Raw genomic sequence first — 72,089 nt, 5'->3', positions numbered from 1 at the left:
AAGCACACTGTTCAGCGGACACTGTTGGATATCGGGCTACGCAGCAAACGTCCCACTCGTGTGCCTTTGCTGACCAAACGTCACCGCCAACTGCGCCTGCGCTGGGCCCGGGAACATCGCGACTGGTCCATGGATCAGTGTGACAGAGTTGCCTGGTCAGATGTATCACGTTTTGTCATGCATCACGGCGATGGCCGTGTCAGGATACGCCGTCTTCCGGGCGAACAGTTGCTCCCTCAATGTACAGTAGGTCATACACAGGCCAGTGGTGGCGGTATTATGCTTTGGCGGACGTTCTCTTGGGTGTCTCTGGGACAAATGGTTGTGGTACCGCAGACCCTAAATGCCACAGGGTACCTGAACATCATTGCGAACCAGTTGCACCCTTGCATGGCCTCTGTTTTTCCAGCTGGAAATGGAATGTTCCAACAGGACAACGCCCTGTGTCACAAGACTAAAATTGTGTTGGAGTGGTTCGAAGAACATGATGCTAAATTCCAGTTAATGTCCTAGCCGCCTGACTCACCGGATCTCAATCCGATAGAACACATTTGGGATGTCATGGAACGGCAGCTCAGAGTTCAAAGACCACCAATTCGCAATATCTCGGATTTGCGTCACAATTGCTTAAACATCTGGTACAATAAGTCTCCGACCATCTACCAAGGACTTGTGGCATCCATGCCAAGGCGGGTTGAAGTCGTGTTGCGCGCCAACGGTGGGCCAACTCGTTATTGACAGGTGGTCATAATGTTTTGGCTCTTGAGTATATATATATATATATATATATATATATATATATATATATATATATATATATATATATATATATATATATATATATAATTAAAAGCATTTTTTTGGAATCGCTTTGAAAATTTTCAGGGGGGGGGGGGATTGAACTCTAAAACCCACCCCTTACATGCGGTCTTGTTACCAAATTGTTTTGGTTTGTTTTTTAAAGGTTTCGATTTCATTCTTAATTGTAAAAAGTGTGATTTGAATCCATTGGAAACAAGTTTAAGTTAATAAACATTTCCCCTCCCAATATCGATAAGGTTACGCCTAAGTTTAGCATTATACTCGTTGCTGTAGAACTTGCTTTTTTAAATTCGTAAATTAGAAAACAGCGACAATGAGCTTGCATGAACCTTCTTTAAATTTTACCACGTGCAAAGCCGTGGCGGGTATCACTAGTCGCTGGTAAATTTGTGCAATAACTAATATTAAAAGATTTCAAATTGTTGTGCCGTGGTTCGAGTGTAACAACTCTAAACGTTTTGACAGCTTCTGCGGCGGTCATCTTCAATGGGGGCATGGACGAAGCTTCAAGGGAAGCGACTTTTCATCAACTGACAATGATGTCCAATTGTTGTTTGTATTTATATGAGAAGTGGTAACGCCCTCTTCATTTTGGTCCTGGATTGGCCAGAAACAAAGACGTCCATCTTTGCTTCTGGTTGGCTGAAGGTTTCTCTCAGAATATTTCCTCTGAGTACAGGGTGCCAGAGATTGTTGATTTTTGTCCCTTCTTCCTTCCTGTTAAAATTGTTGGAATTTCTGAAAATCTCAATGGCTTCTCAGTTTAATCTGGCGTTATAGTCCTTGAAGGTATTTTGGTTTCTTTGAATTCAATGTCATGGATCCCATCGCTAAAGGTGCACTGTTATAACCAGGGGTTCCAGACGAGTGAAAATATTCCCTCTAAGGTGAAAGTATAGTGCCTGAAGGTGCAATGCAAGCTAGAAAATAGAGCAGAGGAGCCGAAACAGCATGCAATCACAAAAAAGACTCATTGCGCATGCGCTTTTGCCTTAGACATACATTCAACCACCTCAATATGGCGGACAAATGATGATTGCGTTTGTGTGTCTTTCACATTGAATGAAGTACACTATTGGATTTAAACACAATTTTTCTTGGATTAATTATCCGAAATTACAAGTAAGTACAGCTTTTGATCACTTTGTAGCTTTTAGGGCTTTCAAACATAGTTAAGTGGTTAAAAGTGCATTTATTGCTTTTCAGTTACCGTTACTGTCTTTTAGTTTCCGTTAACCGTTACTATCGTGAAATTTCCATCATTCAAAACGCTACTAAAAATATCTGTCATTGTTTTCTTGAGTACTCGATAAGCAGCTTTTATTAATCACAAAAAAAAAAAAAAGCTATAAGATATCAATAATCAACAAGTGAGAGAATCTTAATAAAAATGATTCTTCTGCTACGTAGATTATAACATAAAGCTAGCGAAAAAAAAAATCTCTCTCAGTCTAGCTTTTTTTTTGGCTTTTTCATTTAAGTGTTAGAATCATTTCCTGTTAGCGGTAATGTCTGGATAGCGTTATAAATTTCTTTTGGTTTTTTAACTATCGAAAAACTTCATTTGCATTTTATTTTGTTACTCTTGATTAACGTTTATGAAACGATTTTGTTTTTCCGTAACTGTAATATCCCTGAATATTTTTGGCTCTTCATGTAAATAATCCATAAGTACAGCTATGCTTCATTTTCGGAATGCGTCGAGGTTTTAGTAAATGTATAATTTCCACATTATTTAAAAAATTACTCGTCTTTAAATTATAACTTATTTGTGACAGATCTTTGATACCAAGTGAAGGGGTAGATATTTATTGTTTTATTAATTCTTAACATTACTTTTTGTAAAAAAAAAAAAAAAAAAAAAACTCGTCAGAACTCTGAATTTTTTACATGTTTTTAACGGCCCCAGAGTTATTATTAATATTATTTATTTTATGAATTTTTAAGAAAACGATAAAGATTTCCCTGGTTCGCAAAGTTTTTCATTTGCTTTTACCGCGCCCGTGAGTCAAAAGAGGTTGAGAAACACTGAGTTACAGCAATGAGCACTTCTTAACTATGTTGAAAACTCTGAAATATGATCAAATGCTGTAATTACATGTTTTAATCATTTCCAGTATCGAGTTCAATGTGAAAAATGTCCAAAACAAAGAATATCAAAAATCAAAACAAAACATTAAAAAAAAAACACACAACTGTATTCAAAAACGCACACAATACGGGGGAGGGGGGGGGAGGATCTATAGTAAGGGTGCCATTTCTCTCTCCAAAGGTTTCTTTTTTTTTTCACTCCGGCTGTCTATTTTTTAAAAGGTGCCTGTTTTTCACCCTATTTAGAAGTGCGATTTCGGCTCCGTATTGGGTGTCGCTGGTGAACAAGCGTTTCTCCCCTGAAAGGTGCCGAATGCATCCTGTAGTTTTAACAGTGTGTGTTCTGCGACTGCTGACTTCTCAGTGGAAGCTTCATCCACGCCGCCACTGAAGATGACCCCTGCAAATACTGTCGAATCGTTTGGAGTTGTTACACTCGGACCAAGGCACAACAGCCCGAGGCGTTTCAATATTATTGACCCCGACCATAACAGCCTTATAAAAAAAAAAAAAAAAAACTGAATAATATGTGGATAATACAGGTGTTTCTGGTTGAAAGATTGCCTCCAGTTACTTTAAGGTCATTGTTTGCTTAACAAAAGAAGTAAGAAATAAAAAGAAACCGCTAGTCGATCGAAGATACTTCGTGCTCGTTAATGGAGACTGGGATAAGTTAAATAGATAGTGGTCACAAAGTCCTCCAATGAATCAATACATCTAGAGGCGCTGGAACAGAGATTGTTCTTCTGGTTAGGATAGATAAAAAAAAAGCAGAGTTGTCTTCAAGGTCCAATTCAACTGGTTAAACCACACATAGTGGTAGGTATGCTGAACCCTAGAGTGTGATGATGGTGATGTGTGCAGTGATGTGGAGCCAGACTGAAAATGACCGACTCTGGCTCTGATTCGACTCCTTTAATTTTCAAGTCTCCGACTCCGATTCTTTATTCCGAAAATCAGTCTGACTTTGACTTCCCGATTTCGGTTTTGACTCCGCAGCATGGAGTTGAGGACTTAGAAGGAATGTTATTGAGTCTGACTCCTCTAAATCATTCATTTCTCAACTCCGAATGTGACTCTAGTACTACAGAATCCGTCCGACTCCGATTTCTTTAACACAAAATCAGGGTTGGGTTTTGAACTGTCCGAAATTGGTTTTGGACAGAACAGGTGATTTTTATCGTCCAAAACTGTCCGAAAGTGTCTTAAACTGTCCAAAATTATGCTAAAGATAAAAGGGGGTAATCTAATCAATACGTATTTATTGCTATATTTTTAACGCATAAATACAAATATTAATGAGGTTTAATTTATGAGTATTTGATAACACAATTTTTCTCCAAAATGTTCATTTAAAAATTGCCAATAACTCTTTTTCAGAACAATTTCCTTATGTAACAGTTAGTAGAGTTATGAAAGGAAATACACAACACTACCAAGACAACTTATTTCAGTTTCGTTTATGACTCAACGGAATGCTATTAAATGTGCAATATTTCGGTGCAAAAAAAAGCTTAATTTTTTAAATATTTTTTGAAAATAGGTTTTACATGATGTTTAAACGAAAACTATTTTTCAATTCATAGATTAAAGAACAATAAATTAATGATTAAATATATGCACTAATATTTTAAAACTTGTGCTATTTCTTTTTTTAGTTCATACTTTTAATATAATACATTCTGTAACTAAAAGAAATTGTAATTTATTGCATTTAAGTCAAAAACTACACTATATTTTGAGCATTTTCTTTTGTACACATACATAAATGTCGAAACATTTGGTTACTATTATGGGGGGAACTCATGCATACAAAAATTGAAATTTTTAATGAAGAATTCAACTTTTACGTTAACTAGATTAAAATCAACTGTATAAATACGTTACATATATATTTAACTTGAATATTCTCATTGAATAAATATTCAAAACAACATAACTTTGACACATTTTGTTCTGTATTTGATATTTTCTCACCAAATATTGTTTCTCAAAAAATAGTTTTGTACACTTTCGGACGGTAAAAATCTTGTCAGCCCTATGTTTATTTGCACACATGCATAAATATAAGGAAATATGCTTACAATTATTAAAAAAAAAAAAAAACTCCTGCATTCTGCATTCAAATTGAAAATTTTAATCAAGAATTTAAATTCTATGTAACTTGATTAAAATCAGCTGCATAAACAAGTTCAATGATCACACTGACTAAATGTTCAATATAAAAAAATACTTTCATATATTTTATTTTGCTTTTTATGTTTTCTTAATAAATACAATTTCTCTAAAAATATAGTTTTGGACACTTTCGGACAGTTTTGGACACAAGGTTTTTGGACAGGACGGTAAAAACCCAGGTTTTTACCGTGGCTTTTACCGAAGTGTCCAAAACCTTGCCAACCCTGCACAAAGTCCCCCCGACTGCAACACCGGTGCACTGACAGGGTTACGAACTCAGAGGGAAAATGACCAGCTCCGACTCCAACTCTTTTTACTTCTGAATCAGTTCGACTCAGACTCCGCAGCCCTGATTGTGTGCCGAAAGGAAAACATGTTTCTTAATGACCAACTAATGTATAAAAATATCAAAAAGTAGGGTGCTAGCTATTTACCTGAAACAACATTATTGGACCCACGGTATTAGTAGTAAAATGGTAATTTAAGTTTTCTTCCGTAATTTGAGGGAATGGCAAAGGCTTGCTCACTCCAGCGTTGTTGATGAGGAGTGTGAGACCAATATCGCCTACTTTTTCTGCTATAATGCATCTTGCTTCTCTCAAGTTAGTAGGATTTGTAATATCTGTAAAAGAAAAAGTGAGATTTAGACAGAGATATGTAATTAAATGTTTAGGCAATTGCTGTTATTCAAAACTTTTATCCATCTCTTGTAGATAAAAGAATTCGTTCTAGATACAGTTCTAACATTATGCTTTTCGTAAAGTGATTTTGATGTCTCAATTTTAATCATCGAAAACTTTTCAGTAGGCCGAAACAGTCTCACTATATACATCAAAACATCGGTGAAAAAATGCGTATGTGAATTAATAAACAAAATTTAAAAAACATAGCAAAGATAAAATGTGAAGCAGTTGCCCTCTTATGAAATACAGCGGAACCGCAAATCTGGTCCCGGTTTTTCAGTATACTAATAATGTTAATTTATCCCAGATAGCAAGTTTGTTACTTATGAGTTTTGCGCACTTTACGTTCCCCAGGGCGGAAAGAAAGGAAGAAAAGGTTCTCAAATAAGAAATATGTAGATGCTATATGTTCCCTTTTGATCTTTTTAAAAGCAAACCCATGCTATTGAAAATCAATCTATGAAAACAGTAATGCTACTGCTCCATCTGTAGCCGACTTTATGGATTTTTCGTCCGCCAATGAAATTGAAGAAGAAGAGCTGGGAGCACAGCAAGCCCTTTCTTTGCATTATAAAGACCTTACAATTAATAAAAGTCTATTTTATTCCTCATAAAGACCAAGAAAAAAATTGCAAAGTATTTCAATTCTGGAAGATGCTGCATTTACTTTGAATTCAATGACTAGAAAACTATTATAGACTATTTTCAACTTAATTCCCCGATTCGCTGCTAAATATGTTAAAATGATCAAAAACGAAGTTTCAAATACTACTACTCTTCGTAAAATATAGATATTACAACTTTTAAAAGAGTCATTTTTTCTACCTTTAGGGATTTTTTTATTTGGTTTTTGCCTTCTACGTATATCCCGTATTTCACGTTTTTTCAACCTAGTCTCTAGAGAAACGTAAAACCAGGGTTTCATTGTAATACTTGTCTTTTTTTCATTACTTCTTTTCCTTTTCTCTTTTCTTCTCCAAGCTTCAATGCACACGTGTCGATTTCGTTTACCTGGTCCTGATCATCTTTACTTTTCCATGTTTCGTATGTCCTCTCGAAAAATTTGAATGCATTTAAATTTTATATGTGTACTAACACTTGTGAAGTAATATGAGGTGGACGATCGGGGTCGCTTTATTCTTGTTTTTAATTTTAAAGTTAATTTTAAAGAATTAGTCATTTCTAATAATTTTGAGGCATCTGGAAGTGACTTAAACTCAGATAAATAAGTATTGACGATGAATTTAAAGTTTTGACGCTGTAAATGACGCTGTCATTTTAAAAGCATCGTTTAAAAAAACACTCCTTATGAAAAAAAGTAACTTATCCTCAAACCCTGATAGCAGAGTGACTGGAACTGAACCTTTATGAGAGAATCTTTATGAGAGAGTCACATGGCATTCACATAAGGGCCCTTTTCTCGTGCAAGCACAAAACGTCACTGTTAAGTCATCAACAGGCTGCAATAACGTACAAATATCAGTCTGTTGCGTCGTCACAAAATTACGATGCAGTGATGTTCTTCATAAGGTCACACCAAGTGATCGGTCTCAAATTTATTGCTGCAGCAATGTCACAGTGAAGTCACACGAAGCATGTCACAAAATGTGAGCCTGACTCTTATGATTGATCACAATTCTGTTATTTTGTGATTCAGACCGTTGTGACTCGCGCTGTAGCTCTTCTGCGACATGTTGGGCTATCAGAGAAATATCCGTTTGAATGACACATGGAATTAAAACTACACACTGAATTAGAAAGCGGACGGGGGGAGGAAGGGGGTGTCGTAGAAATGTATAGGAGTACTATCGATTTCATCCATTGCATATTGAGAAAACGAAAAATTCAGCTGCTTTTTAAAAACATTTTTACTATTCTCTATCAATAATAAGTGAATTCCAATGAAACAAATTTTGCATCAAATTTTTTTAAATAAAAATTTAAATTGTAAATGTACTTACCTAACTTTATAAGGACAACTTGGGAAATTTTTGATTGTTTTTGAAGATCTTTTAAAGTCTGAAATTGAATAATGTTTTTTAATATTAACGAAACGTAAAATGCATTTAAAATTCACCTAACCAGAAACGTAGGAAATACTTACAGAAATTATTTTCAATATTTTTAAATTATAAAATTAATTATTGTTTTCTTCGTTTATGACTTTCTTTTCTGGCATAATAAGATTTTTTGTCAATTTCATTGTATTAAATGAAGTAGGTAAATAAATAGTTTTTGTTTAATTTTGTTAACTAATGGAATTTTTATAGCACAATAGATCTGGTACAGCGGTTCCCAACCTTTTCCCCTTGCGAACTCCTTGTGAAATAATTATCCGAATTATGTTATAATTATCTGAATTATTAAAGAATCTGGCGAACCCCTTGTGCATTAAGCAGGGGCGTGCACAAGGGGGGGGGGGTACACCTGTTTTCCCAGGCCCCGAGCTGAAAGGAGCTCAATATTTTCAAAACTACGTGTGAAATATAGGGGTAAACAATATGGAGGGGGGCCAAAATTTCTGTGCATGCCCCTGGCAGTAAGTAATAAGCAGCAATCAAAAAATAAAAAAAAAAAAGAAAGAGGGAGAGAGAGAGAGAGAGAAGAAAAATAAAGAAGGTCACGCACGCATTCAGTAAAATGAATGAGAGGTATTTCAGTTCTTGCTGAATAGTTCATCACAAAAACGAAAACATGGCAGGAAAGTATAGAAACAGACATTTCTACAAAATAAAATAATAGCTAGAAAATGAACAACAAACCCAGTGATTATTTTTTGTTGAGCTTCAGTCAACTTACAAAACGAGCTGATGTGTGCATCACATGACTTCCTTTTACTCCAATTTTAATGTCATTTTTCCCATTATTGGCAATTTTAATGTAATTCAATATTTTACTCTCTAAATATCACCACAAGTGGCCAAATTGAAACCAGACTAAAAAAAAATTAAAAAAATCGCCACATTTGTCGCCAACTTGGCGACAAAAATTGGCGTACATACGGACGTCACGAGAAAAGTCGTTGTAATTAACTCGGGGAATGTCAAAATGGATACTTTGGGTTTTTATACGTTCTTAGGCACTTATTCTCGTGTGGTCGGGTCGAAAAAAAAAACTCAACATTCATTCGGAGGTGAGCAAAATGGAAATTAAGGCCGAATTTTGAGTGAAAATTTTTTCGCGAATACAATACTTCCTTTTTTGTAAAAGGAAGTAAAAAGTCTAATGGGATAGTTGATGAAATAAAGAAAAAGCTCAAAGTTGGATTCAGATATCTGACAGCTTCAGTCTCACTTAGGTTCAACGTTTAATTTGTTTATATATTTATCGCTGTGTGTGTTAAAATCTTTTTTAGCATTGAAACATTGTTCAAAAGGGGATATAAAATTTAAAAAAAAACGTTTCTTTTCTGACACAACAGTATATTTATTTGTAACACTGGACTGAATCAGATGTCAATTAACGAAATATTTTTAAAAAATACCTTTTAGAAAACATTCAGTTTAACAATATAATGATTTTTCCCCTGAAATACAATTAGAACATTCTTTAAATTTATATCTTCCTGTAAAAGACTACGAGTCCAGCTGTTTTGTAGGAATGTACTGCACGCATTGATCATGCTACTGCGATTTCAGATATTTATACTGCGGTTTCAAGTTTGAGTGCCTAAGAATTTCTTGGCCTTATGCTAAAAGTGCGGAATAAAATGCGTAGTCATTTTTAAAATTTTATTTACAAAAACAGATAGAAACCCATATAATTAACTCTATTTATTGCATAAAATGTAATTTTTACCAACAAAAATATTTTTATGCCTACTTTTTATAAGAAACTTTCTCTGAATAAATTTCATGAATTCCTTTTTTACATACAGCGCAATTCAATTTGCATAGTTTAATTCCTTTGAATTGTTTTACTGCGTGATTCACAGAAGCAAGCTTCACACAAGAAATTTTCCTTAGGAAAAAATATTTTTTCAAACTTCCTATAGTATTCTTGGGGTACCAACCATTCCTTATCCTTTTATTATCATTAACACGCTTTTATTATCTTCACCTGTATGTATGTATGTATGTATGTATGTATCTATCTTGTAAAGGAATCTTGCAACTCATATTTCGCCCACTTCCTTCGATCGGATTCTTTTGAAACTTGCCAAGCGACCTCAGAACCGATGACAATGCAATATTCTATACTCAAATTAATTAATAAACTATTAATTGTTAGTTTATTCCAATTTTAATCAATATTTTGACCTAAATTCCAACGATGTGAAGAAGAAAAATTTTGAAGAAATACATTAAAAATGCTCGCAAAAAATATTTAAAACTATCTATAAAAACTTTTGATTTTTCTGCATCAGACAAAATTTATTCCAGTGTTCCAAGGTAATTAGAACATGAGTTATTATTGTTTTTAACTAATTTCATGCCAAAATTTAGGTGAGCTTTCAATTTTGGCAATTCATTGCTGATCAGACCATTGTTGAACACTACTTTTATTAAAATGTATCTCAAATTTTCAAAGTAATGTAAATGCATAGAGTACTCTATGTGTAAATATGATTTCGCACACATACATCGATGACTGAGATGGATTAGATAATTACTCGACAGGGAATTTATTAGCGCAGTTGAATGTTTTTAGAGCTCGGCTATTTTGCTTTAAGGGGTATAGTTATTCTTTTTTGAGTATTATGTTGAAATGAATATTTATTTCGTAAAACAAGCTCAACTATAAACAAGAAAATAAAATAATAGTTTAAAAAACTAAAAAAAAAAGACGCTAAAGTAGCAAAATGAACTAAAATGTAAAAAATAATCTTTTGATGATAGTAATTGACCAAACACTTATTTTTAATTTAATACAAAAAAGCGGGGTCGGCTTCTTATTAGTTGTCTTGAATTTCTTCCATTTGTTGTCTATGCGAAAATGTAAATAGACAGCACCCCACGTTTTTTTTTATTGCATTTTTATATTTCATTTTGCTACACTAGCAAAACGTAATTACATTAAGGAAATGGCGCATTTCACTCGAATATTTTCTACGTTGAACGGCAACTTTAGGCTATGTGTTTGCTTTGACAGAGGTAAGGGGAAGAAGAGAGGTTTCCCTCCTGAATTTTGTTTTCAAACTAGACTCACTATTTTTGGAAAAGGCGTTTGGGAACCCTCCCCTGAATTGTTTTGAGGATTGAAAACGCAATTTCTGGTAATATTTGAAGACTTAAAGTGGCAGGGGAGGGGGGGGGGTTAGGGATCTTTTCCGAAATTTTTAAACATTTAAAATTTTAAAGGCGCAATTTCAAAGTATCTGTAGCAGAAACTTTAAATAAAGAGTGGTGGTTTGTGTCCCTCTCCCTGAAACGTTTGAAAATTGATGCCTGAAAAATTCATTTTAAGCATTTTTAATGACGTTAGAAGAAAGGTCAGGAATCGGGAGTTGCCTCCAGATATTTTAAGACACAGAAGTTTTTAAAACGCAATTTTAAGCTTTAGGTTTAAATAAGGAGTAAGGTTGGGGTGTGTTCTCTCTCAGAAATGTTTCTAAATTGACGGTTAAAAAACGATGCACTTCATCTATGTTTAGTAACGTTAGAGGATGAAAAAAAATTAGAGAGCTCTCCCGGAAATACTGGTGCAAAGAGGCTCTAAAATGAAATTGAAAACTTTTCTTCGGTGATGTTAGGGGAATAGATCAGCAATTCGAGAGCTCTCTCCTATCTAACAAACATACTTTGAAGTTATCTTCGAAGACTTTAGACAGGTGACGGGAGAAGGGAGGTTCTCTATTGAAAATTGTTTGAATTTTAAAGTTACAAAACGTCATTTTGGGCTATGTTTGACAAAGCTATTTGAACTCCACGGGAAATTTTTGGAAATTGAAGCCCTAATAGTGCAGGTTTTTGTTATCTTTGGCAACAGTGAGGAGAGTAGTAAAAATCAAGTTATCTCAGCCGGAAATTTTTTAGAAATATTGGTCAAAGAGCGGAATATCGAAAGTTAATCTTATTCTTTTGACTCGTTAAGAGGGACTTAAGGCCCTTTTGAAATCGCGCTTTGCTTCTCTTTTGAATTCGTTTCTGCCTGGAGCTTGGGCTTCTACTTCCCGCCCTAAATCCAGTTCTAGGAACCCCATACCTTTTTCTCCATTACCTGGTGAAGAGACTGGAAGTTACAGGCCCCCTCTACTTTGGCGATTGTACTTTAGCCCAGTTGTTCTCTCCTCTGGTGTGTTATGTTTTGGAGCTAAGAGCTCGGGAATTATTTGTGAATAAAATCCAGCAGAATAATTAAGTTTCAATTTAAATAAAATCCTGATTTTTGGGGGGATCAGACCTCTCCCCCCCCCCCTTCTATATCTCTCACAATAAATACGCTCGTGACATCTTACCAGTTAAGGGTTAGCAAGCGGTAGCTGCTGCTCACAATTTTCTTTCATAGATTTCTTTGGTAGACATTTCAAATCTCTGAAATATGGAAACACATGTTTTTTGTAATTAAAAACAATAAAGAAAGTAATACCTGCGCTTTATCTTCCGACCGATACGTGGCAAATACAAAGCGAGGTGGATTCGGAATCTGAATAAATTGACGAACAAATTCAAGTCCAATTCCTCGATTGGCACCTGTAATTAGAACGCTCCCTACTTCCATGTTTTTCTTCTCCAACGGTTTGAAGAGTAATGTTGTAAAACGCCCTCTTCAATGAATAGCGCTTATCTCGAAGAAAAAGATAATGTTCCCCCCCCCCCCTCTATAAGATAAGAGGTTCACAAAATCTCTGAAAGAAAAGTGATCGAACTGAGTACAGCAGAACTCCAATTATCTTATAAATTGGGACCGGGCCCCGTATGGATTATCAACAATTCGAATAATCTGATTTTTCTGAAAAGAGGTTCATTTGAATCAATTAATGCATGTACTATGTTGAAAATGAAACGAAAAATGAACTATTTGAACTAAAGCTTAAAGAAAAATAATTTTTAATTAAAGAAGAGTAACATTTTTCATGCTAAGCGTACTATCTGACCATCGATTACATGGAAAGGCTAATATCCGGTTTATAGGCGGAAATGGACGCATCTCTTAGTTTATAGGGATGTTAGTTGGTTTGTTACAGATGTGCACTTTTGCCTCCCTAGTATTTGGTCCCAGTTTTGTAAAAATAAAAATTTGCTCACGGCAATATATTTTAATCTAAAGTATATTGGATCTGAATTCTCTCACTTCAAAAAGGAATTGATTTATTTATTCACAACGTTGTTTTGAGCTTACCATTTTGCTTTAACATTGCCAAACGAAATGAAAACATTTTATTTTCTTTCTGTTGTTTCCATAGTAACTATTTTTGTTTCCACTCATTTTAGTTTAAAGAATCTAATAAATGAATAAGGCACTAGTGACATTATAAAATGCGTGTGTCAATATCCCATCGAGATACGGCACTGGTCGATGTTGTAGTACGGTCTAATAAAACAACTGTAAACTAATTACGCGAGTTACTACTATTCTTTCAACAGTGCAGGCTCAGAAAGAATCGGAGATACGGCACTGGTTCGATGTTGTAGTACGGTCTAACAAAACAACTGTTAACTAATTGCGCGAGTTCTGAGCGTGATAGCCCGCTGAGCGTCACTACTCTATCTTCCCCAAATTTTAGTATGTTAAAAGATTCGACATCAATTCCGGTGTGTGCACAGTTTCATCGTGCTTCTAGGCAATGTATTTCAACATTTTTTTCACGCATTTTGATATACGTAATAGAGGAACTAAAGAACTACCCAAATCCCCTGCTTAGCTCCATTTAAAATTTTTGACTTAAGCCACTATCATTATCACCACTATAAAGCACGTACAAAGTTTAGTCTGTAAGTTTTAACTGGAATAATTATTTCATTCAATGAGAATAAAAATAGAGTTAGCAATATTGATATTGAGCACTGTAAGGGGCCATTCATTAATTGCATAAGGATGATTTTGGCAATTTTTTACTCCCTAACACCATGTTAGGGTAAGTAAGATTTTTCAAGCCCCCTCCCCCTATCTACGTAAGATTGCTTTTCGCTTTTTAAAATAATAAACTAACGAATCTTACATCACTAGAATCGTTAAAAATTGACTTTTTTTTATTTTTTTTAAAACCGTTTTGTGTAAAGAAATATTTATTAACAAGAATCTAGACTGACTGAATGTGTTTTCGACAACTATTTTTTGTATATCATGCGATACTTGTTAAAAACAAGACATGCCATACACAGCGCGATTCGTTTATTATATTTTACACTACTTATTCTTTAAAAATAAAAATAAAAAACAGCTCTTCCTAATACGATTTTTACCTTCCAGAAGCAAATGAATTGCGATCTCTACCAAGCCACTTAATCACGCGTTGTCTAACATGAAATTAAAACTTGGAAAATATTACGTAAGAGATGATCTGACGCCCCCTCCCCCCAAGTAAGTGTATGTAGAGATTTTTTCAAACCCCCTCCCCCTCGGGATCCTTACGTAATTTATGAATGGCCCCTAAAGACTTTCATTAATAAAATTAAAGCTCCAAATTGTCCAGCACCCCCCACAAACATTTCGAGAAAGGAAGAGTTTTCGGAAACGAAAGACGGACATTCTGCGTCTCATTGATTTGGGTTACCATCATCAATAAATGTATTTATATCATTCTTTACTGTCTAAGCGCCATACTGAATCTAGTCGTTGACATGTTTCAAAACACTTATTAAATGTGTGCGTTTATTTGCCAGAAAGGAAATCAGTTGCCTTAAGATAACACAATATGTCTTGCGTGATAGTGACTGGTAACATTATTTAATATTCATCCAAACTAAAACCTAAGGAAAAGCTTGTAATGCAGTATTTGGAAATAAAAAAGAAAGAAAGAAAAGAAGAACCTCATTTAAATCTTCCGTGTTACGAAACGTGTCATAAAAATATAAGAATGACTTTTTTCAAATATTAATTAAGGAAAAATTAAAAAACTGAAATAAATAGTTTTGGTGTTATCATAACTTTAATCTTTTAATCCTCGTTCATTAAAGTAAAATGATTAGAGTTCTTGAAATGTTTTATGGTAAAACTTGGAATTGATTATCACTGCTAAACTGCAACTCAGAGAAATAAAACTTTATCTTTAGAAAGTTCAATTAATTTTTTCCGTGCAATAGATAGAAACCCAATTAATTATTTCTTTTCCCAAAACAATCCATTGAGGATTGTGAGCTTTTTAAAATTTCGTTGCTAATAACTCACGCCAACGTGTTTGTTGCTAAATGAACACTTTTAGTTCATTTCATTGACGCACAAACGAAGATTATTTGGAAAATATTTTACTTCAATTAATTAATTTCTTCACATGTGAAATATTTTTAATTTCTTCAAAATACAGATCAAAAGATAAATAACTTTTTTAATGAAAAAGTAATAATAACTCATAATTTTGTATTTTTTATCAAAATTTAAATGAATAGTTTTAATAAATGCCTTTTTAAAATAAAAGTTTGAAAATATATGTCGCATTTGATCATTATGCTTTTTTATCTCCATTTTTTTTCTTTTTCTTTCTTTTTTTTTCAATCTCACTTCTTAGTTTAAAATTAATTTTAAATGCGTATTTATGTATTGGATTTCATTTTCGGAATCATATTTATACTTAATAAAATTAACCTAAGTACAGATAACAAACTTTTGAGCAGTAATCATCAATTGTAAAGAACTGGACTCTTAGAAATGCGTCCTCAATTCTCTCGAAATTTCGTCACTGCTGGTAAAAAGACTTGAAACATGTTATGATGAAGAATTTCTTCAAACTACGTAAAATTTCCCTCTAGCTGACGAATATTTCTTGAAATCTTAGCATGATTATGAGGCAATGAAAAATAAAGAACTATAAGTAGACGAGTTAAAGGTAACATCCAAATTTTCAAAAAAAAAAAAATTGATTTTGAGATTTTGAGAAATTTAGAGGACTCCATTTTTTTTTCCTTTCTAAATCCGCAATTGTTTTTAAATCGGTGAATTACTGAGAAAACTAGAAGAAATTTACCAAACTCAAATGCACTGCTTATGACTGAAATTTACTTTTTTTTTTCTTGATTTTCTCATAAACACGTTTTTAACTTTTTATTTACGCCAATAGCTCTATTAAAAAAAGGTATTCAATCTAACGATTTGAAACTTTGAAAACATGGTTATTCAACATATTACTGTGATATAACCTCGAAAAGTTTATGTGCATGCAATACGTGGTTTTGAAATAATTATGAATTAAACTTAGGGAACAAAGGGCACGTTATTCGGGGGAAAATTTCAATTATTTACCAATAAAACCTGTTTTTAGTTAAATATTTTGCAATTGGAAGGTCATACCACTCTTTTGTTATTTTAAGGAAGAAATAAACATAAAAAGTTTTAAAAACTATGAAAAACTGTGTGCATTGAAAGTGTTAAGGAAATGGTAGTTTTTGCTAAAAATATGGCTTTTTTTATTTAAAAAGAACATCAATTTTTTTTTTCAACAAATAAGTAGTTAAAATGTGTTATTAATGTCAAATTTAATATTCGTACAAAGTTTTAGAAAGGTGCATTGGATATTGAAGAAAAAAATATTTAGGGTGCTCGCCTACAGTAAAACGAGTTTTAAGTTCAAATCCTCGGTAGACTGGGATAAAAGAGTCAGATTCGAGAGCCGAAGGTATATTTAATTCAAAGACTCGGAGTTGGAATCGGTCATTTTCTTTAGCGTACGCAACTGTGTCAATGTTTGCGGAGTCGGATTCGGACTGATTTTGGGATACAGAAGTCAGAGTCGGAGTCGAATATCCAAGAATCGGAGTCAGTCATTTTTTCTCCGTGTATAAATTTTTGCCAAAACTACGAAGTCGGGGAGTCAGAGTCCGACTAATTGTCGGGCACAGGAGTTGGAGTCAGGTGCCCCAAAATTCTCGGAGTCAGAGACGGAAGTTTGTCGTCAAGAGCTATTTCCAACAAAATTTGTTTGAAGTAAATCCGCTTTCAAGTGCAGAATCTACATTGACTTTCAGTTTCCCCATAGGCGCTAATATTAAGGGATTTGAACTGTTTAAAATTAAACGGAAAACTGTTCAATTTAAAAAGGCTATTTTCTATATATGTTCTTCCTCAAAAGCTTTTTCCCACAAAGTTTGTTTGAAGCAAATTTTCTTCTATTTTCTGGATTGATATTTGCCTTGAATTCCCCCGTAGGGCGCTAATGTTAAGTTTTTTTTTTTTGAACTGGTAAAAATTGAACGAAAATTCGTTCAAGTCAAAAAGTGAACTGTAGGAATGATGTGTCCTCGCCGAGCTATTTCAAAAAAAAAAAAAGTTCGAATCGGACTATTCACTCAAAAGTTATTAGGCGAGAGGGGGGGGGGGGGACAGAAAGACATACCGACAGACATTTTTCTTCATCTCAATGCCCTACTTTCCAATTTTTAATTTTTTGATATTTATTTAATTTTTTTAACGTTTTTTTTTTTTTTTTTTTTTTTTTTTTTTTTTTTTTTTTTTCCCGCGATATTTTTAAGATGCATTAAGCCTTCGTTCATGCTTTTTTCTTCTTTCTCTGACTTTTACGGGGAAAGTTGGCTAAAAATGAGGGTTGGCCCAAATCGTCTTAATGGCCTTATTTGGCTCACTCACCATGTATATTAAGGAAATTTGCAGAGGCTGCCTGATCGCTTTGTAAGGTCGCTATCTTACTTGTCTATTTAAACAACCATCTTGAACAATGACTCCTCAACATGGATGCCGCGTCTTCTATGACGATAGGCACGAAACATATTTAGTATATGTAAAGGGTATCCCAAAATTAACGCCATTTTTGCAGTAAATTGTTGGCAATCCAGAAAAACGAACAATTTGACAGCTGAGAGTTTAGGGTTAATAAAAATAGAGCGTTATATCATACAACAATGTGTTTTCAGTGCTGAATAATTAGAAGTCGGTCAAGCAGTAGCTGTTATTGGTGCTCTACATCGCGACATGATAATTCTTTCTGCCAATTTTGGATGCCAATGATGTGGCCAATATATGGTTTCAACATGACAGTGCCGTATTCCATACAGCCAATGAAACAATTCATTTACTGCATGAGAATTTCCTCGTCGCGTACGTTCTCGTTTCGGTTATCGGAATTGGCCGCCTAGATCGTGTGATTTAACACCATTATAGTCGTATAATGCTACATTTTTACTAACCCTAAACTCTCAGCTGTCAAATTGTTCTCTTTTTTTTCAGTGTTGCTAACAAATTATTGCCAAAGATGGTGGCAAAGTCAAATATTGCGTTAATTTTGGAATACCCTTTATAAATACAGTAAGACATGCTATTTTTTTTTAATTTCTACAAATTAGAAAAAAATCTTTGTCCTTCAATTAGGAAACTAAACAATATTTTAGAATAACATTTTAAAAGATATTTAAAGCGAAAATGCTTGATGAAACAGAATAAATAGATCTAAATACTTTACGATAATTATTTTCTAATCCAACAGAACTGTAAATTCAAGGCAAACTGAAATGAATTGAAGGTTGTGAGAACTTTTTAGAAACATCCCCCTTCCCCCAAAATATAACTTTGTCTTTCTACCCACATTATTATGAATGTCAATATTTCGAATTTCAAATAAGACACTAATGAGAACAATTTTGTATCTATTTTACTACACGAAAAGCTAATTATCCGTCCTTAATAAGGCATTTTGTTGGGAGAATATAATTATTTTTAATAATGATTTTCTATCAATGTAATTATTTCCATTATAAAAATTTTGAGACTTTGTTTTTTTGCATAAAATCCATTGATTAGAGTTTAAATGTGTAATAAATTTTCAAAATGTAGCTAAAGTTTCACAATAAGTACTTAAAATTACCTTTGCGTATTTTTATTTTCCTTTTTAACTGTTAGATTACTTGTTAACGCAAATCATATGATGTTTGTAAAATACTTAAATTATTAATTCTTTAGAGCTACACACTGTGTATTTATTATTGAATACTAGCTGCGTCACCTAGCTTTGCACGGTCTACCTCGAAAATAAAAGTTATGTCGGGTGACGCCTTTTCAACAATTAGGCTTCAGTTAGAGAAGGAAAAACAAAAATACTGTAAAATTTCCTGTCGAATTAATGATTCTTAAATTTCGTTAACGGCAAGTCTAAAAAGTCCCAAATAAATTAAACGCAACTCTCTGTTAATACAACCACAATCCTTGATAATTTTCTGCTGGCAAAAAAAAAGTGTGGGGGGGGGGGAGTAACATTTTTCCACAAAGCAAAACCAATATTTTTAAAAAAACTGGCAACAGGTCTTTCTTCACGCTGATTTAAACTCACCTCGTTGGCAAGCGATAAATTTATTATTTGGGATTGGATGTTCCATTATAGTCCAGTTAGTAGGTAGAAAAAAACGGGCTTGCCTTACAAAAAATGGGGTCACTGGACTATTATCCCTAAAAATGTTTATAACTTTTTTCGCTTCTTTTTTGGCGTTCAAACCCCCCCCCCCCCTTACGTTCCTTCTCGAATGCCCAAGCCCCCTTGCCAAATTTGGATCCAAATCAACATTCGACGCAAACTGTGAATTTGTATAGGTCTGTTTTATTTATATAGATATAGATCGAGATATAGATCGGAATAAGCAGAAAGTAATTGCCTCTATGTCAAAGACATGCAAAATACAAAATACCGACAACCCTTGTAAGATATCCAGAAAAATTTCAAGAGGACATGCAATGGTTACTAACCTATCATTTTATTTGCAGCGTAAAATAAATAAAAATAAAAATAAAATAATAAAATATACATAAAAAATAGGAATACAAAAAATAAATAAATAAATCTTTACTAATAATATAGCTGAATGTCTCTCTGTCTGTCAGGATCTCTGTGACGCGCATAGCTCCTAGACCGTTCGCCCGATTTTCATGAAATTTGACACAAAGTTAGTTTGTAGCATGGGAGTGTGCACCTCGAAGCGATTTTTCGAAAATTCGATATGGTTCTTTTTCTATTCCAATTTTAAGAACAAAACTATCATAAGATGGACGAGTAAATTACGAAATTATAATAACGTGAAACCGTAACATGGGCACAAGCCAATTGGCGAGATACCGAATTATCATAACGTGGAACCGTAACATGGGTACAAGCCAATTGGCGAGAAAATTCACCATACATTATTTGTAAATATACAGGCGAACCAAAAGACATTTTAATTTTTCTATTACGGGCAAAGCCGTGCGGGTACCACTAGAAAATAAATAAATTAATAAAAACAAAAATAAAAAATAAATAAATAAATAAAAACAAAAATAATAAATAAATAAATAAATAAATAAAAACAAAAATAATAAATTATAAAATTTAAAAAATTGGAAAAACATAAATATATCGGTGTCAGAAAATAGGAAAAAAAGAATATCAAAACTATGGCATTTGAGTTTTAGCGTTCACAATATGAACATTGATTAAATTTTCAGTTGATTTTCTTAGTGTTATTGATTTTCAATAACACTAATATTTGAGAAAACTCGTTTGAAAAACCCAGCCCACTCATAGAACCAACATTGCATTAATATTTTAACATTGTGATATTTTTAAGATCTATTTTTCTGCAATTTTGAATGAGTTGTTATAGGTAGTAAAATTATCGAAACTCAAACTACAATTTGATAATAAATAAATTTGCTTTAGAACATACAAATTCTTTTTTATGCATATAGTATAGTTTTCTAACCAACCCATTGAATACACCGTAACTTTTGGATAGCGTTTGTGACATTGAACTATTTTAAGAAAATTGAAGGGGATCAAAACAATTTCTTTATGGAAAAGCGGGGTGCAGGTATAAAAAGTTTGGTAACCACTGGCTTAATGCAATCCTTTCCTCTACTTCTTTTAACAGAAGATTTTTTTTTTTTTTTGAGCAATCTCGATTGCTTGTTGCTTTTATTTGACCGTCCTTGATGTTGTGGTTCCTTTTTCAGCTTGGACCAGGGACACCAGCACCACCGCCCACTGACCGCTGCAGGCGCGGCTCCGAGCACTGCCTCCTGGAATCCGTTTCTCCTGGTCGGGGGGCGTCCACGTCCTACACATATGCGCGCTCATACACACACACATACACATACACACACACGCTCATACACACAAGCCGTTACACACATACACGCCTACGTGCATACACAGAGGTCTACGCACACACACACAAGCCTACACATGGACACACGCCTGCACAAACACATACACAACTATACACACGTAACCGCCCAGGAGGAGGGGTAGGCTTGGGGGGACAGGAGCTGTTTCTAGAAACAATGGCCCACAATGAGTAGGGCCCTGTCGCAACTCGTGATTGCAAAAAACATAATTTGAGTTCAAAATTTCAGAATTCAAGTTAATTTTTTTTCTATTATTTTTTCTTCAGTTAATATTTGATGCTAGAAAATCACAATTTTCACCCGTCATACCATGACGGGTGAAAATTGTTTCTACATTTGAACGAAGCAATTGCCTGTTTGATGATATTTTGATAGTTGAAATTGTAACCCTAACACCAGTAGATTAACCCTGAACTCCAGCAGATAGCGTTAATTGTTTTCGCTTCTTCATTCCCTTGAAATGACAGTCTTACCAGTAAAGCAGTTAAGTTACCGGATCGAGTTGAGCCTTGTCACATAAAAGCCTTCCCCTGCATGTTAAACATTACCAAAACATATTATCAAATTATCATGCCGTGGTGCGAGTTTTATTGTTGAAACACGCGGGTACTCGATCATCGGCAATTATTTATATGAGGATTGCATCTATTTTTTGAGTAAAGTCGGATTTAATCAATATTTACGACTCATGTTCAAATGTCACGATAGTAGCGTTATTTATCGCGTAGAAATTGATGAGATGATCTCTTTATATTTAAAAAAAAGTAAGGTCAAAGAAGGAAGTCTGTGGCGGGCTTGCGTTCAGGAGATCCCATAGCACCTACAGCCTTAAAATTTTGTACAAAATTATTTTGAGCCTCTGTGGTTTGCATCTAGGGTTTCGTTTTTTAAATTTCGAATTAGATTTTTTTTTTTGGTAATTTATTTTTAAGCTCAAATTTCGCGTATATTGCCTATTAAAGGGATGAAAATTACTTGCACATAGTAATATCGTTGGAAAGGGTGGAATTTTCCGCTTTCTACGAAATTTATTTCAATGCTCTAACTTAATTACGGCGGGAGTTATTTGTGTTTTTAGCTCGAATATGTTTAGGCTTAACTGAAATTTAAGCACTACTTTCTTCATTAAATCTATCAGTAAAAAGTAAAGGAATTGTCTTACAGTTTTTTTTATACCACTTGAAAGAGCTGCATTTTTTAACTCCAGATCTAACTCGACCTATGGTAGATAAACCAAGCTTCTATCTCCAAAGGAAAAAAAAGTTACAAGCCATTTTAATAAAGTTCGAAAAATCTCATCTCCATTCAAATTATTAATGTTTTGTTTGGCGTTGCTTATGTCTTTTAGATTCGTTTGTTTCGTCTTTCTTATTCACAAATTTTAAGGGTTTCGATTTTAACGGAAAATATTAGGCTCAAATCAATTCAAGCCCCGAGCTAAAGAGCAACATATATTACTAGAGACCACGAATATGAAAGCGACTTTCAAAACATACAAAACTGCAGTTTTGCAATGCTCAGAAGAAGCCCCTTAGCCCTTACGGCTCTGCAAGTTGGTACAAGTTATTTTGAAAACCGGGGATGGGGTGCTTTTTGTTCTAAAGGGAACTCATAATGCATTTTTAATCTGTTTCTTTCTAATTGACGATTTAAATCTTTGCGAATTAAATAAGATTGCGAAACAATCTTTGGGGGTTGGTGAGCGTTAACAAGCAGGGGGCGAAGCCCCCTAGTCTAATGCAAAATGTAATGTTCGAAATTCGGAGTGAAGCGAGGATTCGGATTTTCATTGTTTGTTACGAAAAAAAACTAGTTATATCTTAAGAAAGACGAATCCAATGCAAAATTAGGAAGCGTTTAAAATTCAACTATTATTGGCACACATTAATGCATTCCATTAAACAAAAAGCAATAGGAACTTCCAAGGTGTTTATTATTGAATTTTCTAAGTGTTTGAGAAAAACATTTAATTGAAGTGTTTGAAAAACACCTTTTGCGATTTTTTTAGTCCTTCAGAGCTTTTAACTAATTAGGAAACCGTTAAAAATGTTGTGTAACTTTAATTGAAAAGTTTTGTTTTATTTTTTGTAAATAATAAAATTCTACCACTGTGAAATTTTGAGAGAAGTATCTGTGTTTCTCCACTATCCTTATTGGTAAAAATTTATTAATTTTTTTTCAGAATATTATTTAAGTTGTGTAAAACCAGGTGTGGATTCAAGTGGTGGGCCTTGGATCCACACCTGGGTTTGGGGGGGGGGCATAATCCTCCTTAAGCGACCAAATATAGCTTTAAGTTGCCGTTTTGGGACTATCTTAATGTGAGTCTTTGACCCTCTTCCGATAATGACCATCTCCAAAACCAGAACCACACAGAAGCTAAATCTCCTCCCCCTTCCCCGTGTGTTAAACAAAACACAAAAATGAAATTCGAGTCTCGACTTACGCGAGGGATGCGTTGCAAGATCCCGCGCCCAAGTAGAAACTTCGCGTTGGGGAAAAGAGTATGTATACGAATTCTTTATAAGCATACCTAATTATTTTGGGAATTTGTGAACAACTCTTCAACTGCTTTGAACGTTTTTTTTTTTCGTTGATATATTACCATTTTTTACAAAAAGAACTGATCTTTTACTGCAATTTAAAAAAGCTGTATTATTCAACATAAAATTTTTACGATGCCCCAAAGAAAGAGAAAGAGAGAGAGAGAGAGAGAGAGAGAGAGAAGGGGAAGAGAGAAGGAGGAGACATAAAATATAACAGCACGGTACGCACTGTATGTAGTAGTTACTAAATGCAGCACTATAATAGCAATGTATACTAGATACACTAATTATATTTATAGTTTAAAAAATAAAGACGAAGATGATTTATGCTGCGCGGATTAGATTGTTATCAGTCTTCTCCTGACAGCGCATGCACAATTGCACATCAGTCAACTTGTCAGAAGACAGAAAAGGAAGAAGAAAGAATAATGAATTAAATTGCTTTCTACCGAAGTTATTCTAGATAAATTTTTGTGTTGTGGGCACGCGTTAGTTCTAAAATTCGATACTCGTGAAGAATTCGCGTTAAAGCCATTTCGCGTAAGTCGAATCGCGTTGTAGCGAGAGTCGACTGATCTTTAAAAGCGTGCTTAAAAGCTATTTTTGCGTGCGTGAACGTGAATTTTTTCTCATCCGCGAAATATTTTTTCGTTGCGTATTAATTTTCGGCGTTTCGGCTCTGGGCATATAAAATTCGCGAAATTTTCCGCTCCTAAAATTACTATTTTCGCGAAAATTACGGCCCGCGAAATAAGCGCTTTTGCGGTAAATAAGTGAGCTTCCACAAGTTATCTGACGTGTGCTGTCATCTATCGGATTTTACTTTTACTTTTTCGTTTATTAGGATCTAGAAATTACAGCTTTAGTCACAAATATACATAAAATCTTTGAATTGTATTCCCATTGTTATTCAGTTGTTTCCATAATAGTAATTCAACTTTAGAGAAATGCTTCGAGGAACGTTTCAAACATTCAGTAGCTGAAACAAATTTATTTACTAATTTTGAAATTTACTCTAATCATTAAAAATATTAGGAGAAGTAATAACACTAGAAACAAACCCTTTTGCTAAAAACTTAAGACAAGGAATGAAGATACATGTGTGAAGCTTTTAATGAATTTATAATCAATTGTTACGATTAATTTTAAACGGAAAAAAAAACGAGACTTTTTAAAGTTTAACGCTAATAATGGTGCGTTGAAGATGAATTTTCAACCTAAAACGGTGTCATGGGTGCAGGAGTGCCACGATGGGAGGTCACTGCGACCTCCCCCAAAAAGTTAAATTTAGTAAATTTTAGAGTTTCTTTTGGCAAAATTGTCATTGTCCAGCGAAATTCGAGATTTCATTCGGCCAAATTTGGAATTCCGTTCGGCAAATTGAGTCCGCCATTTCACAAATTGCGAGGAGCCCCTGAATGGTCGTTACGTCACAAAGTGGCGAGGTACCACGAACTTTAGCATGAACAATTGCATGGCGAATCCAGTGTCAGCTTCCTGACATTACTAAACTTGGCTAGATTGTCTTGGCTTGGTAGTACAACTCTGTTGTTGAGCAGTTGTCGATATTTTTATTGGGAACATGTAAAGAAGTGTTCCTTGCATCATTTCGTTACAAACTTAGATTATTCTTTTTCTGATCACTCAAAAGCACTTGCTTTGCGATTGTTCTTACTTACCTTTCACACAATTCGTTAAGTTATTGTTATCGTAATGGCATATTTCATATGCTAACAAATGCACTCAATTTCTGAAAGTATAGAAAAATTAAAAAGTCTTTTGGTTCGCCTGTATATTTACAAATAATGTATGGTGAATTTTCTCGCCAATTGGCTTGTACCCATGTTACGGTTCCACGTTATGATAATTTCGTATCTCGCCAATTGGCTTGTGCACATGTTACGGTTCCACGTTATGAGAATTTCGTAATTTACTCGTCCATCTTATGATAATTTTTTCTTAAAATTGGAATAGAAAAAGAACCACATCGAATTTTCAAAAAATCGCTTCGAGGTGTACACCCCCCTGCTACAAACTAACTTTCTGCCAAATTTCTTGAAAATCGGCCGTACGATTTAGGCGCTATGCGCGTCACAGAGATCCTGACAGACAGAGAGACTTTCAGCTTTATTATTAGTAAAGATAAAGATAAAGGTAATTTAATTTTGCTCCTCTTGTAGAAGCAAGGGGTAAAATACGATGTGCGTTCAGTGGCTATTTGTATCTAAAAAAAGCATTTCAGTTTTTTTTTTTTTTTTTCGTTTTCAAATTTGCAGATTGGTTCATGAGTTAAAATGTTCTGCTTTTTAACCATAACACAAATGGTTGCAAAATATTCTATTGTATCGACAATAGAATTGTAGCGACAATGTTCAACGCAGTCCAATGTCATGTGTCATTTTGACTGATGCCCGAAACACATACAAATAATGTTTTTCAGAAAACTTTTTAGTTTCAAGACAACTTTTTCGAAAGTTGATACTTAATATTACAAAAAAATAAGTGTTCTTTATGTTTGAATAGTGGTACCCGCACGGCTTTGCCATAGTAGCAGAAAATTAAAAGGTCATTTGGTTCGCCTGTATATTTACAAACAATGGATGATGAATTTCTCGCTAATTTGCTATATTCATTTGCATGCCCATAATACGGTTCCACGTTATGATAATTTCGTAATTTAATCGTCCACATTGTGATACTTTGCTCGGTAAAATTTTCTTAAAATTGGAATAAAAAAAAGAACAAAATCGAATTTAAGAAAATTCGCTTCGAAGTGAACACCCCCATGCTACAAACTTATTTTGTACCGAATTCAATGATAATCGGTCGAACGATCTAAGCGCTATGCACGTCACAAAGATCCATACATCCTAAGAGAGAGAGATCCAGACATCCAGACAGAGAGAGATCCAGACATCCAGACAGAGAGACTTTCAGCTTTATTTATTAGTAAAGATAAAGATTATATCACAATTTAAGCCCAAAGTTGAAAATTCCGGGAATTAAGTGCAAATACATGCGTACAAATGTCGCATTTGTCCAAGTGGACTGGGCATTTAAATCTTTACTAATAATAAAGCTGAAAGGCTGTACTATGTCTGGATCTCTGTTTGTCTGTTACACGCACAACGCCTAGACCGTTCGACCGATTTTCATGGAATTTGGCACAAAATTAGTTCGTAGCATAGGGGTGAGCACCTCGAAGCGATTTTTCAAAAATTCCATTTTATTCTTTTTCTATTTCAATTTTAAGAACATTTTGCTGAGCAAATTATCATAACGTGGACGAGTAAATTACCAAATTATCATAACGTGGAACCGTAACATGGGCGAGCACATGAACATAGCAAATTGGCGAGAAATTTATCATCCATTATTTGTAAATATACAGGCGAACCAAACGATTTTTTAATTTTTCTACTACAGGCAAAGCCGTGCGGTACCGCTAGTTAAATAAGTAAAAACTCCTTATTCAATGTTGAAACGCAAAAATGTGGATATCGAAACGATACCATTCGATTTCTGAACCTTAAAAAAAATTTTGGAATAAAAAATAGAACCGACTTCAAAATAGCTCTAAAAAGGGAAAAATAATTTTATTCTTTAAACACCATCGATAATAATTTAAACATAATTTTTGAAGTTGGCGCAAAAACAAAACGTAAAATCCAGTGTAGCCATGCTTCGTTCATATTTTTTTCAGAAATTCCTCTTAAGTTAGGAACGAAACATTTATATTGTTACTCAAATACGCTGTTATCAATGCATAATGTATGTGGTAGTGAAGAAAGTGGACCTGGTTAAATTTATAGTTGTAGTGTAGTTGAGTTATGGCCTGTGAATGATTTTATCTATCGTTTTTGCGCCAATTTCAAAAATTATGTTTAAAAGTATTATCGATGGTGTTTAAAGAATAAAATTATTTTTCCCTTTTTAGAGCAATTTTGAAGTCGGTTCTATTTTTTATTCCAAAATTTTTTTATTTCATTCTTTTTAGTGTAAATGTATTTTAGAAAAGTTACTATCACGAAACTTCACCTTATTTTTTTCCATAAAAATGCTCTATATTAAAATAAACTATAAATACGCCTTAAACTTTTAAAGATTGGCACTAAAAATTTATCTTTGTTAATCTCTGGAATTCATTTGTGTGTTAATTTAATTTTAACCATTTAAATATTACGTTTTCCCTAACTAAGTTACATTTCACAGCATACAAAGTACTTGTGATGCAATTCTGTATATCCTTACTTAGCCCAGATCATTTGTTATTGGCATATAATAACGATAAAAATACTACTATAGTTGAGACAAACCTAATCTGGTAAAATTGCGTGAAGGCTAAGCAGATTTTGATCACTGCATTATCTCGCTTCCATGTTAGGTTTACCTCCACTATAAAGCAATGACACTGAAGAAACTCGATGCTTGCTTCAGAGAAACCTTCATTCAAAATTATCACCACAATTTCTAATTAATGATACTGTTATATGGTACCAATTTTTTATAACATTGGGTTTCATATTGTTACAAATCCTGTAAATAATAATTATTGTAGTAACGTAACCTGTAAATAGTTTCCCGTAATGAATATACAAGACGTATACAGATGGCTAAAGTATACAACCCCCCTATTTATTTTTTGTTCATTGATAAAGTTTGATAACGGTCTACTATTTTCCAGAAGCGTTTGGAATATTTGAGAGATTTCTTTTCGGTGTGTATATAAACCGTTACGCTGGATAAAAAGTGGAGTTTCGATTGAGATTTCGAACTGAGAGCGTATTTGCTCTGTTTATAGCGAGGCATTTCGCTGTGTTGTTTTCGTATTTGGAAGTAAATACGTGTGTAACCGTTAAGTTTACGGTGTTGAGTGATATTTGCTTAATTGCTGATGATTAATTTAGCAGTTGCTAACGATTTCTCCTGTACATAGTGTAAATAAAGCTCCTGTGTTTTTTATCAAGAACTGTGTCTTCATTTCAAGAAAGCGGAAGTCGCACCGAATCCGTTACAATATTTAATCATTTAGTAGAAAAATTGCATGAAATTTACTGTTTTTTGCCCATAACTTCTTTTCTAAAGGACAAATATGGTCAAACAAAGTAATGGGACCTAAGTTGAGCCATCCCCTATGCATTAAAAAAATAATCATCAAAATCGGTTCACTAGGTGAGATGCTGTGAGTGGACAAACAAAGAAAAAAAAACATATATACGGTATGAACTGATAACCGCCTCCTTTTTGAAGTCGGTTAAAAAATAATTAGAACTTGATAAGTAATTTTTTAAAAACGAAACCTTTCTAAAGTCAGCTCAGTTATAACACGTATTTAACTCTCAAGGTAGCAGACATAAAAGAAAAATGAACTTGAAGCTTTAGCATGACTCTCAAAAATGTAAGTTCTGCCTTTATCATAAGCAAGATAAAAGCAGTTGTTATCTCTCTTTTTTACTTAACGCTTTATTGAGATAGCACACTTTTATGATTTAGCACTTTTTTGAACAGAAAGTAGAGTCAAACCGGAAAGCGGTTCAGTGGAAAACGCATAGGGTTCTGTTTTCCGCATCAGAACAAATTTTCGCTAAAATGGAAGCGCATAGTGTTTTTGTTACTGGAGCAAACAGGGGTATAGGGCTGGAATTCGTCCGACAAATTGTTCGTCTACAGAAGCCACCCAGATATGTCATAGCGACATACAGATCTCGAGATAGCACGGAGGTAAGAGAGATGCAAACATTACATTGATATATATATTTTTTATTATTTTAGTATTTTAGATAATTTTGATTTACAGTAAATTCCCGTTCATTCGAACTAACCGGGACCGAAGGGGCGATTCTCGAAAAAATGTCCCGTGCGTAAGCGAAGTTTTTTTTTATTTTATTCAAGTAACTATTAAACTAGAAAGTCGCCAGTCAATGTATGACGGGTGAAAATTGCTTCTGCATTTGAACGAAGCCATTGCCTGTTTGGTGATATTTTGACAGTTGAAATTGTAACCCTAACTCCAGTGGATGAACCCTAAACTCCAGTAGGTAGCGTTTATTGTTGACCCTTTTTTCGTTTCTTCATTCCCCTGAAATGACACAGTCTCACCAGTAAAACAGTTAAGTGACCGGATCGAGTTCAGCCTTGTCACGATAAAGCCTTTCCCTGCATATAAATTAAACATTATCAAAACATATTATCAAATTATCATGACGTGGCGCGAGTTCCATTGTTGAAACAAGCGGGTTACTCGATCATCGGCTATTATTTATATGAGGATATGAGATTAATTGTCGTTATGCTTTGATAGTATATTAAAGCATGTATTACTCCCCAACAGCATTATTTTTTGAAGGCGTTGGTTAGCTGGAAAAAAAAAAAACCTTGGCGTTACGCAAGGGACATTTTTTTTTTTTTTTTGAGAATCGCCCAAAGGCATTCCAAAAAATCGAAAATCTGGATTAATATGAGTAGAACGGTGTAATACTAATATGGGTATAATATTAATATAAATGGGTATAATATTAATATGGGTAAAAGAGCAATGTTTTGTTTCAAAATTGAATGTAAATATTTATTGGAGATGGATAAATATACGAGGGTTATTTTTTTTTCAAGTTCCGATCGATCGCGAAATGAAGATCACAAAGACAATGGAAACTTTTATTTGGAATATGTACATACACCTTCCAACTACTTCTCGACATAGTCACCGCTACGATTAAAACATTTGTCGTAGCGTGGTGCCAATTTTTCGATACTCTCGTCATAGAAAGAAGCTGCCAAAGCTTTCAGTCAATTCTGTACGCTGATCTGTAGCTCGGCGTTCGGAGCCAAACGTTTGTCCTCCTGACCAGCGTTTCGTGTGACCAAAGAGATGGTAATCGGAAGACGCGCAAATCTGGGTTGAATGGAGTATGGTCAAACACTGTCCAGGAAAACTGCTACAAGAGATTTTTGGTTGAAGTAGCACTGTGTGGGTGCGCATTGTGGTGTAGAAAGACACTACCTGATGACAGCATTCCTCTAGGTTTGTTCTGAGTTGCCCTTCATTCCAGCATTCAGAAATCGAATTACAGCACGCACTTCACACTTGGCGGGAGATGCAATTGTTCGAGGCATGTTTCCTCGTTCACTGCGTTATCCGAAATAACCACTGAGACCAGATGCACTGCACAATCTTACTTGAAAGACTGCGCAACAAATCTACGCACAGCGTAATCGGCTTGAATTTCTGGTTTTCACTCCGCGATCGATCGGACCTTGAAAAAAAATAACCCTCTTATATATCTATTTCACATTATTTCTAAACTCAGAAATAAAAAAAAAATTTGCAATTTTATCTGGATTGTCCAAAGGTCTGTATTTACGAGGGTCGAATAAACGAGGCTCCACTCTGCATTTACTTTCAAATACATAATAGGTAATTTATTATTGTAAGTCAATAGGAACTTTTTGTTCATATGTCACTTAGCGCAGCTTTGACTCGGCATCTTGTTTGATCGAAGTTAAATGAAATCTACTGCAACTTCTTTTCTTCACATTATAAAATTCTTTGCGATTTATTTTTTGTTAGTTTTTGTATTTTAAACACCAGAATCATGCTTTTTTTTTTATTTCAGGAACTGGAAAAAATTAAAGATTCTTCTAAAGATAGCATGGTTTATATGGTTAAAATGGGTACGTAAATTCCAAATACACTATTTTGAGCTTTGAAAATCTAACAATGTAAAATGACAAATACATACCATGGTTAATATAGCTAGAAAAAAAATCAAAACGCTTTTCTGCGAATAATTCTTACATCCCATCTTAGTTCTCTACGTACTACCTTTCTGTTTCGGATAGGGTAAAGATTTTTTAAACTAAATTTGTCTATCAAATTCTAAATTGGTCGAATTTCTTTTCTTCTCTCTATTTTTCGGTTTTCCTGAATGCGAACGGAAATAACTTTTTGTTGTCATTTATAAGCGACTAGCTGCGTTGCCCGGCTTTGCCCGGTCCACCTTGAAAATTAAAATTGTGTCAAGTAACGTACATTTAACAATCAGGCGTAAAAAATAAATTAAAAAAATATCATGATTTCCTTTCCAAACAATGACGACAATATTAAAATACTTTTAAGAAATTAAATCCAGAAAGATGGATTTAAAATGCGTAACCATGGAGACACAAAATGAAATAAGTTTAAGGAATTTAAATGCCAAAGAAAATGGTTCACAATTTGAATGGAATCGAGATTTCTTAAACTTGATTTAAAAAGGTTTGTAACTTTTTTTCCTTTCGAGATAAAAGCTTATTTTTTCGACCATAGGTCGAGTTAGATCTGGAGTAAAAAAGGTCGCTTTTTCCAATGATTTTTAAAAAGAAAGCTGTGGGACAATTCCTTCACTTTTTCTTGACTTATGTAATGAAGAAAGAAATGCCTAAATTTCAGCTAAGCCTCAAAAAATTCGAGCTAAAAACGCAAATAACTCCCGCCATAATAAAGTTAGAGCATTGAAACAAATTGCGTAGGACGCGGAAAATTCTACCCTAACGATATGTAATATTACTATTTGCGAGTAATTTTTCACCCCCATATTTGGGAATTTATGTGAAAATTGGAAGTAAATTGGAATAAAAATAGAACTATTCATGGAGTTGTTTTCAAACTGTTCTGCAAACCGTTTCAGGACTTAAAGGAACAAACAGTGAAAATTTCAGCAAAATCGACCGGGTAGTTCTCGATTTTTGAAAGTTCAAACACACAGACGCTTTTTGGGGATTTCATTTTATACTATGTAGATATAATATTTTGAAATAACGTAATGCTTTTCGTATGTGTTCATTGTTCACGCAGCCAATCTGTTATCGTTGCTTCTACATATAAATAAAGAAACGAATTAAATATTGAGCTCTGCGCTAATGGCATCAGTGAATGGCATTTAGTCACTTGTGATATCATGTGCAGAATAGGGTGGGCCGAAAAAACTTTTTTTGGAAATCTGTTTTTGGATAGTGCGGAAAAGTTGCTATATGGACCCGTTATTACCCATAAAAAATTTCGCTAAATTTGTTTAATATTTAGCCGGCGCTATTTGACCTTGAAAAACTGAAAAAAAGGACAAAAATGCACTTTTTTCAAAAAAAAAAAAAAAAAGAGGAGGGGGGAGGCAAAAATAAAAGTTTGAAGCTAGTTTCAACAAACATTAGAAGTATCTGTCAGTGCATTAGTTGAAATCCTCAAAGATTTTTATACATTTCGTAGAATATCTAGCTACGCTCCTTTAAGACTGAAACATTGGAAAAATGAAAAAAAAAAAATTAAAAGTAGTTTCGAAATAAGTAAATACTGAAATGTTACGCAATACGTTATTTAGAAAAAACAGTGAAAATTCAATCAATTTCATGCGATATTTGTACGCCAATTTTAAAAAATGCACACACTCAAATAAAAAATAGTTACATAAGATGCTAATTTTTTAATCTTTGGTTCCAGTAGTTTCTTCGGGATAATAAACGGCGCTCAACTACTTCTATTATTCCTAAGATTATTTTATAACTATTTTATATATATTTGACAAATAGAGCCCTTGAGTATTAAAAAAATGTGAATCCTCTGAAGTCCTTTAAACTGATTAATGAATTGAACGCAAGTATTCTTCTTTAAGAAATGCTGTAATTCTACACCTCCACAGCTAGGAGTTAAGCAATTAAAGGGGTCCTCTCTTGCGTCCAATGTCCACAATGAGTTGCCACTGAGGCATCTTATACTGGAATTGGACGGTTGCACAAAGTGGCCACATTCATATTCTGGAGCTATCGAACAACTTCTTAGAGATTGTAAAAAAATCCGGTGGTCAAATTTGATAAAATTGACTGTAATCTTCTGGTTTTGGACATGGAAGATATAAAAAATTTAAGTATTAACAACAATATTTGTATAGAATCTGTCTTGCCGTAAAAGATGGTCAGTTGTCCTTCAAGCGTGGCTGACAGTAGCCCAGGCAAACTCAGTCAGTCGAGCGCGATGGCTGACAACTGCAAACCATTTGTTACGCTTGTTTATAGGCACTCCAACTCCATCAGAAAATCTTACAATACTTGTAAAGTATGTAATGTTAGTTTATGCTTCAATGTGGTTTGAAATAAAAATAAAACCGAACTGCCAGTACGGCGCCCAACATTTTTGGAAAATGATTTCTCTTGGAAGGCAGTTTCCAGACACCGTTAAGGAGATAATTTTCAAAGTTCTCTCAAGTAATGCATATTTCGCTCATCCTGAACAGCTACTGTTGACAATGTTGTTTGACTCAAGAAAATACATTCGGGAATTAGCTGTCTGAACTCTAGAAATAAGAAGACGAAGAGCTCGGATGGTGTACGATTTTTTGAGCGTCCTAAACTCAATTTTGAAGCCGTTGATTATGTTGATTTAGTTGATTGGGCAAACTGTGTTGTAACAGAGCCAACTCTTACAATGCATCTAAAAGACCAACAATGGAAAGAAATGTGCAAAGAACATTCTACAGAGTTTACTTTCGAGAAATTTCCCTGTCACACGCAAGCTGTGAAACGTTGTGTGAAACTAATAACCGAAGCTGCAATAAAAGTTCGTGGTGAAACTGCACGAGATGGATACATTCGTGCAAAACTTCATGCTAGGAAAGAACTTCCATCATTTGATAACAAGGGACAATATTATTCCAAAAAATAATATTCATTATGCTTGAGGTATTATAAATCAAATTTGAAGATTTCTTTTTTAAAATTTTATTATCTATATATGTAATTCTAGAAAATGTATGATACTATTGCGTGATAATAATTACTATGATTAAAAGTGCTATTTAATTAATCAATCTATGATTTAATTTTGAAAAATAATTTTCACATTGGTTTTTAAAGAAATTCAATATTTTTTCATTTTTCTCCAATTTTTGATGTCGGAAAGGAGCGGTTAAATGCTCATTAAAATCAATGAAACATTTTATGGGCTCGAACTGGCTCATTATATAACATTTTCGGTGCATTCTAGCAAAATATTTGGAATTTAGTTTTTTTAAAAAAATTTCGACAAAAATTCATTTTTCTCTTTTTTTACGGTTTTTCAATGTCAAATAGCGCCGGCTAGATATTTTTTAATATCCAATAAATTTTTTGTGAGTGCTAACTAGCTCACTACGCAACTTTTGCGCGCTATCCAAAAATTGATTTCGAAAAAAAAAATTTTCGGCTTATTTCGGCCCACCCTAGTGCAGAAGAGTAAAAAAGGAAATGAATCTACGCACCAATTAGAATAATTGTTAAACAAATCTAAACTTTGTCAAATTATTTAAAAAATGGTCAAATCCTATATGTTGCTCTTTCAGAAAAAAATAATTTCGGAAACGTTCCAGTAGATTGGACAATTTTACACTTTAACTTTAAATGTGCCGTATTATCCAGCATTTTGATCAGCAATGAAAAACAACGATCAACACGAGCATTCAGCACAAGCGTTCTTTTTTATAAATAAAGCAACATGTTTCAGTAGCTAATTAAACAAATTTCGACAAATCAAGAGCGACGTGATATAATCCCTTATAGAGACTTTTTTTTTTTCTTGAACCAGACACTATTTCAATTGACTTCAAGTTTGCAAGTAGGTAAAATGATGTATTACAAGAAAAGAAACATTTACCCTTACAAAATTTCACATTTTTAACCATCAGCATTTTTTACTTTTCAGGTTAGAATACTTTTTTATTTTCAAAATATTACAACCTGAAGAGGAAAATTGAAATTTTAGAACTTTACTATCTAAACCACCGATGATATGTACCTTTCAAAAATTCGGTTCATAGGCGGAAATGTTATGGACGTATCTATTAGTTAACAGGAGTGGTAGTTTGTTCGGTTAAGATATGCACTTTTGCTCTTTAATTATTTAGACACAGTTTTGTAAAAATGATAACTTTGCTAAGGAGATACATTTTTTAACCGACTTCAAAAAGGAGGCGGTTATCAATTCATACCGTATGTATGTTTTTTTTTTTTTTTGTTTGTCCACTCGTAGCGTCTCACCTAGTGAACCGATTTTGATGATTCTTTTTTTAATGGATAGGGGATGGCTCAACTTAGGTCCCATTACTTTGTTTGACCATATTTGTTCTTTAGAAAAAAAGTTATAGGCAAAAAACAGTAAATTTTATGCAATTTCCCTATTAAATGATTTTGCAGCGAAGTTCGCGCTTTTCATCCGTGGATAACGGTGGCTCAGTGGTAGAATTTTCGCCTCCCACACGAGCGACCCGGGGTTCAAATCCCGACTAGGACAAAGTGAATTTTACTAATATTTCGTTTCTACTGTTTCCCTTATTTTCTCGAATCTTCTATTAATTTCTGTATCTTTCCAAGTCTGAAAAGTTCCAGCACTTTCTCAAGTTGTATATAAGGAGATGTAACGTCCATTCGTGGTTCTGAATAAAGATCTCGAGTTGAGACTAACGAGTATTCGCTTCATTTGGCTTTCACATTGTCTTCGCTATCTTCATCTACGCGACAATAGGAAACTCGTTGTTATAAAAGTTTGGTGCCATATAACAGTAACATTAATAGTAATTGTAATGATAATTTTGAATGAAGGCTTCTCTGATGCAAGCATCAAATTTCTTCAAGGGATATTTCGATAATGGGGAATCTGGCGCTGTCGTCTCATTTTTGGCGTAAATAATTTTATTTTAGTAACCCTGCTGATTCATAGTAACCCTATGTGAATTATCAAAATCTTCCTTTCTTCAGTGCTATTGCTCCATAGTAGGGGTAAACCTAACCTGGAAACGAGGTGATGCAGTGATTAGGATCTGCTTAGCCTTCACAATGCTACCATTAGGTTTGACTCAACTACTCTGTAGTATTTATATCGTTATCATCTGTGCCGATAACAGATGATCGGGGCTAAGTAAGAAAATACAGGATTGCATCATGAGCAACTTAGATGCTGTGGAATGTAAATTAGTTAGGAAAAACGTAATACTTAAATGGTTATAATTAAATTAACTACGCATGATTTCCAGAGAGGAACAAAGATAAGTTTTTAGTGCCAATCGCTTAAAGTTTAACGCGTGTCAATAGTTTTTTTTTTTTTTTTTTTTTTAGTATGGAGCATTTTTAAGAAAAAAATGTGAAGTTTCGTGATGGTAACTTCTTATTATTTCTGAAATACCTACATTTACACTAAAAAGAATGAAATAAAAAAATTTTGGAAGAAAAATAGAACCGACTTCAAAAAATTGCTCTAAAATGTGAAAAATAATTTTATTCTTTAAACACCATCGATAATGCTTTTAAACATATTTTTTGAAGTTGGCGCAAAAACGATAGATAAAATCATTCACAGCCATAACTCAAATACAACTATAAATTTAACCAGGACCAGTTTCTTCACTATCACATACATTATGCATTGATGACAGCATATATGAATAGCGATATAAATGTTTCGTTCGTAACTTTGGATGCTTTTCTGAAAAAAAATATGAACGAAGCATGGTTACACTGGATTTTACGTTTTGTTTTTGCGCCAACTTCAAAAATTATGTTTAAAAGCATTATCGATGGTGTTTAAAGAATAAAATTATTAACCGACTTCAAAAAGGAGGCGGTTATCAATTCATACCGTATGTATGTTTTTTTTTGTTTGTCCACTCATAGCGTCTCACCTAATGAACCGATTTTGATGATTCTTTTTTAATGGATAGAGGATGGCTCAACTTAGGTCCCATTACTTTGTTTGACCATATTTGTTCTTTAGATAAAAAGTTATGGGCAAAAAACAGTAAATTTCCCTATTAAATGATTAAAATCATATTGTAGCGAAGTTCGCTCTTTTCATCCGTGGAGAAAGGTGGCTCAGTGGCAGAATTCTCGTCTCCCACACGAGCAACCCGTTTTCAAATCCCGACTAGGACAAAGTGAATTTCACTAAAATTTCGTTTCTACTGTTTCCCGTATTTTCTCGAATGTTCTATTAATTTCTGTATCTTTTCAAGTCTGGATAGTTCCAGCACTTTTTCAAGTTGTATATAAGGAGATGTAACGTTCATTCGTGGTTCTGAATAAAGATCTCGAGTTGAGACTAACGAGTATTCGCTTCATTTGGCTTTCACATTGTCTTCGCTATCTTCATCTACGCGACAATATGAAACTCATCGTTATAAAAGTTTGGTGCCATATAACTGTAACACTAATAGTAATTGTAATGATAATTTTGAATAAAGGCTTTTCTAAAGCAGTGATATAGAGCCGCACTTCTTACTAGGTAACTTCTTACTTTTACTGAAATATCTACATTTACACTAAAAAGAATGAAATAAAAAAATTTTGAAAAAAAATAGAACCGACTTCAAAATTGCTCTAAAAAGTGAAAAATAATTTTATTATTTAAACACCATCGATAATACTTTTAAACATAATTTTTGAAGTTGGCGCAAAAACAAAAAGTAAAATCCATTGTAACCATCCTTCGTTCATATTTTTATCAAAAAATCATCCAAACTTTGGAACGAAACATTTATATCGTTACTCAAATATGCTGTCATCAATGCGTAATGCATGTGGTAGTGAAGAAACTGGACGTGGTTAAATTTATACTTGTAGTTGAGTTATGACTGTGAATGATTTTATCGATCGTTTTTGCGCCAACTTCAAAAATTATGTTTAAAAGTATTATCGATGGTGTTTAAAGAATAAAATTATTTTTCACTTTTTAGAGCAATTTTGAAGTCGGTTCTATTTTTTTTCAAAAATTTTTTTTTTAAATTCAAAACTATTAAACTGATCTATATTTTAACTACAAAAGCTGATTGATTAATTTTTTATAATAAAAAGATTTTGAGTTACTATTGCAATGGGGTCGTTTTCAAAATTTTAAAAGTATTTTTTTCTGAAAAAGCATGCTTAAAAACATAGGATCTGACCATTTTTTGATAAATTTGTTTAAGTTAAATATTTTTAAAAAAATTACTTAAATCGGAGCGCTTTCATTGTTTACAGCTTCTGCCGATGACATCACAAATGATGAAATGCCATTCAGTGTTGCCATTTACAGTGCAAAATATTTAATTCGCATCTTTACTCACGTGTATTGGCAACGATATGGTTGATCACAATTTTGATTCGCTGCTTGATTATCATAACGTGGAAACGTAGTAGAAAGATGCGGCAAAGTGCATCATTTGTGACGTCATCAAGATCACGCCTTGTTTGAAAAATCGGACATTTAAAAAAATTAATTTAAAAAAAAAACTGTTGGGAAAAGAAAGTATTTTCTGGGTCCGTGTTATTATTACTATTATTTTTTTGCTCATTGTATCCATTTCAATGACTAAAAGTAGTTCTTTTGACTGAACGAAACCACCCCATTCTTGGTTAAACCCATAATGTTAACTGATAACCTTGTTTTTACCATTTTTCAGACATTCTTCTACCACCGGCTTCCACCGGCTACCACACGGCCTTTTTTAAACAGCAATTTTAACTCTTTATATATTTTTTCTTTTTTTAAAAATTGGGTTGAAGTAGCCCCGCTCTGGGACTACCTTGCCCCACTTAGCAAATCCATTAGAAAAAGCTGTAAAACAGGGGGTGGTATAAAGAAGGACCAATGATTTTGAAAGAAAACTCAAAACGTACGTTGTAGTAAGCAAACCATTTATGGGGTCTAAGGACCTTTAACCTTTAAAATTTTCGATTTTATGGAAAAAATATATGTTATGCATATAGTTTAATTCTGAACAAGTTGATACCTTATTTATTGCTATAAGCCAAAAACTTTTTGAGTTATCGTAAAAATGCGTCAACTTTCCCCTTAGAGATTTATGTTAACAGCAGCTGTTTAAGCCTCCTTTTCTCAGGTGCCGGTTTCTTTGGTTTTCTCGTTTTGCGCGCATGATATCTCAGAAAGTTTCTTATATATTTCCGTAAAACTTTTAATGTATGTTTATCTGATTTATATTTATGACCTGAATCTATTTTTTTTTTTTAATTATTCATTTATTTTTTTTGAAATTTCATAAGTTAATATCGAAATTTTCCAAAATTTTGGACAAAAATATTTTTTTAAATATTAACTTTCATTATTAGTTGAAATTTAGGTTCAGATCATAAAAATATACCAGACAAACATGCATGAAAAGTTTTACGGAAATATGTAAGAAACTTTCTGAGATATCATGCGCGCAAAACGAGAAAACCGAGGAAATCGGCACCTGAGAAAAATAGGATTAAACAGCTGCTGTTAACATAAATCTCTATAGGGAAAGTTTACGCATTTTTACGATAACTTGAAAAGTTTTTGGCGTACGGTAATAAATGAGGTATCAAAATGTTCAAAATTAAATAATGCATAACATATATTTTTTCCAGAAAATAGAAAATTTTAAAGGTTAAAGGTCCTTAGACCAATTATATAAATTGCAAGTTATCTACGTAAATTAATATAAAATTAGCGTATATATAATAACATATTTTTAGGCAATCATAATTTCTCAAACAGAAATATAATATAACTACAGCTAAAACCAATTGAAATGCTCATTATTTAAACATCAGAAAGAATGAAAACTCCTCAATTTAATGGTTTGGGTGGATTTATTTTGTTTGGGTATTATATAATACCTGCTCTTCCTCCCACCCAGGCTTGTTTTGTGAACGATATTCTAATTTCGTTTTTAGAGTTTATGTACTTAAGTCAACATGGGTTGATGCCACTCTCTAAGGCATTTCTCCGGAATTAGTTGAATCAGGACACAATTGTAATTTTTCCTCTTAATAATCCGCATTATTTCCTACTTCAAATGGTTCTCTTACACTTTCGGACCCTTTTTATCCTTAGATCTGCAAATAAACGGGTATAAATAGTAACTAACCTGTTTATTTTAAAAGATTACAAACCTTACATAACATCATTCAGTAATGAAATGTGGTCTGGAGTTGCTTGATTGCCGGATTCAAGTAACCCCATTTTAAGGCGACCAGTGCACTTTCACTAACTTACATTAGTTACAGTGTTAATTATTAAGCTGTAACCTTAAAACTCTGTTGTTTCATTAAGAAATAGAATGCAAACATAAAACTATCTTTACCTTGATGATATCAAATGTTTCCATTAACTTAAGTGTGAAAGTTTGCAGACACTAAAAACAACTGTTTAAACAACTTGCAATCAAAACCTCAATCAGAAAAATGCGGGAATAGCAGAAACTTTGTTTCATTCTCCAGCCTCCACCTAGTACTGCTACCTGCCATGGAGAAAGATTTTTAAGCCTATACATTGAGTTTTATGGGACCAGGACGCATTTCAAACACTTTTTTCTCATGAGTTCAAGTAGCCCCTGGAGGCTCAAGTAGTCCCCCTTTACGGTACACATCGAATCTTTCAAGGTGAACTTGCCATTTCACGCCAAATTTTTCTCAAAAAACACTTAACTCTGAAAATTATTTTGCAGTACCCGAAACTTTCACCTGTCGTTTAAGATTTTGCAATTTCTTTAGACATTGGTGGTGAGTATGTTGCAAAACTGATGTCTTAACTATTTCAAACTTATATTTCAGATGTCACAAAAGTCAATGAAATACGGGCTGCTCGTAAAATTACCCAGGATTTGGTGGGAGAACAAGGATTGACTTTGCTAATAAACAACGCTGGTGTCGGAGCTGGACAATCATTTCCTAAATTAACAGAAGAAAATCTACAATACCACTATAAAATAAATACTGTGGGGCCAATTATGGTGTTACAGGTAATAAATCAGCACCCAAGTGTTTGCAAAAATTAAACTTTGGGGAGACATTTATACCTTGGGCCGTAATTATTTATTGCACAAACACAGATCAAGTGATTGATTCATAAGATTGAATCTGAAACTCACGGAATAACTAATCTATCATTCTAGTGGGATAAGTATTCGAACTGAAAATAATAAATTCTGTCATCAGAAGGCTTTAAAAATGTTTGTCCCAAGGTACCAGACATCTTTATCCTTAGGGCCATTACCCAAAAATAAGGTTTTTAACAGCAATGAGTGGAAAATAACTCACATCGGTATATTATAAAAGCAACCCTTTTAGCAAAAGCAAATAGAATTGTTTTATTACGTACTAGTAGTACCCGCACGGCTTTGACCGTAATAGAAAAATTAAAAGGTCTTTTGGTTCGCCTGTATATTTAAAAATATTGTATGGTGAATTTTCTCGCCAATTAGATTGTACCCATGTTTCTGTTCCTCGTTATGATAATTTCGTATCTCGCCAATTGGCTTGTGCCCATGTTTCCCTAACTTAATGCTAGGTCCCCTAACTTATTTTTAGGGAAATAATCTCCATTGAAAGATATTTCGAACAAAAAAAAATTGAAATTAGTGCGACCAATATTCACCGAGATATGACTCAGAACTCAGGAAGATATTCCAGGTTAAAGTTTTAAGGGACCATACAAAAGATGAGATTGGAACTTATCGCTTTTTCAGAAGAATGGCATTTCGTCAAAGTAAGAATAACAAGGTATTTATAATATTTTTTATTCCTATTCAAAAATAAATGCAAATGTTATGCCGTGAAACGCAAAAACACACGACAAAACCTCGAACAATTTGAAAAACCACACTCTATGCACAAGTATAGTTTTAAACACATGCTAACTGCTATATTATCCCCCAAAAGACGTTATTGATGGCGAGTGAAAAGTGGTGTAAGTCACAAAACACTGCGTTTCATATCTCGGTGAATATTAGTCGTACTAATTTCAAACTTTTTGTGTTGGAATTGTTTTTCAATGTTGATTATTTCCCTAAAAATAAGTTAGGGGCATAAGGCCCGTAAAAAAGTTAAATTTTGTATTTTTTGACTTTTGTTTTTCACTTCAAACTTTTAATATCTTAACTCTGCATGTGATTTTGAAAATTTTTGCAATTGGAAGTATACATCTAAGACTAACGGTTGCGAAAATAAAGGTCTTGCAGGTTAAAACGGAACACCCTGCATACAGTACAGCAAAAATGATATGTGTTTTTTCACAACAGAACTTAACATCCATAATGAAGAAAGCACAACAAATAAATAAATAAAAACAAAACCAACTACGTTTAAATTTACACCTTTTCAAAAAAAAAAAAAAATTAGCTTGATGTATTTTTTTTTCCCTTTGAAAATACATGTTCCTGATAATCGCGAGTTTACTGTACATTCTGAAACTACATTCCTTAAATTTACAACTATATCCAATAATAAATTATCATTACACTTTTATTTCATTATCATTTACTGTAAAACATTTTTTTTTCTTTGAAGGAATTTTTACCATTACTTGAAAAAGCTGCATCATTCAACAAACGAATACCAGATTTAAGGATGTCGGTTTCGAGAGCAGCTGTGCTGAACATAAGCTCCCTCGCTGGCTGCATAACTAAAGCTGGAGAAAATGAGCTTGATCAATCCTTTCCCGGTTATAAGATAAGCAAAGTAAGAAACTATGCTATTGTTTTCCTTCAAAAAAATTAAGTTGTCCACCTCAGCATTGTTGGCGTTCGTCTTTGGAAGGGTCTATTTCAAAATCGGTTCAAAACAGGATAAACGAAGGTTGCTATAATTTTTTTTTCAGGAAGCTCAGTTGTTTGTTCACGAATAGAAATTAAGTTCAACTCAAAACTTCGCCAGAGATCGCAATTTCAGTTTCACCGATTCCTTTCTCTCCTTTAATACAAAAGCTCACGTTTCTTTGCGTTGAAAAAGGTGTTCCTTGTAACACCGAAACACATGTCCGCAGTCGTTAGCAATCAAGGGCGCTTAAATGCAAAGTTTGAGGGGGGGGGGCTCAAATTTTTTTCCAATGGTTTAGCAGAATATTTTCCCTATGGAAACCGATTTCAGTACATATTAGAGATATTAAAATTTGACATTTTTAATAACTTATTCATTAATGGCTGGAAATAAAATTTTTATACATTTTTTCAAAGAAAAGAGCCCTAAAAGCACGGAAGTTCTCATTTCTAAGAGGCTGGGGGAGGGGGACTTGAGCCCTCACTTGCCCTTGTTTGCTATTTTTGTGCATCAAAACGTTGGTTGATTGTTTCATTTAATTTTCGAGCACAAAGGTATTTATTCGTTTATAAAACTACGTTAATATGCAACACTTTGCACGAAACTGCAGACGGGGTACAAGGACAGGGCCGTCCGAAGGGGGGGGGGCGAGCGGGGCAATCGCCCCGGGCGCCACTAAATGAGGGGGCGCCGCAAGGCGCCCCTAATCGTACAAAATGCCCCGATCGTATTAAATGAGGGGCGACTTGCGGCTCCCCCTCATTTCGTGTATCAAAGATACACAAAATACAGAATCATTGCAATGATTCTCTATTTTTTTTCCTAGGGCACGAAAATATTCCTATCTCTGAGTCTTCGAAACACCAGTTTCCTTTGTATCATTGAAGAAGATACAATTTATGAGAGTATAACTGATTAGAATAAAACAAAAGGCACTCCTCCTTTGTCCAGCTCCCACCAAATTAGCTTGAGTTCAGCCCTGCGTGCAGTGACGTAACCAGAAAAAAAATAATAATTATAATAATAATTCGAATTTTGACATCTTGAATTCAAATTATGTTTTTCGCAATCACGAGTGTGTTTGTGTATGGGAGGTATGTGTGTTTGTGTGTAGGGGGTATGTATATGTGTGTGTAGGCATATGTGTTTGTGTCTGTGTTCTGGCATAAGTGTGTGGGTAGTTGTGTATATGAATGTGTGTGTGGGGGGGGGGTATGTGTATGTATGTGTAGGCGTATGTGTTTGTGTCTGTGTGCAAGCATGAATATGTGAGTAGTTGGGTGTATGTGTTTGTGTATGTATGTGTAGGTGTATGTGTGTATATGCGTTTGTGTGTGGGAGCACACAGTGTGTGTGTGCGTGGAGTTGTGTATGTATGCGCGTATGTGTAGGACATGGATGCAACCTGCGGACGGCTTTCGCTATAGGAGCAGTATCGTGAGGACCCGGTCGACGGTGATGGTGCGGAGGGTGGCGGTGGGAAAATAAAATGATAGGACGCCAAAAAACAGTCAAGTGAGAACAATAAGCAATCGTGATTGCTCAAAAAAAAAAAAAAAAAAAAAAAATTAATCTAATAGGAAGGGGGGGGGGGGAGGGGAGTGTCCGGACAAAATGTTGAAACTTATAGTTTTGAAAACGCAATTTTAGCCTTTAAAACGCGATTATGGGCCATATTCATTGACGTAAGGGTAAGGAAGGAAGCTCAGAGACTGTTTCGGATAAATTCTTATTTTAAATAGATGGAAATCAATTCCTTCTCCCTCCTGCAGTTTCCAAAATTGAAGTTTCAAAACGCAACTTTAGACGAACTTTGAAGATTTTATAAATAGGAAGATCTGGAGCTTTACCTGGAAAATTTTTCAAAGTCATGGATCAAAACATTTAAGCATTACATTTTGGGTTTTTTTTTGACATGTTTTACATTAATGTTTTACATCACAAATATTCCACTTACATTTTTTGTAAGTGTCGTTTAAAAAACCCATTACTTGTGATGTTAAAGAAAGGTGGCATAGAGACTCATGCACGAATATTTTCTTAAACTCAAGTCTTTATAAGCTATTGTAATGCCATACTTTGTAATATTAGGGCCAGTAATTTTTCGAAATTAGAGCTCCAAAAGCGCAATTCTGAGCGATTTTCGATGTTCTTGAGTATTTGTGGGCTTTCCCCTAAAACTTTTAAATATTTGGTGCAAAAAAATGACATCTTTGTTTTTAACGTATGTATATGAAAGCGGGTACAAGTAAAACCAAAAAACTCTTGAAAAGAATCATTGGATGAGTGCAGATCGAAATTTAATTTTGATGGAATTTACTTCAATAAATACATTTTATATTTATAATCAGCAAATTATTTATTCATGTTCTCAATTTGTTCAATATGAGTAATTAATTCAGTTTTCATTGGTTGTTTTTTATTTAATGAGATAACATTTTACTAGATAAATATTTGGATTTTTAACCTTTTCATTTTTCGAAAAGTTTTTGATATATTAAAGTTTCACAAATATTAGAAACAGATTCATTGCTTGCGTTCAAATTTGTATTAGCCATAGCCCTCTGATTATTATGTTCATTAATATGTAAAAAATTCAAGCATGATGCGTTCACGCAGTGGCGGATCCAGCCGATTGTTTTGGGAGGGGCCATCCGAAATTTTTGAACAAATTTTTCCGACCGAATTTAGCTCCATGCCACTCCTAGGCAAATTTGAAATCTGCCGTCCCTCCCCCCCCCCTAAAAGAAGCAAAATATCCTTAACTTAAAAAAAATCTAAAAAAGTGTTCCCCAGATTCAAACTGTCAAACTTATGAAGAAATGATGGCGTTTCACATCCTGAGGCGCCCCGATGAAATCATCACAGTTTTCTCCCAAAAAAAAATTTTTATTCTGCAAATACAATGATTGAAAAACATTTGATTTCATAAGATGTGTGAAAGTAATCATTATTAAATTACAAGAAAAAATTGTCTCTGTGGAAAATGAAAGAGTGCTAATATTTTACTTTCAAGAAAAATAAGTCAATTCAAAAAAATGTGTTTTATAATAGCAAATTTGCCTTCCCTGGAAAGTTTGCCGCCCTAGGTAGCTGTCTACTCTGCCTATTGGGAATTTGGGCCCTGATAACTACCAGAAATTTTATTAAAATGAAGTATTAAAAACTCAATTTTCGGGGTAGAGACATTAAGTGAGGGGGTGTATTTAGGAATCTCCCTCAAAAAAGTTAAGGTTTAAATGTCCAAGTAATTTTTGAAAATGCGGAAACTAAAAACGCATTTTGTCCATTTTTAATGATGTACGGAGAAAGGTCGGGTTTCGGGCGCTGGCCCCAAAATACTTTTTGAAAATAAAGCTTAGAAACCAAAATATTCTGTCATTATACATTGAGAAGTTAGAAGAGGAGGGGCGCTCTTCTAGCTCTTCAGCTGTCCAGCCTAAAAATGCACCTTTGGGTAATGTTTGCATACATTAAATTAAGTGTGAAGGTGCTTAGAATCCTTCCTTCCTGGAAATATTTTGCCTTCGAGGCTGTAAACATTCTATTTTTAACTACATTTATACATATTTTAGAAAGGGATGTAAGATTCGTGAGCTCCTCCAAAAAACCTCCTTTCTCATCATGATATAAACTAGGGAGGGAGGGGGTCCTATCAAAACTCGTTTGTAATTGAAGTCCCAAAAAAATTCATTTAAGTTGCCTTAAAGCAAGTTAAGTGATAAGGACTGGATAAGCTAGTTTCCGTAGACATTTTTCCAAATAAAAGACTTAAAATGCAATTTTTTGCTACATATCAAATCATTTGTGAAAGGGCGTGGGAAAAGGGGGGTCTCCTCACTGTAAAAAAAACTGTAAATTTTGAAGAAGTTATCCGTATTTTTTACAGAAAAAAACTGTTCGTAATAAAATGCCGGATTTCTCTGTTTTTTTGAATCTGTAACCGGTTATACTTTGTTTTTCTTCGAATCTTCGAAATTTCGAGCGCGTGTTTGGATTTTGGTTCTCGTGCTCGAGTTTTTGATCTTATATTTATTTAAAGCGAGTAAGTCTTAAATCGTTTGCAACTTCCATTTCATTGCATCCTAATCAATATTTTATTATTATGTTTTTTTGTCATCTGTTAGAGGCATATTCGGAAATTTACCTTTGTATACATGTATTTCGTAGTAGTATAGTAAATATTGAAATGGATTTATGAAAGTATAGTATCATTTTTTAATCTTCATAATATAACAAATCAGCTTGAATAAATAATAAAAATACGGAAGATTTCTGTAAAATAAACGGAAGAAAACTGGCGTCCTGGCTGACAGTATTTTTCTGTAAATTTTACGGATTTCTTTTACAGTGCTCCTAGTTTCGAAATTAAAGCCATAAAAAATAAAATTTATGCTCTCTTTGGTCTTAAGAACAATAGGTATACTCTGAGAAACGCAGCATTTAGAGATCGTCACAAGTGTCTGTAGTTGGAATCAAGAAATGATGTAAAAGATGGAGAAAAATTTTGGAAATAAAAGTTTTATTTTGAGGACAGGGATATAATTTATCTCGAAATTAAGACCTATACTTCTTTTTCAATAAAATACATGTGTTAAATTTTGTTATCTTCTCATAATATTCTTTTCTTTTTTTTCCCCTTAAAAAATTCCTACAACCACAAGGCTTTGGGAGGGGCCATGGCCCCCATGGCCCCCCTCTAGATCCGCCCCTGCGTTCACGCTTATGTTATAACTAACTTGATTTTTCTGTGTATAAAGGGGGGGGAGGAGGGCGCCAGGAAACTTTCGCCCCCGGCGCCGTCAACTCTTCGAACAAGGGTCATTCTACGAAAAAGTCAACCGCACGTGATGGTTCATGTAGAGTAATAATTTCAAAGGTTGGTAAGTAATAATTTTAAAGGGTAATGACGAAATTTTTTGCATAGGACATCACACATAAATTTGTAATTTGTTAAGTGGAAAAAAAAATGTTGATTAGTATTTTTAAGAATTATTTTTAATGAGAATATGAGTTGTCACGTGTGGGACAAAATGACAGTTTTCCGTAGAATGGCACTATAGTAGGATTTTTGAAATTTTAGTCAGAACCAGAACTAACAGTCATAAATTCAAAAATGTGAGACAATAATAAAAATTTATTCCTAAAGACAGCATTGTATGTGCGTGAATGAAGAACGGCAACACATTTCATTAATAAATGACTATTAACCAATTTACCCGTATGTATTTTTAAAAACAAAAAAGAAAGAAATAAATCCATCTAATTATCTTTAATCTGAAAATGAAATAGTACAATGCTTGGCAACACTGCAGAGCCAAAACAAAAAAAAAAAAAAAAAAAACTTTCAAAACGCTTCCGGCACCGTTCTTGCTGATAACTATGTGAAATGACTCCCTGATTTAAAACATGACAGAAGCGCTGCCATGAAAACACTGTGCTTCATTTTCGTAACTTTAGTCCTAGAGTGAAACATGTATAAGTTGACCACTTGCGGTGCAGTACTTCGGTGGTCAACTTAGATAGGTGGTTCAACTTATAAAGGGTAGTAATGCTTTTTTTTTTGTCTTTTCTTGCACCATGTATTTATTTTTTGACTAATTGACACTTACTCTTTCTGTTCAACTCACTTTTATTGTTTAAGATTACTTTGAAACAATAATTAAAAATCTTGTTCAAATATTCCCCCCCCCCCCTCTCGTTTTTTACTATACCAGACACTAGTTTTAGAAATTTCATATGTATCAGGTAATTTTCTCTGGCTTTCTCTCTTTTCATTTAATTTTAATATTTCATACTTTTTATCAATCTCAATTTCAACTAACTTTCTTTTAGAAGCGATTTTATGAAAAACATATAACACAAAGAGCAACAAGCTGGACTCTCCTATTTCATAAAGGCAGTTGAAAATGAAAATGTCCTTTTTCTCAATTCTTTGCACCAGAAATAAGTAAGTTTGCTCTTTAGCGCAATTCTAGTGTTGCCACAAAATTTTGCAACTGGAAGAAAAAACTTCGTAATTTTCTACTGATAACTGTTTTCCTGGAACATAGACTACAAAGGCTATTTTAAATAGAACAAAAAAGAAAAACAAGTTTGAAGAATAAAGAGCAGCATTAGCTTTTTGCTGCTGGTTTTATCTAGTTGGTAAAATGCTGGTCTAGCATCAATGTATTAAAATTATTCTAGGAAAGCTATAAAAAAAATAATAAAATAAAATAATTTGCTTAACGGGGAAAAAAAAAAAAAAAAAAAAAAAAAACAAGTGGTCAACTTACAAAGGGTTTTTTACAATACTCCAAACCAAATTTGGTGTACATTTGTGGTCAAGATAGAGAGGTGGTCAAGTTACAGAGGTTTTCCTTCATTATATAAGATGGTACTAATTCCGTTCCCGACAAAAGTGGTCAACATAGGCAGGTGGTGAACTTACAAGGGTGGTCAACTTACAGGTTTTACTGTATATCTTTTAGATTCATAAATGCTAGGGCGGGTTCGAAAAAAAGTTTTTTTTTTTTTTTTTTTTTTTTTTTTTCGGAGCCCGAAAGAGTAGAAAAATGGCCAATTGTTACAAGAAGAAAACACGCTTTAAAAAAAAGTTCACATTTATTCATTTATTTTACAATGATAAAAATAATTTCTCATTCATTGACCTTCATAGATGCAGTCAAATGTCAAAAATCCGTACGTCAAAAAATCGAAACATCAAAAAAAAAAAAAAAAAAAAAAAACGAACGTACATATGGAAAATATAAAATTACTACAAGCATAAACAGAAGTTACCTGTATCACGAATCAAGGGTCCTTTCGATTTTCTAAGACGGGCAAGATCTTGCAGGTACCGCTAGAAAAATGTAAATTAAAAGTTTCCTTCTATCTTTCGAAAAGTATCCGAACAGCAATTATTTTGGGTTTGTCTTGTCGTATGTGGCAGTACGCTACTCATGCGCGGATACAAGGGGAGGGTGATGGAAGTCATGACCCCCCTCCCCCCAACCCATCGGCAATATTATTCATTCACATTATGTTCAAATACTTTGGAATAAAATGTAAAAATGTAAACTATTGCAGAAATCTTTTCAATCAATACATCTTACTAATGAACCGAATTATTTACATGTATACGTGCTAAATGTAGCGTTGCCACCGTTATTTTCTTGCGCTGCGCAATTTAAAGGGGAACTAGTTAGAACTACTATACATGAAGCAAGTAATTCTACTTTTTACATATTGCGCAGTTTGTGTGCATGTTTGTTTCTCTAGAACAGGTGAGATTTATTATTTAATATTTTAATTTACATTATTGATTAGATAAAAACGCATACACTTAGCCGTGTGCATGGAATTTTCACTGCCGTGAAAATTCTAACACTTTGGTTTCTTGATCTTACTTTTCGATCTAACACTTTAGTTACTTGAAAAAATTGAGTATGAATGTTTTCTATTTTAGCAACAAACTGATTTTTATCACAATAGGAGGCTCCACCCCTTGCTCGTTCGTGCTCACCAACCTTCGAAGATTGCATCGCAATCTTAATTAATTCGCAAAGATTTAAATCGTCTATTATAAAGAATCAGAATAAAAAAAATCGTTATTGGTTCCATTTTGAACAAAATGAAATTTCCCCTTCCCTCCACTAGAAAATCAGAATTTAAAAAAGAGCTCTTTTTTAAAACGAAACTCCGCTCCTAACTGAAGACGAAAAGAATTTTATAGAACTATGTATAACCCAGATATTTATTATATTAAAAAAGGCCCTTTGAAAAGCACCCCTTTCTGAGGTTCCAAACTGACTTGTACCAACTTGCGCAACTATAGGTGTTTCGGAGCTATTGAGCATTGCAAAACGGCCGTTTTGTGCGCTCGGAAAATCGATTTTAAATTCGCGGTTTCTAGTAACTGCTCTTTAGCTTTGGGCTTGAATTGAGTTGAGCCTAGGACTTTTCTCTCACATAGAAACCCTTAAATCTGTTGTTCTAATTAATTGAGAAAGTTAACATGCTTGTGTGGGTAATTTTTCATTCCTTTAATTGGCAATTTACGTGAAATTTTACCTAAAAAATTAATTATAAAAAAATATTTCGGAGTTTAAAATGGGTTTGGAGGCAAGGCACTTAGTATGCAGTCCTCGACAGTGGCGCCGACTCCATGGGGCTTGAGGGGGCCCGAGCCCCCTCAAAAATATTTTTCAGGGGGCAGAGCCCCCCCAATAAATCAAGAAAATTCTAAATTACATTATGCTTTCTAAACTCATAAATTTATCTTTTATTTTCCTTGTTTGAAGATAGTTTACCTTGTAAAATATATTCAGTAATGAGTTAAAACAAATAATTATTACGGTTGTGTAAGCAGGTTAACTGAAAACGAGTGGTGCGAATGATGATAGTGTTACAGTGCTGCGAGTACTGTAAAAATTTGTCCCAGTGCACGAACTTACGGGTCAAGTCTGTTGCCGGTGGGCAGCGCTGCGGCGCGCTCACCTAAGTGCTGCTGATCTGGAAAAATATATATGAGAGTTTGATTTGTATATAAAATGGGAGGCGTGATAGTTTTGAATACTTTTGGGAATCGTGTTTAAAAGAAAATCTTCACAAAACGATGATCCTTCCCTTCCTCGGAATCGACGTGTACCAAAGAAGTATGAAATCAATGAAGGCAGCTCGCCGCACACTTTCAAAATCCCAAAGGAAAACATTTGACTCGCGCTACTTATGCGAAATAGCTATAAACACGATTTTTTCTCCAGTATTCAGACCTAACGTGAATTCCTCACCGCAACACGAAAATTCTCGGAAGGGAATCGTGGTGTGTTCGTATCAGCTTTGTTATTGGTTATTTATTTTCATGAATGTATCTTTATCCTTTTACCATCGCTGAGAGTAGAAGTTCCCTTTTCATTTTAAATGCGAAAGTTAATGAAATATAATGACACCTAAGAGCGCTGTTTCACCTAAAGTTTGTGAAGATAAAAAGAGAAAGTTTCATGACAATTAAAGAAAAGCTAGAGCTTCTTGAAAAGCTGATGGTCAACTAAAAAATGCGTTGAAGGTAGCACGAGAATTAGGTATGAGTGATTCTTCCGTACATACAATTACAAGTCAAGAAAAGGAAATCCGTAAAAATTCACCGAGTAGTGTCTTGCAAAAATTTATGAAAATGGAAACTGCTCATGTATTGTGTTCGAATATCATTAATTGATCGACTGTACAGTACAACTAAAGATGCATTTGCTTTTCTTACTATATACTGTGTCTACCGTATACCGGTTTATTTTTTCTTTCTTTCCCATTAATCATTGATTTTGTACATCGTAGCAGTATTTTATGTTGAATAAAACGTTTTTTTTTTAAATACAAGTAAACATTCAGTTCTTTATGTAAGAGACAGTAATGTACAGTTAGTTAAGAGATGGTTTTTAACAGTTTGAGGGGGTGTTTACAAGTGTCTAAAATAATTGGGTACGTTTATAAAAAAATTTTACACATACCCTTTTCCACAACGCGAAAATTCGACCTACGCGAGAGGTCTTGGAATGCATCCCTCGCGTAAGACGGGAGTTGACTGTACTACAAGGCAATATACATTGAGGTTTGTAAAATGGTGCAATTTTGCATTATTGGGTGATTTACATCAACTGGACGCACACAGGTCATTGCAGTTGAACAAGAGTGCTTGCTTTTATTAAACAGAGGTGAAAGAGAAGAGAACATTTTGAAAAATCAACTGAGCTTTTCAAAAATGATCTAGACATTGAAAGACTGCGTTTACACTTTAATATGTTAGCCGATGTCACTAATGTAAAAACAACTGGTCTTAAAAAGCATGCGTAAATTAAATTTCCTTTTTACAAAAATACTGTGTGTGTTTGTATTTATTTCTTCCGTTTTTCGAAGCCAAAAAATATGTGTCGGGCTTGTCGAGTTTTCGAGGTTCTAATGTTGATTATATGATTTTAAAAAAACTTTAAAATTCACTATTTTTCATCTCAAATTTAGAAAATGTCCTGCGGCATGCCCCCTTTCCCCCGATATTTTTTAAGTCGGCGTCTCTGGCAGTGCCCTTCAATGCAAGTCAAGCGCCCTACCTTTTCCATGCCTAGCTACGGCACTGCATGACTCCCCATAAAATAGAACAAAAAAATCTCTTACTAAGACAAGGGACATGATCTAGTTGAACCAGAAAAATTTGTTTACCAATTTTTGGATTGTTTTACTTTGAAAACGCCATGCCACATACTGTTTGTTTTTTAAATTATACACACCAGAAAATATGTAAATTGGCATTTTCAAGGCACAACAATCGACCTTTATTTGGGGGGGGGGGGGAACCTCCATGGGATTACATAACCCCCTAAACCCCCGGTGATGACTGGGCCAGCCCCCCCAATGATTTTTGCAAGTCGGCGCCTCTGGTCCTCGACATAAATACAGTTGAAGTCAGTTGTGACTCTAGAATAGAATAGAAAATGGGTTTAAAACCCCAGGTGCAAACACTGGGGACTCGAAATTGTTTTGTACAAAATATTAAGCCTGTCGGTGCTGTTGGGACGCACGACCACCACAGACATCCTTTCGCAATTTCTTTGACGTTATTTTTTTAATACTACATAGAGATATCTCAATATGCAGTTATTGAAATATAAATTATAATTTTTTAGATTGTTTTTATCAGCTTCTTTTAAAACTAGTTTTATGTTTTCCAAGCTGTTAAATGGCATTTAAATTATCTATTTATTGGTAGGTGTACACTTCACAAAACAATATTTAAAAATACATAGGTTTCTTTATTCAATTGGGGATTATTGAAGTTATCAAAGATTTATCTCTATAGAATGTTCAAACGTGTTTTCTATTGAGGTTTCTATAGAATACGACATAAAGTGTGTAGAAAATGCATCGCAATAATAAAATTTTCCATAAGGCTTTCTATAGAATCCTATAGAATTATGTCACGAGTTTCTATAGGCTGTAGGATTTTTTAAAGATTATAAGGTTTTCGATAGAAAATTTTCTTATAGAACTTATAAAATAGCGGGCCACAATTTTACAAACGGTATTTTCTCAGGTATTTTCGAAAATTTGAACACCATATGGTTCCAAATAGTTTGTTGAGTTTTGATGTTCTACTGTGTATGTGATCCTTATCTAAGTTAGCGTGCGGTAACCAGTTGCACCAATGAGGCTTGAATGTGATATTTTGATATATTTTGTATATTTTAGTAGGGAGTAAATAAAACCTTTATCTACACCTCATTTTAAATCCCTATTGCTATTTAGAGCTCTTATGAGCTTTTTGACAATTCTGTGTGACACTTTCGTTTCATACTATAAAACATAATTAACAACAATCACTGAAAGTATCCATCTGTACTACTAACAATTCATTCTACACGAGTAAGTGTCCCAAAAATTTATGAGCTAACAATAAATTGAAATTTTGCTATGTGATTAATTTTGAAGAGATTTAAACAACTGATAAAAGTGATGAACATTTCTTTACAGGAAGGCGAAAAAAAAAAAAAAACATTTTTATGACTCGAACGATACAATGACTTTTCTTTACAAATGGCCGAAGTTACATCTTTTGAAAAATGCAGGTAATTTCAAATGAATTCCGGTGTTAATATTTCGTAAAGAACTCGGTGAAATGGAAAACAAAGCCAATTACATTAATATCATATCTAATACTTAGTTTTCTGCTTAACAGATGGCAGCAGTGTCTATTAGGGTCAATCATCGTCCTATGGAAAAAAAAAAAAGTTTCCGATTTCCATCGGGCAGGGCAAGAAAAAGGTGCCAAATAACGTTTTAAGGTTACATATAAAATTTTATTCGATAAGGAGTACATTTTCTGCCCCCGGATTGAGTTTAAAAAACCCGTATTTAAGGGAAAAATCTATTTTCATTAAAAAACTGAAAAAGAAAATTACAAATATGTTTAACTGTATTATTAACTGTTGTCCAAGTATTAATTATTTATTTACAAAAACGTTTATGATAATCATATTAAAAATATTCAACTTAAAATAGCATGAAAGTCCTTCTTACTATCTGGTATTGGCATAAGTTTCCGGGACTCCAGTTGGTACTTTATAAAAGCTTCTCTTTTTACTTGCACAATGTAGTTGAAGCTTATGTCGATTTTAATTGTCCTTCCACAAAAGTGCCCATCCTCAAAGGGTGATAACGCCCCTCGCCCCCCAATGCTGGAAAGTACCCCTCAGAATGAGAGCCCCCCCCCCTCAAAAATGAGGTCAAAAACCTGTAAAATCAGCCCTCTAAAAAATTTTAATGCCGCAGTCTGCGCCATGAACCCCCCTGGTGGGCACCTTTGCCTTAGCCTATGTGTATGGTATGACAGCACAGTAAACAGTTCTTTTTTTGCCTGAAACGAACAGTTGACTATCTTCTTCAGAGATTGATTTCAGTATTGGTGGATCAGACTCATTTTTTCCAGTCATTCAGTCATTGATAGCAATGTAAGAATCTGCATCAAACTTTTAACAAAAGAATGTGAAAAATTTTGTCTTTTGAGCAATGATGTTCCCATCAATTTTTTTGAAGGTATACTCTCAGTAATCCACTATGCACAATATGTGTATTCGATCATAGGCGTTCAAAAGACGTTGATTTGTCAAGTGTTAAGAAATAAAAAAAAATTTTTTTGAAAAAAAAATAGAACCGACTTCAAAATTGCTCTAAAAAGTGAAAAATAATTTTATTCTTTAAACACCATCGATAATACTTTTAAACATAATTTTTGAAGTTGGCGCAAAAACGATCGATAAAATCATTCACAGCCATAACTCAACTACAAGTTTAAATTTAATCAGGTCCAGTTTCTTCACTACCACATGCATTACGCATTGATGGCAGCATATTTGAGTAACGATATAAATGTTTCGTTCCTAACTTTTGGATGATTTTTTGATAAAAATATGAACGAAGCATGGTTACAATGGATTTTACTTTTTGTTTTTGCGCCAACTTCAAAAATTATGTTTAAAAGTATTATCGATGGTGTTTAAATAATAAAATTATTTTTCACTTTTTAGAGCAATTTTGAAGTCGGTTCTATTTTTTTTTTCAAAATTTTTTTATTTTATTCTTTTTAGTGTAAATGTAGATCTTTCAGTAAAAGTAAGAAGTTACCTAGTAAGAAGTTCGGCTCTATATCACTGTATTGCTTTAGAAAAGCCTTTATTCAAAATTATCATTACAATTACTATTAATGTTACTGTTATATGGCACCAAACTTTTATAACAATGAGTTTCATATTATCGCGTAGATGAAGATAGCGAAGACAATGTGAAAGCCAAATGAAGCGAATACTCGTTAGTCTCAACTCGAGATCTTTATTCAGAACCACGAATGAACGTTATATCTCCTTATATACAACTTGAGAAAGTGCTGGAACTTTCCAGACTTGGAAAGATACAGAAATTAATAGAACATTCGAGAAAATATGGAAAACAGTAGAAACGAAATTTTAGTAAAATTCACTTTGTCCTAGTCGGGATTTGAACCCGGGTCGCTCGTGTGGGAGGCGATAATTCTACCACTGAGCCACCTATCGGTGGCTCAGTGGTAGAATTATCGCGGATGAAAAGTGCGAACTTCGCTACAGTATCATTTAATAGGGAAATTGCATAAAAATTACTGTTTTTTGCCCATAACTTTTTTTATAAAGAACAAATATGGTCAAACAAAGAAATGGGACCTAAGTTGAGCCATCCCCTATCCATTAAAAAAAGAATAATCAAAATCGGTTCACTAGGTGAGACGCTATGTGTGGACAAAAAAAAAAAAAAAGAAAACATACATACGGTATGAACTGATAACCGCCTCCTTTTTGAAGTCGGTTAAAAAAATAAGATTGCTGGTGGAAAAATCTTGTTGTCATGAAAAAATATATTTTTGCTTTTGGAAAATTTAAAAATACGACGATAGAACCTGAATTATAAATGAAAATTTTCGAAGTTTGAGAGTATCCGCTATGTATCAAAAAAATGTTTGAGGGTATACGGCGTATATGGAGTATACCCTATGCCCCTATGGGAACACCCCTGCTTTTGAGAGTCAATTTTGCTGAACACGACGAGCTTTTAAAATGCAACGAGCTACCAATCACGGATGTGCTACTCCAAGTCTCAGCATTGCAATAAATATTTTTTTAGGATATGCAAACACACTGCTTCTTTGGATTACGGGATCTATTTTGCACTTCAACTCAGAATGGATAAATGTCTAGCTGCAGTGATTTTGAACAACTGCCGAGTCAACCTGCACATAAAGGGTAGTTATAGATAGCAAACCAGATTGGGACATAAACTTTGACGACAATTGTATTGCAAGAACTATTAAATTTTCAGAAGGAGATTCTACTGAAACACACAAACGTAGAATTCGATTAGCACGAGTTAGCCATAGAACACAAGACATTTTTCTAGACTTCGGCTCTTGCCGGGGCAGGTTGTCGTGCTATTTTGCGTTTCCGACGATGCATGTTTTTTTCAATAATTTCTGAAGTGGTGGGGTAAAGAACTGCTGAAGCAATAGCTACTCCAGCCCTGTATGATACTTTGTATCTATCCCATGCTCGTGAAAGCAAATTCAAGTCCACTGTATTGCTTGTTGTAATAAATTTATCGATATAAGCGTTTGTAGTTTGAAGCTGTAAAGGTCCCTTGAATTCATCCTCACTGTTCCTATCCGATAGAAGAGATGCGATAAAGCAAAGATAAAGTATAACTGTCTTCATTTTCTTCTTGTGGCTGAAGCTGCGATTTCTCTCCCTCTCTCATGTTTTTCTTTTATTTTTTTTTTTTTGTTCCCGGACAAATGTAGTCGTTAATATCTTTTTATTTGCAGGATGAAGTGTCAAATAGCAATTTACTAGCTTGGTGATGATGAATGAAAAAAGATTCTGATTATTTTCTTAGTTATTTTCGATTAGGATTTCAAAAGACTGCTGCTGCATTTCAAGTTTTAGCACCTCTTACTCATTTATGTTGCACGGTAGGCAGGGAGCGTATGACCAAATTCACACATTTCAGCCAATACTAACACTTAAAATGGCGAGTGTGAATTTAAATCAGGTGCAAATTGAAAGCTCTATCACTTTTTCCTGTAAACGAAGTAACATTTATTATTATTGCAGTCTTACATGGAACGTGTTCTATTTGGGTAAGGAAATAAAAACTTCAAACTCAATCCGGAGGCAAAAAGACTTATCAGAATGGAATAAAATTTCACACATGTTAGTTTGAGACCATTTAGCACCTTTTTAATCCTCTACCCCTTAACATTTCGATTTTTTTTTTTGACCCACTCTAGTGTCTATGCAACTACGTATAAAACGTTCCTGCGTGAAAAATAAATATCGTTACTGAAAAGCTGAAAAGTATAATGATACAACTTGCCAAATTTGCAGGAATCGTCAATCGGATGTTTCGGGGTGACATGAAACGTTATTTTCAATGCAAAAGAGTGAGGCATAGAGATGAAAAGACAAGTTTACATTTTTGCATTGAAAAAAGTGGATCCTTATAGTGACGTTCGTTCACGTTAATATTAATACAGTACAACCTCTCAATAAGGGACACTAAGGAGACCAGACAATTTGTCACTTAAATAGAGGTGTCCCTTCTTCGGAGGTAGGTGAAATTCATGCATGTCTTGCAAACCCAGAATAATTTCATAATAAACATAAACTAATATAACATTGAGGAATAAGATTTAAGATATATTTCTAAAATTCAGAATTATTCAAACTTAAATATATATATATATATATATATATATATATATATATATATATATATATATATATATGTTATATATATATATATATATATAAGTTTGAATAATTCTGAATTTTGTTTGGTACATTTATAAGAAATATATCTTAAATCTATATATATATATATATATATATATATATATATATATATATATTGTTACAAATCCTGTAAATAGTAATTATTGTAGGAACGTAACCTGTAAATAGTTTCCCGTAATGAGTATACAACCCCTTTTCATATGGCTAAAGTATACGACCCCTATTTCCTTTTTGTTCATTGATAAAATTTGATAACGGTCTACTACTTTACAGAAGCGTGTGGAATATTTGAGAAATTTCTTTTCGGTGTCTATATAAGCCGTTAGCGTATTTGGAAGTAAATACGTGTGTAACCGTTAAGTTTACGGTGTTGAGTGATATTTGCTTAATTGCTGATGAATAATTTAGCAGTTGTTGACGATATTTCCTGTACATAGTGTAAATAAATTTCCTGTGTTTTTATCAAGAACTGTGTCATCCTTTCAAGAAAGTGGAAGTCGCACCGAATCCGTTGCAATATATATATATATATATATATATATATATATATATATACACATTAGGGTGGTGCTTATTTTTGAAGTTGCAGATATTTTACGCGACGTCCCCTCAATTTGTTCCACTTTACAAATAAATGATCCTTGCAAAATTTAAAGTCCCCTAGGGCCTTCTTTTTTGAGTTTCGATGAAAAAATTGCGGATTTTCTCATTTTTACGTAAAAATATTCTAACGTTTTATATTTAAAGTAATTTTGAACCTCAATAGGTGCTGCTACTTCCAGATCAACCATTCTCTCACTTTCATTTTGTAAAATTTAACATATTACAGAGAATAAAATGTACACCAATGGCCTTGAATCAAGCGTACCGCTATTCTGCGCTTGTTCCAACCAAGCGGCAGCCGAACGTTTCTTCCCAAGGATGGACACAAAGGATTCTATAGTCCATTAATGAATGACCTAGGCCATTAATGAACGATCTTTGACAACAACAAATTGCCTCCTCCAGGCTTTGCGGGTGTTGATTTACAGAATTCCCTGTGTATGTAATAGGTGTGTCAAATAGAGTCGCAAGGTTTCAATGCTATAAATATAAGTAATTGAAATTATATATTAATTCGCTATTCTTTAGTTATAAATACACCTAAATGCTTATGCAATTTTTAATTTTTAAAATATAAATTTCGAAAAATCCTCTATTACTGCTAACATAAAAATATACTGTATTTTCCATAGCTAAAATATAAATTAAAAAAAATATCCAGATCGGAACAATGTAGAAATCTATACTTTAATTTTCTTCTATTTAAGTACATAGTCCTTTATTATCATCAAATTCTTGCGATTCACAAGATTTAGAGACCGAAATGGGTATCTATCCTAACCTGTTGAACTTTTGCTTTCTACAACTGGTCTACCACAATGCAAAAAAGCTAGGCAACTATTGATATCTGCTCGCCTTTCATCATCATTAGACGAATGCCATATTAGGGATAAAGATGTTGTTCATTTATTTACAGCCTACGTAGATGCAGTAAATTTAAATCCAAATGACCTAATGATCAATCGGTACATTCCTTAAGAGAGCAAAAGAAAATCTCCGAGAGGTAAAATTAAATTTCATGAATTTAAATTTAGATTTTGTAGTTATTCACTGGGATACAAAGCTACATCCAGATGTAACTGTAAAAAGAACTCCGACTGGATTAACGTGATAGCTTCAGGTCCTAATATTGAACGCTGCTCGGAATTCCTTAGATATTTCTTCAATTGTATATGATATCTTAGATAATAGGTCTTTATTGCTAACTGTTCTAGCTATAGTGTTTGATACAACGACTTGCAATACCAACCGTATAAATTGTGCATGCAAGCATGCAATTTTTTAATTCAAACACTGAACGGTGATATATTACAATTGGATTGCCATCATCATGCACTTGAAATCGTACTTCAGAGTGTGTCCTTAAAGAAGTTCTCGCCTTTCTTAGTTCTAAATCAGATATTCAATTATTTAAGCGCTTCAAAATTTTGTTGAAAGATCTCCATCATTCAAAACCTATAACATTTCAATCAAGTACACATACCATTTAAATTCTAAAAGACGAAGTGGATGACATATTATTGTTCGTAAAAAGCGGAATTGAGAAAGATTACAGAGAATTCTCATAACTTGTAATAATATTTCCTGGTGAATTTCCTCCTACAGGGACATGTTTTCGGCAACCTGGAGCTTATCCCTGTGTCACATGGGTGGCAAAAGGAATTTTTGTTTGAAAATTTTTATATTTAGGAAACAATTTAAATTGACCTTACATGAAAAGAAAGACCTTCAATGCTGTTTTACAAAGCTGTTTTACAATTAAATGCTGTATGAAGATATGGTTTCGAGCAGCAACCCAATCGAGGCTCCTTTGAATAATATAATATGTCTGAAAAACTGGCACTGACGAAATGACGACAAACATGTAGCAGAAGCAGTGATTAGAAAATTCATAAATCACTTATGGTATTTAGGGGATAAACTAGTAGCTTTGTCCGTATTGGATGAAGGAATTAACTTTGAAGATAAGAAAAGACTAGTCCAAAAATTGCTTGTGATAAGGAAGACGTGTCTGATGACTGTTTAGCAAATTTCAGATAACAGTAGATGATTTAGAATACTTTCTTAGTAAAGAACTTCCTCTTTATAGAATCAATTACGACTCAATAAAATTGTTTGATAAGTTGCAAATGCTAAAAGATTTTTTCCTATTTGATCCTGATTCACAGCAAAATGTTTAAGAGCAATTTAAAAGGAAGAGAGATTATTAAAATACTGAAAATTGTGAATGATACAATTGAAAGAGGAACACACACACACACACACACACATATATATATATATATATATATATATATATATATATATATATATATATATATATATATATATATATATATATATATATATATATATATATATATATATATATATATATATATATATATATATATATATATATATATATATATATATGCATACACATTGCAATAAAATAATTATTTACAAAAGCACAGCTGGGGAAATTAAATGTTTCTAAATTTGTGACATTTTCTACGCTACTGCTTGTTAAATTGAAGGGTCATTGAGCACCTTCTTAAAATTTAAGTAAGAAGCTAAAACTTTTACAGCATAATACTATTAGTAAATCTTTAAAAAAAAAATGGTGGATGTCCTGGACTAGCTGAAAAAAAGTTTTTTTGAAGCACCCTAAGGTCCATCTACAAAGGTACTGGGACCAGAAAAAGTGTTTCTTACATAGAGGTGTCCCTTATTTAGAGGTGTCCCACATTAAAAATAATAAATCATTTTTAAATTAATTTGCCCGTAGTTCATTTTTGCACTGTGCGCTATCGACTGTTAACTCTTTTCCTTTTTTAGGCAGGTCTGAATATGGCAATGAGGGTGATTGCTGCATCGGTCAAGGAGCATGGAATTTTGGTCATCAACATGTGTCCTGGATATGTAAAAACTGACCTAACAACAGGTAGAGGATCATTGGAACCTCACGAAAGTATCCAAACCATGTTGGAAACATTACCCAAATTGGATGAAGAACATCATGGATCTTTTGTGGACAGATTAGGGAACATTTACCCCTTTTGAAGGATCAAACTGAATGCTGATAATGCAACATGCCATGACTTGGAATCTTACATTTTAATCTTCTGAGTTTATTGAAGACTATTTTAATCTTCTATGTCCCTGACTTCTGTCTTACTGTTGTTGTCTATTGCAAAATATAAACTCAATAGCTGACATTCTCAGACAGAAAAAAAAAAAAAAAACAAACAAACTAAAATTAAAAATTAAAAAAAAACCCCAACTGAGTTGCAAATGTAGAACTATGAGGGAAAATTGAAAATCCTTTTAAAAGCTTTATACTATTAAAATCAATTACAAGTATTTTACTTGTTAACAAATAGAAACAGGTAACAGATAAAAATTTTAAATCATTGCGTTTAATTTCCTTGTCGCCAACAACGAATTCGGTTACCAATCGCGTAAATAATAGCTTAGCCGTATTTAAAATTTGCTTTAAAAAAGCCCTATAATTCGAATTCTATGTAACACGGAAGTTCCAAACACATTCTATCAGACGCAGGAAAAAATTTTGGTACTAAATTTTAAAAATTAAAATATGTTTTCTCTGCAAAAATTAAAAAAAAAAAACTTTTAAATGTTTTTAAGTAATATCTTTGTTAATTAATGTCATCGGGAGACGCAACCTAGCTAAGAACACTCTCGATCAACTCTCCTTTCGAACTTTTTTTTTTTCAAAATCGGTCCATCCGTTTAGAAAAAAACGTATCGGTCCATCCGCTAGAGTGCCACAGACAGATACACAGACACACACACACACATAGACGCATCAAACTTATAACCCCCTTTCTTTGTGTGTCGGGGGTTAAACAAACAAAACACCATTCTACTACAAAAATGAACGTTAGTTAAGACTACTAACACCAGCCTGTAAAGTTAATCTAACAGCATAGAAACAATACAACACGCAATGGGTATCGCATTTTTCCCTGAAATACTACATGTAGTTCTGTCTTATCCCTGGCTTAGGGGAGGTAACTAAGTGCCACATTAGATGACACAGTTATTCTTCTTACACGACACTCGAAAATAACTTTTTTCTATAATATTGTTCACAGTATGTCGACCAGACTCTTCAAAAGTTTTACTAGGATGGAAATATCCCAACAGAAAATAAATTGCTGTTGTCTCACTGTTTTTCTTGCCTCACCCCCCCCCCCCGTAGCACCCCCTCCCCCGTAGTACAACACGCAATGGATATAGCATTTTTCTCTGGGATATTACATGTAGTTCTGCCTTATCCCTGGCTTAGGGGCAGTAACTAACTGCTACATTAGATGACACAGTTATTCATCTTACATGACACTCAAAAATAACTTTTTTTCTATAATATTGTTCACAGTATGTCGACCAGACTCTTCAAAAGTTTTACTAGAGTGGAAATATCCCAACAGAAAATAAATTGCTGTTGTCTCACTGTTTTTCTTGCCTCCCCCTTCCCCCGTAGCACTCCGTAGTACCCCCCACACTCGTAGTACAACACGCAATGTATATAGCATTTTACTCTGGGATATTACATGTAGTTATGCCTTATCCCTGGCTTAGGGACGGTAACTTACTGCTAAATTAGATGATACAGTTATTCTTCTTACATGACACTCGAAGTAACTTTTTTTCTATAATATTGTTCACAGTATGTCGACCAGACTCTTTAAAAGTTTTACTAGGGTGGAAATATCCCAACAGAGAATAAACTTCTGTTGTCTCACTGTTTTTCTTGACTCACCCCCCCCCCCCCCAAGTATATTTTTGAATATTTTTCCCTCTAAACGTTGTCACATCTTTCAATAGTTTAGCCCGTTTATTTGAAAAGTGGAGGTGCAAGTTTATGGTTAATGAAAAAAATTCAAAAAACCGTATTTAAAAGATCAAATTTTTATTTAAAATAAATGATAAATAAAGAAACGTCTACTTGTGTTCCCCCTCTCCTTTGACTAAAATTCAGTTATTTTTCGTGGTGAGTCAAAGAAACTGAACACATTAATATTTTTTCAATGTTTTCAGGGAATGTTATTCAACTACCATTTCTAAATTTTATTTAAATGGAAGTATTTATGTCTTCTTCCAAACACAAGTTTTTCAACAAAAATGAAATTATTTTTTCTTCAAATTTGTTGTTATCTAGTTACAGGACTTAGTCGATGAAATATTACTCGAAAAGTACTCATATTTGCTCGTAAGTAATATTAGTTGTTATTTGCAAAATAGCTTCCGGCAATTGATTATATTGGATTTTAGATTAAATGGTTATTTTTATCCGAGTCTTTGATGCTGAAATAATATATTTGATGTTTCTAATACGCTTATTGTATCTCTTTGCTTCTTTCTTATTGGGATTGTAGGATACATCGCAAGCTTCGGAAAAAAAAGCCAAGTAATTCCAAGTACTTTCTCTTTGTTCATTATATGAACAAAATATCTCTTTTTATTGGCAGGAATTGAAAAAATGCTGGGTTCAGCTTTTCTTTTGAAACAATTTTAGCCTAGAAAATACTGGTAGGTGAAATTAGATTTATGTACAAAGAGGTTTAATTGGTATTTCCTTCGTTGAGATATACAAAGAAATTTTCGCAAGAGTTTTTTAGAAAGACCATTACTGTTCTCGGTCCTGTGCTCTGAAAACGATGGTTACTTTTAGAAATATAACTTTTTACTTTATATTTCGTTTTAGTCGATTAATAGAAATGATTAGGATTGGGCAATCGCAAACTTTGGGTAAAAGAGGAGGATTTAAAGAATGGTAATTAGTTGAGCACATAACTGTGGTTTTGTGCATTTATGTGCATCATGTTTTATTTTGTTCTCTTCCTTAATCACGCACTTGCCTTTTTGTAAAAGTTACAAGTATAGTAATTACAAATATATTTGCATTAAGAATAATTTATTCCAACCATCAAATGCAGCAATTCTTTATGATATTATTTGTTAGATATTTTTTAAAATTCTACTCAATTCCAAGAAAAACGTTTTACAAGTTGTAATTTCTTTTCATTGATATTGGTTCGCTGTCCTGTCTGGCTACCAAAAGAATTGGGTCGCTTTCAAAAATTCATATTTTTAAGAATTTCTCAAGAAATAAGGAACCAATTGCTCTGTAACTTTTTTTTATCTTCTTTACTAATAATAAAGCTGAAAGTCTCTCTGTCTGGATGTCCGGAGGATGTTTGGATGTCTGGATCGCTGTGACGCGCATAGCGTCTAGACCGTTAGGCCGATTTTTATGAAATTTGGCACAAAGTTAGTTTGTAGCATGGGGGTGTGCACCTCGAAGCGATTTTTCGAAAATTCGATTTTGTTCTTTTTCTATTCCAATTTTAAGAAAATTTTCTCGAGCAAAATTATCATAAGATGGACGAGTAAATTACCAAGTTATCATAACGTGGAACCGTAACATGGTGTAAACCAATTGGTGAGAAATTCACCATACATTATTTGTAAATGTACAGGCGAACCAAATGGTCTTTTAATTTTCTACTACGGGCAAAGTCTAGTGGGTACCACTAGTAAAAAAAAAGAGCATATTAGGGCACAGTCTGCCCACGGAAGGTCTGGAATAGGCAAACCATCATTTAAGACGAGTCTATCTCAATAACGGAGAAAAAAAATTGATGCGCGTTCTTCGTTAATTTAACGTTACTCTGTTTAATTTAAAGGTTACACATTTGCAAAAGCTGACATCCCTGAGAACTAATATAAAAACGCGGATGCGCCCATTTCCGCCTGTAAACCAGATTTTCCTCGTGCCCCCGTTAACGAGTTATAAAATCCCAAACACAGCGAAAATTTTTAGAAAAACGCCAAAAGACTTGGCGAGAAATTGAAAGTGCCACATGATCTGTGCTTGTAAGAGGACATCCATCTGCAAAGCGCGTCATCTTCCATTATACACTGAAACTCGCTAAATTTGGCAATCTCTCTTTGAATTTTTACAGACTTTAAGACCGTATATTTCGATAACGGGGGCAAAAGGGCAAATAATTTATGCATCAAGAAACATGTTTTTCTATGACATTTTATTTAGTACTGATTTATTATTATTATTTTTTTCATTTTTTCACTATCGTGTGGTTGCCTAGTTCGTTTTTTAAAGAAAATACTACTAGGTTCAATGTATGTACTACTTAGTCAAATGGATGCAGCAAAGTGGACAATGCGAAACATAGGAAATGTTGAAACATTAACAAAAAATACCAAAAAAAAAGCCACTTAATACAAAAATATACACATATTTAAAATCAATTCTTTCTAGTGTTTCCATAAAGACCACCTTAAAGACTTTTCCAGCTATTTAAGCTCTTTTTATACATATTCTATGCAAATGGACCCAAATAATGACATCAGTAGATCTGTTTACTCATTGTACTCCATTTATTTTGAGTAATGCAAAACTATTTATGGACATAAATAGCACAAAAATCCTCATCAATTCTCTTATCCTGAAAAGGCTGTTTATCTAATTACATAATCTTTAATGAGATATGAATCGGAACGGCAAAATGATGTGCGGATCATAATAAATCAGCCCACTTTCAATGGAGATTATTTCCCTAAAAATAAGTTAGGGGACCTAGCATTAAGTTAGGGAAACATGGGCACAAGCCAATTGGCGAGATACGAAATTATCATAACGAGGAACCGTAACGTGGGTACAAGCCAGTTGGCGAGAAAATTCACCATACATTATTTGTAAATATACAGGCGAACCAAAAGAATTTTAATTTATCTATTACGGGCAAAGCCGTACGGGTACCACTAGTGTCTCATAAAAAGGATGCTTCCATGGAACTACTACAATTGAAATTGAATCACCCATGCAGTTAGGAGACCAGCAACAAATTGAAGAAACCAAGCAGTTTTTACAATCGCCTTTTCTTGTAAATTACTGGGAATAAACTGTATACTTCAGAAATTAGTTTACTTACCATGTGTAAAAATATTTTCAATTCTTTTGCAAGAATCCTTTATATTCACGAAAGTATAAGCATTTCTTTCAAAAATATCAATTTTGTTAACATGTTTTTGGTTCCTAAGACGCAATTTTTTGATAAATCTTGCTAAACTTTCAGAAAACTTACCAGCACACGAGAGAATTAAAACCAACATTTGAAATAAAAATATTAAAAATATGAATATTTAAACAACTAATACAACTATTAAAGCATGAGTTGGGCAACTGAAAATCGAGAAGTTGTGGCTAGTGATTTCTCAGACTGACTGTAACTAAATTTAGAAACATAATTAATAACGGCTGCCATACAAGAGAACTTTCTTGTGTTTAAAAATAAACCTGACGTAACACTTTCGCAGTTCCTGTAATTCAGCAAATCAATACCATGACCTCCTGTCAAATCGACTCGGACGGAAAGATAACAAAGGGTTATTAATTTATTCAACCGTTAAGTGCAACTCGTCAAAGTGGATTTTTACCCTTTAATTTGAGATGGTGGAATTTGCAAAAACAAAAACTTCGGCATCTGGAAATTTGCATATGAATGAAAAAGAAGTTTTTAGAGCTCCTAATGATCTTTCGTAAAACAATGGTTTGTATCTTATGAGGATTTTCAGGATTATTACTTGATTGTCCAGGATCAACTCTTCCGTATGTGAAGGAAATTGCTCAACTCAATAAAGAATTTCTTTAGATGCCTTTGTTAGTTAGGTTTTAGGAGCTATATAGGAAAAATAATTCTTTGTTCTGAACTAGTGTATTGTGTGATCGGAAATGAATTGGGAAATTCAATATATCCTAACAAAAATTATAAATGCAAAAATGGGTTTGCTTGTAACTCTTTCACACTTTAACTACACAGCTGATCAACATGAAATTTTGCATCCAGGTTGCCAAGGGTACAGAAAAGGGCATAAGAGGCAGTGAGAAGCAAAAAGATGTCACAAGTAGCACAATCGGTTGGGAAATCGCTGGCCAACGGTGTCTAACGGTAGAAACCGGTGGGGAGGGGTTGGTTGGCAACAAACGATGAGCCAACGATGGCCCTATAGTTTCTGGGCATCGTTGGGCCAACCGTGAATATTTTCGATGGGCCAACGTTGGGAAATGGTTAGGCACTGTTGCAAATCGTTGACCCTTCGTTGGCAAATGGTTGGTTGGGTAACGGTTAGGAAAGCGGACATTGTCTACCATTGGCCAACCATAAGCTACACCGCTGTCTAACCATCTCATAATCGATTGTGCTACTAGGAGTAAGTGGACATTCTCAAAGTTTTGAGTAAAACACATTTAAAGTCCCGGTCGTAGGTACATGGGCGTATCCAGAGGGGGGGGGGGAGCAAGGGAGGGCAGCTACAATCCTCCAACCCGAAAAACTTTAAATTGACGGTTGCTTCAATTTCTAGATTTATCAATGCGTTCGGCTGTAAGAAATATGTTTGCTGAGTTTGAAAGTATGTACCACATCTTTGGGAGTCCATTGTAAAAGGAAAGTTATTGATTTTTTGTTGGGTTGGTACCGCTACATTTTAGAATTACATTGCTTCCGAAATCTAGATGGGTGATGGGGGATGGTGGCAATAGACCAGTCCCCTATTAGCCCAAATGATGGGCCTACCCAGGGGAGCCCCGAACTTAAATTTTTTGGAGGGCGGTAATTCTCAATTTGCCGAATGGAACTCCCAAATTTCGCCAAATGAAGATAAATTTTCCGAATACACGAGAAGCACTAGCGCAGCCAGAAATATTTTCTGGAAGGGGTTTCTTGATCAAAATTACCTTCTGGAAAGGGTTATTTTAATGAAAAATACCTGCTGGAGTGATTTTTTTGATGAAAAATACCTTTCGAAGAGGATTTTTTGATCAAAAAATCCTCTGAAGGTTTTTTTTTTTTTGATCAAAACAGCCCTTTCACATGCATAAATTCCTGTATTAGAATTTGCATTTATGTTAAAACCAATGACTCTGGGGGATATTTTTTCCCAAAACCTCCCCTTCGCTGCGCCCTTGACGAGAAGCTAAGAGAATATTAGCCACGACAGTTGTTGGTACTGGAAAATATTTTCACTGAGTTCTGACCGAATTCCTTGTTTATCCTAAAAACTTTTTAAAACACTACCCTGGTTTCGAAATTTTTGACATTTCGTGGTTCATTGAGGTTTTGCTTTAGCCATTAGTCCTTTCTCTAAACTGCTGTTCTCTAATACTTCACGTTATCTGTTATCGAAAATCGTTACCGTAAGATTTTCTTCCGTTACTTTAAATTAGATTTGACTTTTAACAATATCGATATTGAAATGAAATAGTTTATAATTAGATATTTCTATAAATTTCCCTCTCTATTTCAATTCATTTTGTATCCTTTTCTTCTTTTCTAGAGTAAATTCCGACCCATTTTCCATCGGTTTCCGTTTATTTCCAATAACAGCATATCTTTCTAGTGCTAAGTATCTAAGTTCGTTGCGCCTTTCTGAAAGACATTAAAAAAATAAATAAAAAGTTCCTTGTGTGCGAAAACGAATGAAATCACATTATATTTTTAAAAAACTGATTGTGTTCTCTGCTTGAATTAAATAGTTTTGTATTGCAAGTAAATAAAAGCTTTCTTCTTTTAGTTACAGATCATATTTTTAACCCCCGACTCAATGGAAGGAGGTTATAAGTTTGAGGTGTATGTGTGTGTGTATCTGTCTGTGACACTCCAGCGCCTAAACGGTTGGACCGATTTTGAAAAAAAAAAAAAACTTTGTTCGAAAGGAGAGTTTATTGAGAGAGTTCTTAGCTATATTTCGCCTTCGGATGACATTAATTAACGAAGATATTAATTAAAAACCTCAAAAAGATTATTCGCGATTTTTGCAGTGAAAACACGTTTTAAAATTTGAAAAATTAGTACCAAAATAAATCGCAAGTTCTTCTGCATCTGATAGAATGTGTTTGGAACTTCCATGTTATGTAGAATTCGAATTATAACGCTTTTTTTAAGCAGATTTTAAATATGGCTAAGCCTTTATTCACGCCATCGGTAACCGAATTCATTGTTGGCCGACACGACAAGGAAATTAAAAGCAATGATTAAATATGTATCTGTTGCCAATTTCTATTTGTTAACAAATAAAATACTTGCAATAGGTTTTAATAGCGTAAAGCTTTTAATTTTTAATTTTATTTACTTGTAATACCAGGATGATAGGGAGAAATCACAAAAATAGAACAGAATTTTTGAAAATCGAAATCGAAATCCTGAAGGGGCTGTTGTAAATTTCAACGAGAATGAAAATGCATTTTTAGAGCCAGAAGCGGCCTAATGGGAGGTCACTGCGACCCCACTGACTCACACAAAAATCCTTATTCAGCTAACTGTATCTCACAATTCGGCAAATTTGAGAACGTTGCAAAATTGCAATTTTTTTAATAACAAAAATTATAATAATGTTATTATTCGGTAAAATTCAGAGTTTAACTCGGCAAATTAAAAATTTCCCTCTCCCTAAAAATTTTGTTTGGGGCACTTCTGATTAGATCATGAATAATGATGTGCTATGATGGATCGGTAGCCTAAGTATAGGCGACCAGTCCGTTTGTAAGTCATGACGGCACAGCCATCATAGCACATCATTATTCATGCTCTAATCAGGAGTGCCCCAAACAATTTTTTTTTTTTAAGTTGAAAATTTTTAATTTGCCGAGTCAAAGTATGAATTTTACCAAATAATAGAATTATTGTAATTTTTGCTATTGAAAAAAATGCAATTTTGCGATGTTCTCAAATTTGCCGAGTTGTGAGACACAGCTGAATTAGGGTTTTGGTGGGAGGTCGCAGTGGCCTCCTATTGGGTCACTTCTGGTTCTAAAAATGCATTTTCAAGAGACATTTTTGTCACCAGGGGTGTGGATTCGGAGCCGGGAGTCAATGATTCAAAGTTTTAAGAGTCGGAGTCGGTGCACAACTTTACCAATTCTCCGGAGTTAGAGTCGGGCTGATTTCGGGGTAGCGGTAAATTTTCAGGAATCTGAGTCGCAGCCAGTCTGTCATTTTGCCGGAGATTCCACATTCGACTATAATGCATTTTTTTTTTCATGATGTTTAACTACTCGAGTAACAATCAGGGCTCGTGTGGTTAAATGGCATTGAAAAATTACCTACGACTCAGTCGAATCACGATTTCACGAAACTAAAGGAATCAAAGAAACCTTTTCGCTGCAGCTACTTAATACTTACAGTTAAAAAAACAAATATTCTATCAACAAACGAAGGAAAAAAAATCTCAAGTTTGGAGTTTATTTAATTTTGATAAGGTATTGAGACTTGATTCTGTTTCACACTGAATAAGGAAAAAAAACAACACATTCAAATTGTCTTGAAAACTACTGTAGCGAAAAATAGCTTTTTTTGAAATCAATCACTAGACTTTTTCTTTTTACTGATAAATATTTCAAATTAAACAAACTAAGATATGCCCCAAAGTTAATGTAAAAATCGCAAATATTATTTAAGTAGTAAATGTTTGTCTTATTGAAAAAACGGGAAATCTAGAAAAAAGTCTGGGACAACACCAGCTTATGACACCAATAACAAAACATA

At 33.8% G+C, this 72,089-nt stretch overlaps 2 protein-coding genes across 2 annotated transcripts in view; one reads left to right on the top strand and one right to left on the bottom strand.

Annotated features, from left to right (window-relative positions):
* The window catches only part of LOC129226541 (C-factor-like), a gene marked incomplete at its 3' end in the record, with an annotated part of 13,254 nt that extends 813 nt beyond the window's left edge, over positions 1 to 12,441 (bottom strand). Inside the window, 3 exon segments of the mRNA XM_054861150.1 lie at positions 5,526 to 5,713; positions 7,736 to 7,793; positions 12,303 to 12,441. Of these exon segments, the coding sequence (XP_054717125.1) occupies positions 5,526 to 5,713; positions 7,736 to 7,793; positions 12,303 to 12,434 (378 nt within the window).
* Positions 12,442 to 29,107: 16,666 nt separating this feature from the next.
* On the top strand, positions 29,108 to 62,646 carry LOC129226918 (C-factor-like). Its single transcript, XM_054861547.1, has 5 exons — positions 29,108 to 29,239; positions 31,132 to 31,189; positions 41,087 to 41,274; positions 42,821 to 42,991; positions 62,335 to 62,646. Exons 1-5 carry the CDS (start codon positions 29,108 to 29,110, stop codon positions 62,557 to 62,559), a joined length of 774 nt encoding a protein of 257 aa, XP_054717522.1. The 3' UTR covers positions 62,560 to 62,646.
* Positions 62,647 to 72,089: the final 9,443 nt, after the last annotated feature.

This window comes from Uloborus diversus, chromosome 7 (genome assembly GCF_026930045.1).
Source record: "Uloborus diversus isolate 005 chromosome 7, Udiv.v.3.1, whole genome shotgun sequence".
Classification (NCBI taxonomy): Eukaryota; Metazoa; Arthropoda; class Arachnida; order Araneae; family Uloboridae; genus Uloborus; species Uloborus diversus.
This window is presented reverse-complemented; position numbering and strand designations above follow the sequence as displayed.

What these genes read in the sequence shown, in the direction of transcription:
- LOC129226918 (XM_054861547.1), top strand. Translation starts at nt 29,108, where the DNA reads ATGGAAGCGCATAGTGTTTTTGTTACTGGAGCAAACAGGGGTATAGGG. An exon ending in GATCTCGAGATAGCACGGAG is followed by an intron (nt 29,240 to 31,131) that starts GTAAGAGAGATG and finishes TTTTTATTTCAG; the next exon opens with GAACTGGAAAAAATTAAAGA. An exon ending in GGCCAATTATGGTGTTACAG is followed by an intron (nt 41,275 to 42,820) that starts GTAATAAATCAG and finishes TTTTCTTTGAAG; the next exon opens with GAATTTTTACCATTACTTGA.